This window comes from Abrus precatorius, unplaced genomic scaffold, assembly GCF_003935025.1.
Source record: "Abrus precatorius isolate BTA unplaced genomic scaffold, Abrus_2018 Scaffold7, whole genome shotgun sequence".
In the NCBI taxonomy this organism is placed as follows: domain Eukaryota; kingdom Viridiplantae; phylum Streptophyta; class Magnoliopsida; order Fabales; family Fabaceae; genus Abrus; species Abrus precatorius.
The window spans coordinates 8,907,538-8,968,485 of record NW_020874417.1 but is presented as its reverse complement, the minus strand read 5'-3'; the positions used below and the strand labels follow the sequence as shown (position 1 = coordinate 8,968,485).

Sequence of the window (60,948 nt, the reverse complement as noted above, 5' to 3'; positions counted from 1 at the left end):
GATACAACTTCATTGCATCACATCCTCCTTTTCTCTGTCTATTAGTAGTTTTTACTTTGTATTCTCAAATTCAGGCACATTTCACTGCTATCTTTCTCACATAATTTTCATTACTATTGTCTATTACTATTATTATTATTATTATTATTTTGGTTTTGGCCTTTAACTTTTCAGCTTTCGCTTCAACAAGGTCGGCTCTTACACATAAAACAAAATTTTTGGTGACTTGGAGGAGCTCAAGAAGATCAACCCTTTAATCGAATAAACATAACTTTGTAGTTCCCAACTCGAAAGTTAAGAGTGTTAATTTTATTTTATTTACTGGTTTTAGCTGCAACATTTTTAGCCGGGTAGATGAACAAACTCTAGACGGAGAAAACCAAAAAAAAAAAAAACACTTAATAACACTTACTACCATTATTAGTAGTACAGGTGGTAGTAGTGACGCGTTACTCTATTTCAGCTAAAGAAAGTTTAGAGAGGGAGAAGCTTTTTGTCAGGAATTCTGGACAGGAGGACCTCACATATTGGTTACTTTAGTTTAGGGTTCAGCAAGATCCACCAAAAAAATTTGTTTTTCTAGTTCATTCCACATCTTATTGGTGACAAATATCTCTAATCAAAGAGCCAAATTCAGTAGTTGAGTTAGAGGAATGTAAAAGGCATAAGATTTATGCAGGTCATGTAGGAGTGTGTGTCTAGTTTACTTATTTATAGGCACAGAATTTGGATTAGAAGTAACTCACCTATTTAAAGCACCAAAAGTCATTGGAGATTTAAATTTGAAGCCTTGTGTTTTAGCATGGTGGGAAGCATTATGGGAGTAGTTAGTAATGAATACTCAAATGGATCTGTTCATAGATGCAATGGTTTAGAAGAGAAGCTTGATGATCTTCGTGGCCTTCTTGGCAAGGCTGAAGGTGATCCTTTGAGAATTGTGAGCGTTGGAGCTGGTGCTTGGGGCAGTGTTTTTGCTGCTTTGTTGCAGGATACTTATGGCCAATTCAGGGAAAAGGTGCAAATAAGGATATGGAGAAGGCCAGGAAGGACAGTTGATAGAGCCACTGCAGAGCAACTCTTTGAAGTAATCAACTCCAGAGAGGATGTGTTGAGGAGGTTGATTCGGCGTTGCGCTTATCTAAAGTATGTTGAGGCTAGGCTTGGTGATAGGATTCTACTTGCTGATGAGATTCTGAAAGATGGTTTTTGCTTGAATATGATTGATACACCACTTTGTCCTTTGAAGGTTGTGACAAACCTGCAGGAAGCTGTTTGGGATGCCGATATTGTTGTTAATGGTTTGCCTTCCACCGAAACACGTGAGATTTTTGAAGAGATAAGTACATATTGGAAGGAGAGAATCACAGTGCCTGTGATAATCTCTTTAGCAAAGGGTATAGAGGCTGCATTGGAGCCTGTTCCCCATATTATAACTCCCACAAAAATGATTAACCAAGCAAGTAAGAGTTTTCTTCATCTCTATTTATGAGTTATCTTTTGTCCATATTTCTTGCTTTTTTCCAACACTTGAAAGGCAAGATTTTTGTCATACACTTGATACTAAAGAAGACGTAAAAGAATGAGAAGCTTATATTTCTTTTCTCTTATTTTTCTCCTTATCGATCCCATCAAATTTTAAATTGCATTTCCACAATTAAATTAGCTGAATTTGCCCACAATTTTGGTAATCACCTCACAACTAAAACCGTCACCATAACGACAATTTAAAACCTTGACTTGCATAAACTATCATATGGAATAATATAATTTCAACTTTCTATTTGTGGGAGAAACATCCTTATTTAATTAGTATATACATAGTTGGTGTTATACAGTCAAATTTTTTGCAGTTAGTTGAGTTGTGAGTGGTAGCGGTTAGAAGATATATTAAGAATGGAAAACTGTAAAGAATGGAGGAACATCTTTATGTGTCAAGGGTCAGAAATTCATTGATATAATGATATCACATTTTAAACATTTCTCATATAGTCACACCCATTTGCTAATTGGTGTATGGCATACTTCATTATTAACTTTTCATCTGTTGGCCAGTACAGCTAGAGGCAAAGTCTAGCCAAAGAAACTTCTGCAGAATTATTGTGAGTTTTATTGGTGGAGATAATCTTCTTTGTTATTTGAATGAATGTGAAACTCAACCTTCCCATCCACTACTAGCATATTCATTCACTGAAATATATATTTGTCATATTCATATTTAGGTATATTGTTGATCGATTTGGTTTCTTTCTGTTGTGTGGAATGCATTTTAGAGGATAAATGCAGTAATACATTTGGAAAGTTACGGTTGATAATGAGATAAAAAGCATGTGCTTCTAAAATAAATTATGAAGTTGTTTAAATTTCAACTACTGATTTCCTAATCAATGGTTTTACTCCTTGCTTTATCTTCTGAAGTGCATTGCGTTTTAGAGGAGCTAAATCCATAGATAAACTGTGATAATCCACAGGCTAGGTACTGCTATTTTTATATCTAGAATTAATTTGATACCAACCAATGGAACATTGCAATGTAGTAGTATACTGCAGTTAGTAGTCATTTTGTAAAAAAAAGTTTCTCCTTTGCACATTTGCATCATTTTTTTCCCTTTTTAATTATTCACAGCTTTCTTCCTTTGCAATCTAGTTTGTCTTTTCCTCAATCTCATTTCTTTATTATGTATATTTTGACAGCTGGAGTGCCTATAGAGAACATACTTTATCTTGGTGGTCCAAATATTGCCTCAGAAATCTACAACAAGGAGTATGCCAATGCTCGAATATGTGGAGCTGAGAAATGGAGGAAACCTCTGGCGAAGTTTCTAAGACAACCACATTTTATTGTCTGGGACAACAGTGACCTTGTCACCCATGAGGTCATGGGTGGCTTGAAAAATGTCTATGCAATTGGTGCAGGTAAGCTTCAAATTAGTTGCTTTTATTAGCATTACGACTAATGTGAAACTTGTAATCTGTATTGCTCATGTGTTTTGAATGTAACTCATAATGGTTGTGAGTTGTGACTTTTGGGGACAATCCTTTTTATGATGCCATTCTATTTTTTCAGTTTCCACTGCCAATTTTAATTTTGAATATTATGCAACATGGCAATGTGCTTAAAAAGTAACTTTTGTTGAATGATAATAGGAGAAATGTAAAAGAACATTTTTTATGCACAAAAGGAAAGAACTATAGAAAGAAGAAAGCAAACTAGTTGAGATACCAGATGAGATTCGGATAGGCATTTAAAGCTTAAGCATTGGTCCATCTACTTTGATATTACCCTTTTTCAAGATCTTTTCTCATGCATATGCTAGTTGGCTAGTTCCTAGTTGATAATGTGTCAATTCACTTGTTGAATTACTCCCTACTTCAGAAACTATCAAACTTTGGTTTTCGTATTCCAAACATCTGATGGGAACTCCATCTTTACTTTTTTCTGGTCAAATTCTGGATGAAGTCTGTTTTCTAAGTGTACTAACCTGGTGACTCTCAATGTAAAATGTGTGATAATTTTTTGCAATCTCTTAAGCAAGTAATTTCATAGTTTGCAACTCTATGATGTCCAATTATTACCAACTTTTTATGAATTTACATAACAAAAAGTTGTTTTTATTACACCTTTTATCAAAATTGAATTTCTTCTGTTTTCATTCCTCGATCTGTACTATTTTAGTGTGTGTTTGATTCATGTTAGAAGACTTATAAATGTGGATCAGATGTTGAAGTTACAACTAATAGTATTGAAGTAAATGTGGATTCATAGGCATTTAAACGCGACGTTAGGAAACCTATAAACATGAATCAAACATAGAAACTACATCCAGTAACGTTGAAGTAAACATAGATTCATAGGAAATTAAATGCGAATCCAAAATGACGAATGGTAAATTTTGACTGCAGCAACAGCATCTTGCTTTCTTATTCGTTTCGATAGATTACATTTAATTTCTGATTTACAATCTCTATTTATTGTCTTTCTTATTGTTGTCAGGAATGGTAGCGGCCCTTACCAATGAGAGTGCTACAAGCAAATCTGTATACTTTGCACACTGCACATCAGAGATGATATTTATCACTCATTTGTTGGCCGAAGAACCTGAGAAACTGGCAGGGCCATTATTGGCTGACACTTAGGTGACCTTATTAAAAGGTCGAAACGCATGGTATGGCCAGATGCTTGCTAAGGGTGAATTAAGCCCTGACATGGGTGACAGCATCAGTGGTAAAGGAATGATTCAGGTATGTTTCGAAATTTCCACTTATTAGTTCCTTCCAAGCAATTCTTCTAAATTCCTTAGGTGTGCCAATTGCACTTTGGAATGTACAAATTGTATAATATGCATTAAAATGTGAAATATGAGATAGTACCTTGAGGAGAGTTTGCAGCTGTTGTAGGAAGAAATAAGTTAAGGATGGTTTAAAGCATCCTTGCAATTGCAATGTAGATCTTTTTTCTTTAATTAGTCCTTGTATTATCATTGGCATTTGACCTTAAATTTGTAGTCGGATTTACAAGAGCATGAACAAAGAGAAATTTTCTTGATACAAAAAATATGATATTACAATTTCATACAAATAGATCTTTTTGATTGAAATAGTAAGGATCCTCCTCCAATCCCTACTATTTCATGCTTTAAATGTAGAACAATAAAACATACACAAACATGCACACCAGCAAGACGAGCCAGTTTGTTCCGCGCAGCAAAAAGCTTGCCAAAAGGTGGGCTAGCCCATGCACACCTTCATTTTAAAAGTGATATATCCTAAACCAGACTGTAAGGGGTGGACCAGCAAGCTAATCGGCCAATCTACCAAAAAAAATTAAACAAATCAAATTATTAAAATAGCATTAAATTAATAGTTAGATAATAAATAAAATATTTTAATTATTTTTATGTTTTGAAAAAAAAGCATGATGGGCTAATTCGATATACCCTCACTTGCCATTGACTCTCATTTTGAGGTGCTTAAACAGGATATAGACCAATGGGCATGGAACTCATAGTTCAGCCTGCCAGTTTAAGTAGGTTAAACAAGTCACCCATTGTGTCAGACCCATTTTGTCATCACACAAGTGAATTCGTAGAACTAAAAGATTAATACTTCATAGTTCATGTGTACCTGCAAGAACAAATTTTGTAAAATGTGAAAGTGAGATACAAATAGGATGCTTTTGACCATTTTGATATTGTGCAAACTCCAACCTCAAACTACTGTAGATAGTTGACCTCATAAATGCCTTTGTTCCATAAGTTGTGAAGTTAATATCATTCGCAAGAGAAAGGAGGATTTTCCCTTAATTTGTGAATTTCTCCTCACATTCAACATTTTATTACCTATCATTTTATTTTCATTCAAGTTATTCTGAGTGAAAAAAATTTACCCTATTTATCTTTCTACTCTAGGGTGTCTCTGCAGTGGAGGCCTTCTTTGAACTTTTGAGCCATTCAAGCCTGAATGTGTTGCACCCTGAAGATAACAAGCCGGTTGCTCCAGTTGAACTTTGCCCGATCTTGAAGACACTATACAAAATATTGATATCCAGGTAATTCATTTCTTGTTACCATTTCCTGCCTGTTGTCATGACCCTTTCAGCTTATGACATTTGAGCAAGTAATTTAAAGTAGGCTTAACTGCAATTTTCATTTCTACACTTTAGCTTATATACAATTTAGGTCTCCATAATTGTAATTGCTGACATTTAATAATCTTTGTAGGCTCCCAATTGTTAAAAGAGAAATGTTAAATATACTTTGTAATTGGTTTATTTTTTAAAAAGTTACTTAAAATCTTATCAATCACAAAATGGGTATTAAAAATGTGTTTAAAAGCATGTTGTTAACAGTTCTCTCTTTAAAATTATGTGCGTAATTACACATTCTTATTGATGTTTGATAATTGATGAGAATGTAATGTTGGCATTAATTTTTCATTTAAACACATTTTTGTGTTGCCTATATATATAGCAAGTGATTTGTATATATTTTTGCTTTTCATGAAAAGGTACACTATATATTAATTTCTTATTATGTACATGTTAAAAAAACTATTTTAATTACTAGAAAACTGAAAACTAAATAAATTATAATTTAGGAGATCAAATTTACGCGTAAATCGAAGTATAATGACATATTTTTTCAGCCTTAAAATATGAAGACCGACAGGGTAATTAAATTGAACCTTTGAAGTGTTTGGACATATCTAAGTTTCTTTCCCTTATTTGTGGTGCATGTTGGGTTTGTGTGTTTCTCAGGGAACAGTCATCACAAGCTATTCTCCAAGCTCTTAGGGATGAAAATCTGAATGATCCCCGAGAACGCATTGAGATTGCACAAAGCCATGCTTTTTACAGGCCTTCACTTCTTGGACAACCATGATTATTTTATCTTGGCAAGACATGTATGCTTCCATAACCACATATGTGGGGCATTGTCAAGGCTTTTCATTTTTTGATACAGTTTCAAGAATGATGACAAATATAACCCATGTTGGCAATTGGACAGATGATAGCTTAAAATCACTGCTACCACCTAGGGAATGATCAAAACTGTTGTGGTTATGTAGCAAACTTATAGACAGTTTTGTACCAAAAATATGAAAATAATTTTTCCTTCAAAATATTTAACACAACTGTATTTATTAGAATTTTAATTTAAAATCATAAATTAAGTAAGAATAATTTTGTGTGAGTTGATTTATATATTCGGTAGTTTGTTTGAATATTTTTAAAAAATCATTTTAAGATTTGTTATAAATTTTTTTAATTAGTTATACTTCTTTTTTTTGGGAAAAATATTTAAAATTTTAATATTTTTCATAAACTATTAATAGTTCTCCAAAATAATTGAAATTTAATATTTTTAAAAACCTAAAGACAAATACTTAAATTCATTAAAAAGAAGCAAGTGATTTTATTATGAAAAAACTGAAACAAATAGGCTCTTAGCTGAGGAGATACAGCCACAAAATAAATAAATTGTAAAAGTTTGTGTGAGCTGGTTACCTTTGTGTTCTTAGTGATTAAGCTTATCAAACTAACTGTTAATGCACTGGTCACGTCTTTAATCAAACTTGTACCTTTGAATGTTTTTGCCGTAATAGTTGCATTAGTCACCCTTAGATTTTGATGAGTTTTTGTTGGTGTAACACTTAAATATTTTTAACTTTGCCGATAAAAAATATAATAATATAATATGATTAAAAAATACTTTATTTTGTGCACATTTTTAATGAAGTGTTATATGAAAATAAAAAATAAAATATTTCTTTTTAATTTTTTTATCTAAAAATTAGTTAACATGTCTTAATAAAAGAACTAAAATAAATAACACTACACATTTAAAAAATAATTTTTATTTTTAAACACTAAATTGAAAATTCCCTATCTGCTAACGACTAATTTGATGTTTTAACCTTTTCAAAATAGTGTCAACTTAGAAAAAAAAAGGTTTTAAATAATTTAATCAATATTTTAAATAAAAACAAAATTTAAAGAATTTATGTAAAAAGTTGATAATTGAATTTGCTTAATTTTGAAAAATAAATAAACTTAATTATATTTAAAAAATTAAAATTAAATCATAAATAATTTAAAGTTAAGGATATACAACTGCAATTAATCTTAAAAAAATAATTATAAAGGTGCATAGAATAATTATATAAATAATCGATTATGTTTATAATCACACGCTATTATAATTAATTTTATTTTTATAATAAAATATTTATATATTTAAAATAACTAATTATTAAAAATAAACTAGAAAATAAATTGATAATATACGGTCACCAACTTTAAATTTGGACATATCTTAAATAATATATTTTTAATGAAAAATAATGAAAAAATATAATATAATTTATTAGCAATGACCAAATAAAAAATAATATCTTAAACATAGTGTTAGTATAACGTGATATTTGCGTATTTAGTGTGGTCTGAGTTTGAGACGGAGCAAGGGTTCCAAGTGGTGGTGGAGTGAGACGAAGGCGCATAGAAGAAGAGAATGGTGGAAAGCGTAGCATTAAACGACGTCGAACTCACCTTAAAGCCTTTCTATCAGAGAGCCTCAGAAGTAGAGGTCACTCAAATCTCAATTCGTTTTCTTATCCTCTCACTTTCTTTCATTTTATTTATTTTTTATATTTATATATTCTGAAAACCTATCATTCCTCAAACTATTTGTGATTCAATGTTTCAATGAATCTAGCTCCTTCGTATTTTCATTTTATATTAAAGCTACCAAGCACGTAGTTGCAGGCTATGAAGAGTCCAAATGTTTCATAAAATTGGGAAAAACGAGATGTTAATTGCAAATAACCGTAGCGGAGCATATACGATATTGTATATTATATTTTTGCCTTAAATTGACAAAAATATATAATAATCAGATGTGTTTTGTGATTCATTTAGCTCTCTCCTCTTTTGTTCATTGCTTTCCCTCACGATCTAAAGAAAATTATGTGTTTAATTGGTACAACAAAAGAAAAAGCGTGGGATGGTTGAAAGTGAAATTTCATGTTTGCTCAACCCCCACAATTATGCCTCTCCTTGATGCCAAAGTGATCTTAATTGCATTTTTGCTTCCCATGCTCTAATCTATGTACAATTTTGGTTCTAATTTTGATTGCTCACATTTAGTCTTAGTAATTTCGTAATTGTTCAAATTGAGTGTTTCACCTCAAAATTTCATCTAATAATGAACAAAAATAGAATGGAGGCCTGACACTATTGACTTGTATAAATTAGTAAAGAAAAAATGTATAAAGTATTTAAATAAACATACTAAATGAAAATGCATAAAATATAATGAAAGTATTTTTCTAGTTTTATTTAATTATTTTATATAGTTTTTTCTTTGTCAATTTGTATAAATCAATGATATATCATATCTTTGTTATGTTTTTGTTAATTATTAAGTGAAGTTTTGGAGTGAGAGACTTAATTTGAATAATTGAAAAACTATAAGGACTAAACATAGGCAATTAAAACTAGAGAGACTAAAATACGCATAAATTAGAATATGAGAATTAAAAATGTAATTAAAACTTTTTTTACTCATTTTCCTTCTTCTAGCAAGCAGCAGAAGTGAAAATTCGGAATTTGATTTGGTTGGTTAGTTCCCTTCTCCCCTTATATTCTGGTTCCCTTCATTTCCCTATAGATCCTAATTCCAAACTTCTACCTAGTCGATGGGAGACTCTTTCTGATCTAGAGAAATATAAGAGGCTTGTTGGGAAGTTAAACTATATCATTGTCACTTGTCCAAATACCTCTATTGTAATCAGTGTGGTAAGTTAGCTTCTTAACTCTCCTTATGAAGGATATTGAGATGTGATAATTCACCTTCTAAAATACATGGAAGGAACTCCAGGAAAATATAACTCTTGTGTGAAGATATGAGTCACTGAAATTGTGGGTTACTTTAATGCAAATTGAGTAGACTCCCCTATTGCTTGTTCAAGTGCATAAACAAGATATCGAGTCATGTCAAACATATTTGGTTGAAACAACTAAAAGAATTAAGATTTGACGAGATTATGAAAACGACACTCATTTGCGATAATCATATAACTCTGCACATTGCTTCAAATCTAGTGTTCCATGAAAGAGCAAAACATATTGAGATAGATTATCACTTCATTAGGAGAAAATCTTATCCAAAGATATCATCACTAGCTTTGTCAATTCAAATAGTCAATTGACAAATGTCTTCATCAAATCATTTAGAAGTTCTCGTATTAGTTATTTATGTGACAAACTTGATGCATATGGCCTATATGCTCCAGCTTGAGGCGAAGTATTAAATATATGTCATTATAGTAATAAGGCAGGTTTATCTTTGTTTATGTTAATTAGGTTACTGAATATTCTGCAAATATTTTGTAATTATTGCTATTATTAATAAAATTATATGCTCTCTTGTGTAGTTGAAATACGCAGATTCATCACGTATTCTCTTGCTTTTCTCTCTTTCAACACAGCCATTTGCTTATATCTTGTGCAGATATGGAATTGAGTTTCCACTACATTCTCTTTCCACAGACTTGCTGTACTACAAACTGCATGAAATTTTGGCAATGTTGCAAAATATGGCTCCTTTTTAGTGAAAAAACATTGGGATTTCGAAATGAAGTTTCCTTGTTGGAATTGGAAGAACTTCAAAGTTTTTCCTTATACAGGGATTGTCGCTGATAATTTAATATCATTATGATTGAAATTCAATGACTGTTATGGCTTACGACCATATGTTTTGTTTCCTCTGTGTCCCAAAAACTATGCAATTACTTCATCATACTGTCATAGAGTACAGTTAAAGCTCAATCTCTCTGGTTGAGCTTTGTTAAACTTAAAACTCTTTTTGTGTGTAAATTACTGAAGGATTTCTTATGACTCTCTTACCAGCATATCTTTATTGCAGGAGCGCTTATCGAGACTTGAAGCTGCCTTTAATAGTGATAAAGGTAGGTGGTACTCTTTGCAACAAATAGTATCCTCAGATTGAAGCCCATCCCTGAGATTGTGTCCTTAAATTACATATATATGAAACTTACTCAGATGCTGGAAATGAGGAACACTTGAAAGTGATTAATGATCTCCAGTCAAAGCTAAATGTTGCAAATGCAGAGTTAATTTCAGAAAAAGAGAAGGTCATACCCATTTAAGGCTTATTTACATGGAATTTTTGTAATGGGTATCATACATCTGTTTATTAAGAATTTTTATTTTCAGGCTCAGATGCTTGCTGCAGAAAATGAAAAACTTCAATACCGTATAATTCATCTTCTGAGAGCCCTAAAGGATGCTGATTTAAAGTTAGAGCAGGTGAGTATTGCTGATTTTTCTTTCAATTCTTCTGGAGTCCATATTGATCAATCAGTAAAAGCTTGTATGGTAAGTATGCATCGTTTGAGTCAGTCTCTGGGATGAAATCTTTCATTATTAGACAACTAAATTGTTTTGCTAAGTCACAGATTTGGAGAAACATAATGATTCAACACACAGTTATCAATCTCAAATAGCATTGCGTTGCGGCTGACCCTAAGAATGCTATAGTGGTATAGCGCATGGCGGGACAGCCACTATTCTGAAATTTTTTATATAGATTACATATTTTATGCTATATCCATATAAATGCTTAAAAAGTTAAAATATATTCAAAATTCATGACATATTCATAATTGACAAGAGGAAGTAATAAGTCTTCAACAAAACATTCAAGTAAATAGCAAGGAGAGAGCTTAGACAAAATAATTAGTCTAGGTCTTTGGGAGACAGATAACAAAAAAACCTTTGGACTTGAGAGAATAAAAAAATTAGAACAAGGAGGGCACGTTGACAAAACAAAAAAGAATAGGAAGTCCTTAACCAACAAAAAACAGAGAAAAAGAGAATTGAAAAAAGAAGAGGAAAAGGAGAGAACAGCAACCAGCAGGACAGTGAGAACAAAAGGGAAAACAGGGCACTTGACGAAAATGCAGAATCAGTGAAATAGAGCATGGGTTAACCAGAAGACACCAAGTACTGACTGGAAAATACTAGGACATGGCCGAACAGTTGTTGAAAGGCATTGAGCTGATGAGTCGCATAGTAATAGAGGGGCAGAGACTAGGGAGAAGAGAGAGCGCAAAAATTGGAAGAGGTATTGACTTTTCTTGAGAACTCTTTTGAAACCCATGTTATTGTGTCATCAAAACCCCCAAATACCCCCAAACAAACATTAAAAATTAGGGCATATTGGAGATTTCGATTGTCTTCCACATCAAGGCACACAACAGACCGTGATTTTTCTGCTTTAGCAATCACAACAGATATAATGCCTAATTTGAACTTAAAGCAACATTTTAACAAACACAAAATATGTCGAACCTAGGTTGTCAATAGAGCGTGATAGCACTGTTATAGTTACGTGTATCACATAACACCATTAAGCTCTCTCTATGTATAAAAGAGAAACAAAATTATGATCACATGAAAATTTAAGATGGGAACCATGCTATAAAGAATAGCTTAGTGAAATTATCCCTGCTAATAAAGTCAGTTTTCTGCAGTGCCCTATTTAAAAAAAAAAAAAAACAGTTAAACAATGTAGATGGTTCTTACCCAGAATGTAATGTTTATGTTTAAAATTTTTCAGCGGTGTTAAATTATGTTTGAATTCTCAAAGTCATTCTAGATTGTGAGAAGTTGCGTCAAGGTTTATCTTGATTGCTCTTCAATGCTTATACAGACAGAATGATTTTAAAAATATGGCTCAACCTATTATATTTATCCCCCTTTATAAACAGAAATTCAGTAATGCTTTTTATGGAATATGGAATGTGGTTCATGGCTAAATTGGTATTATTTCGTATCTGGACCCTCAGGTGAAAGCACGGGAACAGCTGGATAGCATGAAATTGCAGAGTTCTTAAGTTCATGATCTGAGATAACCATTTGTTTTTTCCGGTGTATTTTTGTTTTCCTGTTGATGTGCATCATAAATATAGGTATGTTTTTTGTGATGCTAAATACGTTTGCCTTTTACAACTGTAGAATTCAAATTTGTGTTTAGTTCCTATTATAATGGACATTCGAAATTTCGTCGAAGTTATGTACACAGATGGTGAATTAGTAGTAAATGCTACACAGCCACAGAAAAGAAATTAAACAGTCGTTATTAGAAACAATGAAAGATGAGTTGTCCATCCAATAATTATTGAGCATTGCAAACTCATTTTGGCACCCATCTTGGAAAACTAGTTGTGTTTAATTATCATCATCCTACATTTTAATTTTAATACTTTTTAGGTTGGTGCACTTTTTTTTTTTATTGTTGTTATTCTTAAGTTGTATGGGGCTTATAGTTTTGTTTCTTTTGTATAATTTACAATAACTAATATAGGTGGCTCACCTTTCAACAACAATACAAAATTGAATTTTTGTTGTCATATGTTGATAGATTGAACTATTAAGACGTCGAAATTGTTTTAATTTGTCATTAACCTCTAAAGGCTTACAATATTTTTGTTGGGATAATGAAAATTGGTTGATAAATTTTAACTGTGATGGGGGCTAACCTATGAAGGATTTTTTATGGTCAATCAAGCGTGATCTCTCCAGATTGCCCACTTTATCTGTCCAATTGGGCCAAATACCTACTTCACAGCCCAATACGTAAATTGGGCCTGTGAAGTTTGTTTCATACATGCTTCGTTACAAGAGATCATAGTCAAGAGAGATCACGCTTTACAGGTATTCAGAATATTTCACTGTTGTCACATTAGCACATCATGCAATTTAGCTTCTGTATCCTGATTGTGTGGAAATTGCATTCTAGCATTATATATAACCAATAGCCTATCACTTGTTGAGGTACTAGATCTATTTTCTGTTATTACGTACTAGTATAATCACTAATTTGATCACTGGAGTATCTTTGCAAGAACACTACCCTTTTGCCATCTCTAATTTAACACGTACCAGTACCGTTACAACACTTCTCTAGACCTCTTATAAATGTGTCACAAACTATTATAATAAGTTATTGATAAACTTGTTCAAACGCACCTAAATATACAACCAATCTATTGTATTGATTAGACAGGCTAATTGGCTAGTTCGCGTATTGAACCGACTGATCTGGTTTGAATTTTTCAACATATGCAAAAAGTGTTGCACATGGTCGGATACAAAGTAGTTTACAAGACAAGAGTTTCTTTCTACCTTCCTAAAAATACTAGATCAGGTGTGTGGACTTTCCCTCTATTTTTTCCGTTAGTTTCTGAAAAACTAAAGACAAAAACATGTATGCGGCCACAAACACCAAAATTTCATCCATGTTTGTACAAAAGAAAATCAAAGGACAAAGTCATACTCTTGCCATATTTTATGCCATCTCGGGACCAGAAGGCAGTGCTTCATAACCATCATGGTGGTTTTTAGTATATCCCCTTTCAACTGGTATGCACTTAAGGATAGCAGCTATAGGCATGCTCACTGCTCCAAGTACCACGCTGAGTAACCAGAATTGCCAGCTTAGAGGCACTGTGCTGGCAAATGCTCCCAGAAATTCAACTATGATTACTTGAAATACCACTGTGGAGATAATTACCATAAAAAATATCCAGCTCTCAAATATGCCTCTGAATATGTTTATCTTTTCAATTTCTCGGCTGTTGATTTCATTGAAAACCTAGCAAAAATATGAATGGGGCAAAAGGAAAACAGAAAATAAAATAAGCAGTCCAATGGAACTTGATCGTTATATATGATATCTTGAATGCTTTACAATAGTATTTAAGTACAAACTGATGGTTCATAGAGGCAATAGCAAAGGTACGTAGATGTTTAAACTTTCCAGTTTATAATCATACATTCAAGTATAATAATAACAACATACTCACAAATTACTCAATTCATAAACTTAAATACAATTGGCGTAAATGTTTTTAATTCGTGCTTTTCTGTGACATATTGATTTTATTCTTTGTAAGAAATTATTTTGATTTCAGTACTTGATATTTTTATATTTAACATTTTTTGTCGTTAATGTTGACATGGTTTTATAAAAATTGACACGTAATAATTTCTTAATTAGCTACATCATCATTTGAGATTAAAAATGTTAAATTTACAAAAATAAGGGACTGAAACGCATTTTTTATATAAAAATTAAAATCAAAATTTTACAAAAGACCAAAACGTATTTAAGCCAAAAAATTTTATAAGCTTCATTAAATCTTTTGATCATATATTCAAACTTCTGAAAATTTTACCAGCTGATTGGATTAAAACATCATGTGGGTTCTTTTAAAAGTTTAACCATCTATTTGCCACTTATAATAAATCATAGTTAATTTTGTAAGGGTGCATGCTTTACCTGGAAAAATACGAAGGAGTTGAATATCAGAGTGTTGAGCACCATAGTTGCATCTGGCCCACTGATTTTCAGTAGCCTCTTTCCATCAAAATTGAGAACACCAAGGACAATTAGTTGATATAAACTTTGACCAAAAATATTCCTCCACATGGGCTTGGTGATAAAATTTGTTGTCCTTCGAACTGGGGGTCTTTTCATAAGTTCATCATTAGGAGGTTCAGTGGCCAAAGCCAAAGCACCCAGTGTGTCCATAATCAAGTTGACCCAAAGCAACTGAACAGCTGTAAGTGGAGCAGATCCTGAAAATAAAGAAGAAAACTTAATAGGCTGTTTATTGAAACAGATTCAAAGCATATTGAAAAACAAAAATTCTATAAATCAACAACAAACCTGTGATGCAAGCGGAAACAAAGTTAATAACCAGAGCAACAACATTAACTGTTAACTGAAACTGCACAAATTTTTGAATGTTTATGTATATGGCTCGTCCCCATCTGGCCACATTGACAATAGTAGTGAAGTTATCATCCATTATAATGACATCCGCATTTTCTTTGGCAACCTGTAAAAGGTATAATTTATAAAAAAGAAAAAATCGCATTACAACAAGTCTAAAAAGAACAAATTATACACATTAACAAGTCTAAAAATGCCCATGGTTGTAACACTTAAATATCATCAGATTCACCATAATAACAAAGTCACAAACCTCGGTTCCAGCTATGCCCATGGCAAGTCCAATATCTGACTCATGCAGTGCAGGAGCATCGTTGGTTCCATCACCAGTAACAGCTACAACCTCACCAAACATACTCCTCAAACGGGTTACTAAAGTATGCTTGTCCAGAGGTAAGGATCGCGCCATTACCTGAAACCATGTTAATCACATAAGAAAGAAAAACATCTCGAACTACAGTTGAAAGTCACATAGCTCAAAATGAGATCACAACCTGAATTTTTGGTATAATATCCTGCATTTGCTCTGGAGACAAGTCACGAAATTGTGGTCCTTCTATGGCTATACCACCCTCAGTAAGTATGCCACATTCTTTAGCTATGGCCTTAGCCGTGTTAATGTTATCACCAGTGACCATACGGACAGTTATTCCAGCAGCTAAACAAGTTTGAACAGCTTCCTTAACTCCAGGGCGAACAGGATCCTTAATTCCCACAATGGCTATCAGAGTATAGCAATCATCAGGGATGTTGGTTTCCCCTTGAGTTTCATTTACATCTGTGACAGCTAAACAAAGAGTTCTCAAAGCTTCAGAGGCAAAGCCATTTATAACATCAGAGACATTCTTTGCTTGCTCATCAGATAGATCAACAACTGTTCCATTATGATCAATAATTTTGTTACACATTTTTAATACTATTTCTGAAGCACCTTTGCAGAAAGCTCGGACCCCTCCATCAGGAAGACCAACAAGCACAGACATCTTCTTTCGGACTGAATTGAAAGGTTCAACCTTAAGTATCTTATATTCCCTACGCTGTGCATCAAAATCACCACCTGAAAGCAAGCCTAATTCCAATAATGCTGTTTCTGTTGGTGTTCCTAATATTGTCTTATTTCCATCTTTGTCCTTAACTACTTCAGCAGAAGTATTGTGAAATATAGCCTGCAAAAGGATGCCTAAGACTTCTTCAGATATTTCTGTTTTCATTTTGTCAACACTCTCATTACCATTAATCTCCATGCTCTTATCACATATCCAAATTTTATTAACCACCATATGGTTAGTAGTCAATGTTCCTGTTTTATCTGTGCAGATGCAAGTAGCTGAACCCATAGTCTCACAGGCAGAAAGATGTCTCACAAGTGCCTTGTCATTCATTAATTTTTTCATTGCAAAAGCAAGACTTAATGTCACAGCCAATGGCAATCCTTCAGGAATTGCAACAACTATTATGGTTACAGCAATAGCAAAGTAGTCTAGCAGCTTCAATGCATCATCTGAAGACCAACTACCAAATTCACCATTAACTGCTTTTTCAACCACAAACCTTATTGCCAACACCACAAATGTCAGCACAGCAAAAGTCAAACCAATTTTACCAATAATTGTAGCAACCCCATGTAATTTAACCTGCAGTGGGGTCTCATCCTCTCCTCCCTCATTTAGAGTATCCATCAACTTTCCCCATTCAGTCCTCATGCCAACAGTTGTAACTATCATCTTCCCTTGACCATCTTGCACTTTGGTTCCAGAAAGAAGAAAAGGTCTTTGCTCGTCTACATTTACCGGTTCGCTCTCACCTGTCAAACTTGACTCATCAATCACCAATGAATATCCTGATATATATACTCCATCAGCTGGAACTTGATCACCAGTTGACAAATGAACAATATCTCCCACAACCAAATCATAAATTGAGACTTTCTGTCTTTTTCCATCCCTTGTGACTTGAACAAAGATCTTTTTCTTCTCTTTGTCCAAATCCCTGAACTGAAGGGATTGCTGGTAGTCACTGATAGCAGTAACAATGACTACCAAGAAGACACTAAGTATGATTCCTAGACCATCATAAACACCCTTTGGCCACCCTTCAGTAGGAAGTCCTATAGCTATAGAAACTACAGCACAAACCATGAGAAGGATTAGTGTTAAGTCATGCAATGCTTCCCAAACAAACATCAAGAAGCTTTTAGAAGGTTTTTCAGTATAACGGTTCACTCCATAAATCTCTTGCCTGCTATCTATACTATCTCCACTAGCACCTTCATCGACTGAGACTGAGAGCTTGTCTATTATCCCTTCAACTTCACCAATTTTTTTGTAGTTCTTGTAATCGTGGCTTCGAACAAGTGATGCAATGTCATCTGGTTCAATACCAAAACCAGTTTCTTTGGTACTTTCTGATAGCTTATAATCAGCTGGACCAATAGCTGCATAAGAGAACTAGGTGAAGTAAGAAAAAGAGATTAGTGCTAAAGCAATCATATGAATTATAATTACAAAAACTGGAACTCCTTACCGTCCATTAGATGTTGTGCTGCCTGTTTAGCATAGATAACAGCCCGAATCTTTCCCTGATGGAATAGATAAAGATAATATTGTCAAACAAGATAACAAATTCACATATATATCTGAAAAAAGAGTACAAAAAATATTTTAACCGAGATAGAACTCTAATTTTGATTGAAAAATAATATAAAAATTACTTAGGGAACTGCGTTAAGTTTCGTCCAAAAGACAATGTTGACCACTTGAAAGCTATCAATTGTATACAACTAGTTTCATTTTTCATATGAATTTGTATAAATGAAGATCTATTCATGACGCATGTGACAGGACTGCTGTTTACACAGCTATAATAAGAGCACTTCACCGTTATACAGCACCAGAAGAGAAAATGCAACTGTTACCGTCAATGTTGATAAAGCCTGAGTATGGTTGAGCCTTTTCTCTGTCATTATTTAATTTTAACCAAATTACCTTAGAAATTAAAATTAGATTTATTCTAAGAGTTGCTATTTGTTTCAAATAATAATCTGCCATGCGAAAGGGTTCTGAAGATTCCCTGCTCATCCCGTTTCTCCTACACAACATCACTCTATAACAACGTATTGGAATTATAAACTTAAACTACTTCACTCTATGGACACGGTACAAATATCAAAATTAAACCCTCATATTTCAGCTTTTCACTGTCCCTGTTACGGGGTTAAGATAACAAAACCGTACGTTCCTAGGTTAGTACCAAATCAAAGAATATACAAGAGGGCCTCAAGTTCAAATTGCCTTAGCTATTTTAGACAAGTATGTCACGCAAGCTCAAGTTCAATCACTCCCCCTCACTCTTGGATTGAGCTTACATTAAAAAATTATAATATAATATAACGTCTAAATAAAAAAAAGTTCAAAAAAAAAAAAAAACTAGACTTGTGGCATTAAAAAAAAAATCAAGAAAAAGAAACATATACCCAAATAGTAATAATAAAAAAAACTGACGATATAAGTCCAAACTCAAAGTACAAGTTCAAACTGAAAAAAAGACTAAAATGCAAGTTATTAGGCCTAATATAGTTAGACTTGATGAGGAATATTAATATAATAAAGTCCTACATCGTAGGTTAGCAATCAAGTCACATTCGAAATCCTAATTCCTGTTAAGAAAATAAAGTTCTACATTAGTGGGTGGGTCATTCAAGTTTATGTCCAATCACTCTCCCTCACCTTTAAAACCGGTTCACATTCAAAATCTTAATCCTTAATAAGACAATAAAGTTTCACATTTTAATCCAGTGAGTCTCTCAAGCTTAAAGTTCAATCACTCTTTCTCATTTTTAAAACGAACTCAAATTCAAAATCTTAATCCTATTAAGATAATAAAATTCCACGTTGGTAGAGAGGTCACTCAAGCTTAATATACAATTTACTGAGCACAATAAAAAATTCTAATATATGATTTACTTATCTTCCCAATTCTCCTCAAACGTATTTGAGTCATTAAGCTTGTCTAAAATGAATCCTTACACATTAGAGGAAACAAAATTATGGGCAAATTAATGGTTGATGTTAAGTACACATTCTAAGGCACTAATCATGAATATATTAAAATTCTAAGTCTTTCAATTGTTTTATCAATGATTAAAATTCTTTTGTGTGTTGTCTAAAGTGATTTCCTCAATTTGGAGTTGCTGAAGCCATAAACTCCATCACTATCAGCATATTTGGTCATAGATCCTTAGCCACCGAAAGCATTTTAGGCCTTAACTAATCCAAATTAAGTCAAATAAATATAATTGAAGTTCAACTTTGGTGAATCTTTAGAGAAGTTTTCTACAAATTTATCTTTTCAAATTTTATATCAATTTTTTATCCTATAACAACTTCTCTACAAGTTACAACTTTACCTAAACTGACCTAATTCGAATCAAAAACTTTAAAAGAGTTGGTATCATCAGCATTAAGGGCAGTCGATAATTTAAACGTATTTTAAATTGAAGCTCTCAAAATTTAATTTTATAAAATTAATTTTACTTAAAAGTAAATTTAAAGTTACATGATTTATGTTTAAAAACTTTTTATTTAAAGGTATGTCTATAATAAAATTTTCAACTCAGCATAAAAATTATAATATACGACGCTGATTAAAACATAACTTTAAAGATAAAATTAATTTTATAGCAAAAACAAAAAGAAAATTAATTTTATCATAAGAATTATAAAATATATTAACACAAATTTAAATCAGTTATATTTTTAAATTCAAATATAAAAACTTTCAAAACCCAGCCAACCATGGACTAAGAGGTCTTACAGAGTTACAGGCAAATCATAACTGAAAAAGTGTCGACCGAAACAATTATATTGGTTGAAGTTATCACTATATTGAATCAACACAAAAAAAAATGCTAATTTTATTAATCAAAGGGTACTATAAGCTCAGTTTTCAATGCCACGCATGAAACGCGACAAGCAAATTTTCCCATGCTGATGCGCACCTCAAGCTCAACGACCACGTTAGTTGCCGTCCCTCCAATCAACCCACTATCAAATACTAAAATTAGTAACTATCAAAGTGAATGCTACTTTTCCCATAAACTTAAAACATCTTATACATTTTTTTAATTGACGTTTTAATATTTTAAAAATTAAAAAATATTTATATTTTTTAAAATGAACCTATCACTGCTTTTAAAATTAAAAGTACTATAAAATTAACAGTAATAATTATTTTATACATAAAAACAAAATATTTTTTAATCTTTAAAATACTGTAATAATAATATTATTTTATAAATAATATGTATAGAATATATAAAAAAAATTTAAGACACCATAAAGATTATCAATATTAAATTATTTATTGGGATCAAAACACGAACATGGTCAAGGACACGATAAGCACTAAGCAATGACCCAGTCAATCGAGGAAGTGATTCTTGTGTACCTAGACACCAATGCTCTTCGGTATTCACGATCTTTTTATTAAATTTTTTAATCGCCACTTTTAATTTGTACCATCTTTCCTTCTCTTTATTGGAGTAGGTGAAATAAATTATTAGATTATTTTGTAAAATGATGTCTGTGTTTTAGTTTCAAACCATATAGTGTACAGGTTATTTAAAATTTTTAAGCTTTTAAAATTTAATCTGCACGTGAATAAAGAACAAAGAATATAAGTTACATTAAATCGACTATTCCTGGTGTGTAAAATACTATCACACAATTAGATTAGAATAATTTTTTCAATGGATATTCATAAAAAAGAAATATAAAGATAAATAAATTAAACTCCTCCAAAAATTATAATTAAATTAGCAATCTTACTTTTTAAAGAAATTAAATAAAAGACTCTAGAAAATATAATGGGCACAAATTAATTAAATTTTGAATCCTTATTTTTTTATAAATACTTAATAGAAAAATTAACCAAACTGACCTTTAAGATACATTCGTTGACAATCTTATTATAAAAGTTAGTCATAGTTTCAAAACATGAAATAAATATATTCAATAACAAAAATTTTAGTAAAAAAATATATTTATTATCAATATCATTCAATAAATAAAAAAAACTATAGAAATAGTCTCAATTCGTCACTCCCCTCGATTCGCGAATCTAAGGATCATTATGGCTCCCCACACTTCTGCAATCTTTTATCTATCTATCTATATATACTAAATTATTAAAAAAAACAAAATTATTTATATTATATTTATATAACTGTATTAATAAAATTATTTTAGTAAGATAATTTCATTTAAAGCTTTCCCTTCCAATGTTTCTCGCTCAATCAAAATTATTCAAAATATTTTTATTCTTACAAGAATTTTCTTCAGGATCCACCTCTACTATCCGTCGTTAATATGAGGGTAATTTTATCATCTGATTGTTATTTTTTTGTAATTCCACTTTTGGCATTTCCCTAAGAAAAGAAACTTCATACTACAAGGTCGTGAATTTTAGTGGACTTTGCCACTTCCACATTCGAAAGTTTTGCGACTTTTATTTATTATAACTTTCTGGGCAAAAAGTTATAAATTTATAGAAAAATTACAACTTGATTAACAAAAACTGCAAAAATTATTAAAAAAATTACAAACTTGTCGAGATAGTGTCATATATTTGTCTTCCGTCCTACGGGAGTAAATTTCGTTACATTAGTAACATCTACATTTGTCTTCCCTACTTTATAGGTTTTTTTATTAAAATATTACAGATTTAAAAATAAATTCTTAAATTATATATTTTTTTAAATTATTTCTCTACGAGTGATTTGGTTGACATGACATAATATTTTACCAAAATAATTGACAAAAATAATTTTTTTTAAAATAACATATTTTGCCATCAAAGATTCAAAATAATCAGATCGCAACACGTATTAGAATATGATTAATTTTATAATATTTATAATAAAATTAAAAGTCAGTCTCATCATAAAAATAAAAAACTTGTAGATAATAAATGATGAGATGTATTACGATTTTAATAAATTTTATTTTAAAAATTGTACAACTTAAAAAAAATTGATATGTGTCACTTATTTGACCAATTATACAAATTAAATATAATTTTTTAAATTACTATAAAATTATAATCACATTATAATTAAATAAAATTCTAACAAAATTAACTACCGATATACTTGAAAATATTTTTTTATTTACATACTAATTTAAATTATATCTTAATTAAAAAATTAAAATCATTAACATAATTAAGCATAATAATTTTTATTATTAAATACTAATTATAATTACATTAAAATTAAAAAAAAAAACAAGAGCGTGGATAACTCGCAGAAATTGTCCACAAAGTGTTTGAGAGTGTAAAAATATTGTACTAAAATTAATCTCATTTAAAATGGATAATCAATTTAGATTTATATTTAAAAATTTAAATGTTCGTTTTGATGTATTTTGATGAATTAATTTAAGCTTGTATTTGCATATTAATAAAAATAAAATTTATATTTTAATCAATTTAATATATTTATCCTAAAAAAAGCAATAAGCAATCCATTCAATCCAAATGATTCTAGAGCAAATTATATCAAATGGAATAAGAAAATTGAATAAAATGGCTTCGTTCGTTAATTTTTTCTGTAAAACGGAAACAATGGATGGATATGTTGTATGTGGATATTGGACGCCAAAACATAACAGTAATAAGAAGTAAAGCTGCAACTAATACAAAAAGTTCCTCTTAAAAAAAAAGTCACCATACTCTAATGTTCTATCGGTTTCAGTTATTATTGAGTACCAAACCTTTTCGTCTGAAACCTCATTTTTCCTTTCGGAAGAAGTTACGACAAATCTTTTCGTGTTTTTGGCATTATTTTTAATTAAAGTTTATTCTTTAAAACTATAATAATATTAATATGAAAATAATATATATTTATAAACTTTTTAATTAATTTTATGATTCAATTAATGATATAAAAAAATTGAAAAAAATGTAAATATCTAATTGGAGAAAAGAGAAAAGAGGTGGACCTGTATTTTGCGGTGTTTGTCAAGAGCTTGTTTGCGTTTGGCGAGATCTGCGACCATGCGGAACCTTCTGCGAGGGTTTTTGACGAGCCATGCGGAAACTGCAGATCTCCATCGACTCAAAGCTTCGGAGGAACGATCTTTGTGATCCAATTCGAAATCCTTCATTAGCAAACTCTCCATCTCCAGTTGCTTCAAACCTATCACACTGCATTCGTTTCTATTTACTTCACCTTTGAGAACTAAGAACAAGAAGAAGATATGTGATGATAGGTAGATATGTGTGATTTTTATTCTGAGTCTGACTCTCCCCTTAGTCAGAGGTGGAGCCACACCACGAATGCCAAACGGCAACGTTTCATGGGCCTGTCTCGTTAATTGTGCCTTCATCGTCTCACTAAATATATATATTATAGTAAAAATTTATTAAATAGTATTTCTACAATAACTACATTAAATTCTATAATTTCAATAATAGTTTATTATACATTTTTAAAAAATAAAAAAATTATAATTTTTTTATTTTTATATTACTCTTTTTATTCATATTTTTTCATAAAATGTATTTTTTTATAAAGCAATTTTTTAATATATATTAATGACATGCAGTAAATATGTATATAATAAGTTATTATTAAAAACTAAAAAATATATCATTAAATTTAATTCATTAATAATATTAAATTTTATAATTTTAATAAATATTACTATCCATTCAAATTTTATCATGTATTCTTTAATATATATTAAAAAATTATTTATAGAAATATTTATGTTATATTGTTATACATTTGTTAAAAATATTATCATTTTTATTTTTTTCTATATTACTCATTGATTTTTATATTTTTATTTTTTTCTTCAAATATAATATTTCTACATAATATATTTTTAAGATATACTAAAGATATATAACAAAAGTTTGTATGTAATAAATTACAAAATATAATTAAATTTAATATATGAAAAATATTAATCATGTTATTTTGATAAAAACATTATTTATTAAATTTATCATGTATCCTTTAATATATGTTTAAAAGTTATTTATAAAAATTTCGTTACTATAATTATTTGTGACGGAAAGCTGACTTCGCGGGAAAGTGGGATCCACGACAATAAAGTCAAGTCAAGTGTAATTTTAAGTCATTGAATTTTGAATAGGAAATACTCATTTTAAATTAAAACACTCTTAGACGCGCATTTTTTCTTTTATACGGGATTTTGAGAGAAAATAGCGGGAATATAAATAAAACTTTCATTGACGATTTCTTAATGTTAGGTGTGTACTGTGTAGACAAATTCAAAAACTGTCACCGGCAACTTCTAAGGTATTAAAATTAATTTTTAACTATGTAAAAATTATTATTAACAATTTTTAAGGTTTAATTTTTTTATAAAAAGTTATTTTTTTATTTTTATTTTTTTGGTTACATAAGAGAGTAAACCCCCCCCCCAAAAAAAACTACTACAAGAAGATTCTATACAAGCTATTTATAAGAAAGTTATTTATTTTCATTTGATAAATTTAGATTTGTGTCATAAAATGTCATGTATTTCATTTTCAAGTGACATTGTTTATAAATGACAATTTTGTAATAATTTTATTACTTGTTATAAGCAATAAATTAAATAATAACCACTAAAATATAAAATAATTAATTAAATTATTTAAAAATAAATTAATACTTATACCAACAACATGCATATATTGATTAGAGCGTAATATTTTACGGCAATGGATGGTTACATGGGCTGAACCATCCTGCCGCACAAGAGGATCTAAATCTATATTTGTAAAACATTATAATAAAATTATAATACAATATTATTATTATTATTATTATTATATTTATATTTATATTTATTTAATTTAAAAATATTTAAAATATGACTTTTTTAATTAAACAATTTGTTAAAAAATTTACTGAGTTGTTTTTGTCAAATAATTTTATCCTTACTTCAGCTTAGTGTATTTTTATCAAATAAGTTTCTCCTAACTTAAGTTTATTTTTACAAATTTCACTAAAAAAATTCCAATTTTTAATGAATGCTTTAAGGATAACCCGACACCTTTTTTTATCTCTGATCTTAATAATGTCGAGTTTTGGTGCACGTCAAAAACTGAGTTTTTTTATTTAAATATTGTAATTTAAAAATAATATTTTTATTTATTGTATTTTTCAAAGTATTTTCTTATGTAAGGTGAATATGGTTGTGGTAAAAGTTTTGCTAATACAGCCGATAAAAATGTTAAATTTTATTTTTTTTAAAATAAATTTTGCCATCAGCAAAATAAGTTAGATGTCACGTCACGAATCATTATCTTTTCAATTTCACTATATATTTAGCAGAATTAAAAGGAAGTTACCCTGCAATAGCGAAACTTTTTTATATTAACATATATTACTGTGTGTGTGAGTTTTATCTTAAAAATGATTCAATTTGTGGGAAGTTGACATGTAACATATTTCTAGAAAAATATAAAAATAATATGGCTTATATATATTTGTATGTAGCTAGATATTATATATATATATATATATATATATATATATAAGATAAATAAATTGCTAAATTTAGGTTACATGTCAATATCAACTCCAACGAGTTATGATATTTTTATGATAAAATTTACATAAATAATAACATGTATCAACATCATGTTTATTTTACGTTTTTTTGACAAAATTTATTTTAAAAAATAAAATTTACATTTTTGCTAATAATATTAATAAAACTTTTGTCACATAATTAAATTTATCTCAAATAAAAAAGTTAAAAAACAATAAATAAAAAACTAACTTTTAAATTATAATATTTAAGTAAAAAATCTCAAAAAGCTGGGCTTATTTATTTTTTTAATGTTTTTTAAAAAACAAATTCTTAAAATAATGTTTTTTAAAAACAAATTCTATGTCTGGAGTCTTTTTTGCCACGTTAAGACCTGTTTCGCATACTGTATAGACGAAATATTTTTTTTTATTTTTTAAATGCTATTTCGTCTTTAGTAGAGATGAAACTATCAGATTGCGCCATGTGTCAACATCTTGTGTGTTTTGCCTACTGCAAAGACAAAACTCAATGAATGGTGCCATGTGTCATGATCTGGATCAATTTATGAAAATGGTTAAAAAAAAATTATATTTTAATATTTAATTAATATTTATTAAAAATAGAAAATTATAAAATTTAAAAATAAAAAAATTATATAATTTTTAATTAACTTAATTAATAACTACAAATATATTAAAAATGTATATTGAAATTAAATTATATATACTGTATGACGCAAAAAAGAATACCTACTAATAAAATTATAAATTTATAATTTTTTATTTAAACTAGTTTGTAAGTTAGGTGTGATATTTAAAAATCTTAATAATTTATATAATAAATATGTATTGTTTTATAATTTTTATAGATATTTAAACTAAGATTAACAAATTCTTAACACTATATTTTTTAATATATTTATAATTATTAATTAATTTAATTAAAAATTATCTAAATTTCAATAATTTATTCTTAAATTAAATATTATGATTTTTTTATTTTAATATATTTTAATTAAATATTATATTTTTTTCAATACATTTCCATTAAATTCCAATGCTGCTATTATAAATTTATAATTTTATTAGCAGATATTTTTTTTTGCGTCATACATTATACATAGTGTAATTTTAATATATTTTTAATATATTTGTAGTTGTTAATTAAGTTAATTAAAAATTATATAATTTTTTTATTCTTAAATTTTATAATTTTCTATTTTTAATAAATATTAATTAAATATTAAAATATAAATTATTTTTTTTAACTACTTTCGTAAATTGATCCAGATCATGACACATGGCACCATTAATTGAGTTTCGTCTCTGCAGTAGACGAAACTCACCAGATGTTGACACATGGCGTACTCTGATAGTTTCATCTCTGCTAAAGACGAAATAGCATTTAAAAAATAAAAAAAAATATTTCATCCATACAGTATGCGAAACAAGTCTTGACGTGACAAAAAAGACCTCAGATAGGAAATTTATTTTTAAAAAATATTATTTTAAGAATTTATTTTTTAAAAAATATTAAAAAAATAAATAAGCCGAAAAAACTGTGGGAGCAGGAAAAGAAATTAAGAAAGAGAGCCCCTCTATTTTGAATATTGCTACCACATATTTATATTTTTGGCATTTTTTCAATTTTTAAGAAATCGAGCCGGCTGCAGCTTCCCTAGTCAGAAGTCAGAAGTCAGAAGGTACATCGTACAAAAGAAAGATAAAAATAAAACTCAATCTTCTCAAGTATAAAATAAAAAATATTTAATATTTAACTAAAATGAATAATCCAATATTATACATTCATGTGGGAAGGAAAAGAAATTAAGAAAGTTGTTCACTTGATCTTGAATATTGCTGCCAGATTGTTACTTTCTTTTCTCCCATTTGGAACAAATCAAACAATCCAGAACTTCCACGGTCAAAAAGTACACAGCGGGACAGATAAATAATCAAAATTATATATATAATTGGGCGCTTCTTGGTAAATGGTTGTGGCGAGGTGTTAACTGTTCTAGTTCATTGTGGGTGCGGGTGTTAGAATCTAGATATGGAAGATTAGCTTCTTCTCTTCAGCGTTCATCAGTTCACAACAGTTGTTCTTTGTGGTGGCGTGATTTGCTGGAGGTTATTCATCAAGGGAATTCATGGCTGGATGAGAAGTTTGATAGAAGTGTGGGTGCAGGTTTTCACACTCTCTTTTGGAGAGATAAGTGGGTAGGAGGGGTGCGATTGTGTGAAGCATTTCCGCGATTATTTGCAGTGGCGAGAAATGCTGAATCATGTGTATTGGAGAATGGTTTTCATGATGGCACTAGATGGGTTTGGAATGTTAGTTGGCGAAGAGGACTCTTTCAACATGAGATCTTGAGCTTTAATCTTTTGTTGGAGCTTGTGGATGGAGTTTCTATTAAGTTACTACAAGAAGATAAATGGGTATGGAGGGCAGATTCTTCAGGTTGTTATTCAGTGCAATCTGCGTATTCATGGCTATTTGAACTTTTTGGTGGTCCTAATAGTGTAGATCAGTATACGGCAGATGCCTTGCAAAGGCTATGGAGAGGGAAGGTCCCTCTTAAGTGTCTGGTTTTTTCTTGGCAATTGTTGTTGAATGCACTTCCTTGTAAAGGTTTACTGATTGATCGTGGTGTTCAAATTGATGATATAACTTGTTGCTTCTGTCATGGTTTGGAGGAACTTCCAACTCATTTATTTTTAACGTGCTCAGTTTCATCTCAAATCTGGTACTTTACTGCGCGTTGGTTTTGATTCTCACTGGTTCTGCCTTCAGATTTATCGACTCACTTGCTTTCTTGGGTTGGTGTTGGCTGTAGTAAAAGAGAAGGAATATGCTTATTAATTATTTGGGTAAGTACAGTGTGGTCTTTATGGTTGCATAGAAATAGAATTATATTTTTCAATGGTGTTTTGGATGAGAGGGAAGTCCTAGATTCTATTATTCTGAGATCCTGGAAATGGTTATCACTTGTTAGTAAGGGAGAAGCTATTATGTTAGCTGATTGGTATTTGAACCCACGAAATTGCATCTGTCTTAATTTTGTATAAGTATATTTTTGCTTTTTATTTCTCTAAGTAAGTAGTTTTGTATATATGGGTTTTGAGTTCCCCTTGAACTCTTTTTAATAAGATTTGTTTTGCCTATAAAAATAAAATAAAATATATATATATATATAATATTATTTGGTACGTTAATTTTCTTTTTTATATAATCAAATTTATTGTACCTTATTTTAATTATTTTAGTAGTTTATATGTTTTAATATTATTTAATATCTTTTAATATGATTTTTGTTTTGTAAAAAAAAAAAGTAAGAGACGAGCTTAAAACTCTCGTCAATAAATTAAAAGTTAAATTTAAATATTTAAAGTTAAAATTTAGCCTAAATTTTAAAAAAAAGAGATAATTGCAATTTTTAATAAATATTTAGAAAATATTCAATTGGACTCATTCTAATAACATTTAAAAGTTAACCTTCATAAATTTAATTCATTTTTAATTCATGAAAATAAATGGACTCAAAATTTAGGCTAAAATAATGGATCAAAGTTATAAATTTATTTTAAAAATTAGGTTATTTTCATTTAGGATAGTTCTTTTTTTAAAGTATAGTATTTTTTCAAATTTGGTATAATTTGAATTTTTTATATTTAAATATTATATAATACTATAAAATTTAATTTTAACTTATAGTTCTAATTATACATTTTAATTTTTTAAGTAAGTCAAACGTATAATTATAATTCTAAACTAATTTAATTTTGATGGAATTAAAATTAGAATTAGAATTTGTAATTTTAATTTTATATGCCAAACGAGCCTTAAAATTATTTATTATTAGATTTAAATTTTTAGAATTTTAATTATTTTTTAAATTTTAGTTTTGAATTTGTTAAAAGTAAATAAGAAGAAATAAGAAACAAACACACACAAATTTAGTTTCATTTTCTCTTGTATCTTCTTTCTTATTCTTAAAACTTTAGATTTTCATGCTCTTTTATAACAAAAAAGTAGTTTTTATTATATAATTCAAAGATTAAAGAAACACAATATACTTAAACATTGGGAGTTGAATATATTATTTCATGATTATTGGTGTTTTAGAAAATAAAATAAAATATGTGAATAACCAATTTTATTTGAGTTCCTGTTTAAATAATAAAACAAAGTTAAAAAAATAAAATAAAATTAATGATTAAATTTGAAGTTAAGATAATGGATAAAATTAATTTTAATTTTAAAATTTTAATTTTAAATTAAAAAGATCGAAAATGGTTAATAGTAGATTTGAAGAGAGTGGATGAGATAATAAAAAAAAAACTAATTAATAGTTATTGTAAAAACTGATTAATTTAACATTAAAAAAATATATTAACTATACAATAAATTAAAATTTTTAATTATATATTACATATAAATTAATAACTAATATAATATTTTTATTTTAAATTTTTATTTTTATTTATTAATTTATGCAAATTTTATAAGTCTTAAATAAGTCATTTTATAGACTTTTTCTTAAATATAACCACATATTCAATGACCTCACATTTTTACATCCTTATTCATATTATCACAGCATATGATAGAAATTAATGTAATTAAAACATTAATGTAATTATTAACCAAGGCAATCTAATCTAATATGAAATAAAATAAAATTATTGCTCAGTAAATATAAATTTAATTTAATTTAAATATATTAATAGAATAATAATTTTTATATTATCATTTAATTATGAGTTGTCATATGAGTAAGAATAGTTTATTTTTGTAATAACTAATATAAAGTCAAATTAATAGTGTATTACAATTTTTTACAATACAAAGTGGATATTTAAAAATTAAACACTAGTATATATCAGTAGTTATTAAACGATGTTATTGTTTTTTGTATATTAAAATTCTAAATATTAATGTGAATAAGATAATTAAAAAAATTTGAATCAAGATAATCAACATAGTGAGAATTAAGGTGTTAAGGAACTTAATTAAGGTTATTTGAAATCAAGTCAATATTGATAGACTTTATATTTATATATTAGTATGTATACGTTATATAATAATTAATAATTGAATACTATGATATAAGATAAGATTTTTTTTCGTCCTCTTAATCATTATTTTTCTTTAAAAATCAAATTATTTGTATATTTAAAATTTACATCATTAAAGCAATTGATTTATTATAACAATTGACAATTTTTTATACACAAGCTATCTGAAAATAATATCACGTTAAATGTCTAAAGTTAAAATATTAACATAGTTAAGACAATTAAAAATGAAAATAATCACGACACAAAGAGTTAAGACAAATAAATTTAAAATAACTAAGATACAAATTACATATTTATATGTTACATATGAGCACCTTATATAACATAAAATCTTGCACCTACCTAATTCTTTTCTCCAAAAAATAAAATAATTTTACATTTTCAAATTATATATGTTTGTTATCTTACTTAATAAAACACAATAACTAAACCTTTTAAAAATATCTATATATTATTAAAAATTTGTTAAACAATTATTAAATTTAAAAAGTAATCTTTCAATTAAAATTATAAATTTGTTTGAATTTTTTAAATTAAAAAATATTATTCAAATATTTTTGATAAAACTAACTGTAAATATTTCTTAAGATTATTAATTAATTAATTAATTAATTAAAAATAATATTAATTATATTTAATGTTGAATATAAATAATATCTAATTGATAATACATAAAACTATAAAACTAAAGGACATGTGATGTTTGTGGGTTTTTTTGCCTAAATATTATAAATTAAAAAAAATACTAAAATAATATTTTTGTAAAACGTGTTCCTCTGTCTAAAGTAATTCTTGCTACGTCACTATCGGTGTTGGCATTATAAGAACCCCACTTATTATTTTAATAATAAAAAAATAAATGTCATTCGAACAAAGATCGACACGTATTTTTATATTATTAAAAAAATAATCAGAGACAACTTTGATATTTTAATTATCACTTTGTCGAAAATTGTTTCTCCTTTGTAAGTTTTTTGGTTATAGCTTTATGCTCTCTACAGTCTCATTTGATGCCTTTCTCAAATTCCAAAATTATATTCTACCCCTTTCGTTACTATTCTTGATATGTGCAAAAGAAATTGATATATATCGGATTCGGATTGCCTGCAATTCTGGCGGAAACTGCATACTATAATTTTTTATTCACTTAAGTGAATTTTAATAAAAAGTGATTTTAGTTTAAGTTAAAACAAATTTATTTAAACTAATTTTTACTTAAGTTAAAAAAATTTGCTTAAGTAAAAGTAAAAATACACTATAACATCTTCTTTTTACATATTTTTGTTTAAGCAAATCATATTCGTTTAAGCAAAAATATGCAGGAAGAAGAAAATGCTTCCTTCTCTCCATTACTTTGATTTCTTCTTTTCTCCTTTCCTTCTAATCTAGCCACCATCTTCTTTCCTCGCTAGTCTCTTTCTTTCCTTTCCTTCTCCATCTCTTCTTCTTTCAACTCCACTCAATCTTCTTCCTCCTCTCTCTCCTCGTCTAGTTCTCTTTCCCTCCTCTCCCCTTCACCCCTATTCATTTCCTTCTCCTCATCTAGCTCCTTTTTTTTTTCTCTCTATTAGTCTTCTTCTGCTTACTTGTGCTTTTGCTCCTATTCTTGATCTTTCTTTCAGTTTCACTTTCTTTCTTCTTTTTCTAATATTTTTGCTACTCTTACTAAATTTATTTAAGTAAAATTTTCTGGTTTAAGCAAAAATTAGCTTAAACAAATTTATTTTAACTTAAGTCAAAATTATTTTTTACCAAAATTTACTTAAACAAATGAAAAATTGTAGCTAGCAAGAACTACAGGCAATCCGGACGAAAACTGCAAGCGACCGGATTCGATATGTATCTAATAAAGTTTACATAGTACGTAGAGCGCCTAAACTTTAGGGCAGCCTAGTTCTCTTATCTATCGGTCTAATGTATTGGGCTCATCTCATGGATGAAAGGAAAAGCCAAAATGCAATTGTGTTGTCGTTATTCACTGCCTTGACGCATTCTCTTTTCTCACCAGCATCGTTCCACACAAAAAGAAAGATAACAGAGCCCCCAACCTGTAGTATATTTGATTATTTTTTTAATAATATAAAGATAAGTGTTGATCTGTGTTTAAATGATACTTTCTTTTTTATTATTAAAATAAGTATCAGCTCTTATAATATCAATACTCGTGATGAGTAACAAAAATTACTTTAGACACAGAAAATATTTTGCAAAAATCCTATTTTAATAATTTGTTTTTAAAGTTATAATATTTAAGTAAAAAACCCGATGTTCGTCTATGTTAAAATAAGCTATCCATTTGGGTTTCCTTTTTATCCGCCAACTCTAGTCAGTTGAGCCAAAAATTGCCTGTTTCAACTAAGTCTCTCTAAGTGCTGTTTAAATTTTGCAAAGTTCAATTTTATTTTATTTTATTTTATTTTTTGCTTCAGATTAAATTTAGGCTCAAAATTCAAAGTTTAAATTTTATACTTTACTAAGTGAGTTTAGATTCACCCAACTGAATGAATAATCCATTTTGCCGGCTCTGTACATGATAAATGTTATTGACATAGGGAGATTAGTTTTTGTACTATATTTTTTATTATCTTTATATTTTCTTATTATTTTTGAATTTAATATTTACAAGTATGTTTAATATCTTTTGAAAATTAAACTTTAAAGCCATTTATAAATTATTTTCAGAATTTAATTTCTGACAAAAGTGATTATATGACTACTAAAAATTATATTTAAAAAATAATTATATATTTTTTAAAAGTTATCTGAGCTCTGCAGAATACTTAAACAGTGAGTACCTTTCACGCGTGATAGAAATGAAATATACAAATAAGGCTCATGTTTCTTGTGCATCTTTGAGCCCACACTTAAAACATAAGACTGCGTCTGTGACTTTTCTATAGGGCTCTTCTCGTGTCTCTACCAGACATGGAATTCTTCGTGCTTTGAACCACAATTTCCATTACCTCACTTGTCCAGTACAAATTCAATAGATAAAGACTTTTGTTGTACTAAACTTCTTTGCTTTTGAATGAAGTTGTACTTAACTAAATGGGTTGCTAGCATGTTTCATTTTGCGGTTAATGTTGTATCTTAGCAATCTTGCTTTTATGCATTTCATAATTAATTTGCATGTCAAAACAGTGATATCAAAGAAAAAATAGTTCTGAAATTTCTAAATAAAGAACTTTTATTTTTGCAAGAAGGCTTGACATATATATGCATCTCAGCAATTTTACCAGACAGTGTCTCAAGAAATAGAAAGATGTGCATGCTTTCTTGCCAAACACAATGGAAAATCATTTGGTAGAGCTATCTAGTGATATGAGCAATGAAAGAAGTCATTTCCATGCGAGAAACTCCACCTTCATCCATGGACTTACGGATGGCATTTTTAAGCTTCATTGCTCTTTCTTTCATGTCTTTACCTTCCTTTGTTTCCATCAACCTTCTCACAGCTTTCTCAATAACAGATGCAGTCACCAACTCGTCTCTCTTAGCCCACTCCTTCACAATCAAACCAACTTTGAGCACTTCTGTGATCAAAACACTGTTTCTTGGTTGGTCTGAGTGCATTGGCCATGCTGCTATTGGCACTCCCATGGTTATGCTCTCAATGCAAGAGTTCCATCCACAGTGACTCATAAACCCTCCTATGGAAGGGTGGCTCAGAATTTCCAATTGGGGTGCCCAGTCTCTCACAACTAACCCCATCTCTTCGACACTCTCTTCAGACCCATTTGAAAGCTCATGCCTTTTCACTTCATTTCCATCAAAGATGTCTCCTTTATCAGCATCTCTTAGCACCCATATGAACTTTTGCTTGCTTTGTTCTAATCCAATTGCAATCTGTTGGATTTGTTCCTTTGTAAAGGTGGTGGTTGTTCCAAAAGACACATATATAACTGAACTTGGCTCTTGTTTATCGAGCCACTCGACGGTTACGTGCCTTCCCTTTGAATTTTTCCTCTCAATGGATAGAGCGTTGAATGGCCCTAGTGACCAAAGCTTCTTGCTACCACTGATATGTTCTATAAACTCTATGTAAGCACCTTCAATTTCCCTACTTGTGTTATAGATGTTGCCATCATTGAATTTCCAGAATTCACATTGTGAAGTAATGAAGTCTATGAATTGGGTTGTGAAGCATCCTTCAAGAGAAGGAAAATCTGGGATGTGTGAGTTTTCTAAAGAAGGCCTTCCCATTTCATCCCAAAAGGATAAAAAGTTGGTGAAGGCACAGGTGCTATGAAAAGTGTAATTCTCAACATTTGCCATGTTGGTAGCATCTTGTGCCACTGAAGCCATTAGTGAGTCATGGATAACTATGACCCTTTTGGCTTCACATGAAAGGGAATGAAGAAGTGTTGCTATAGGTTCACGAAGGTGTGAAGAAGCCTCAAAGGAAGGGATAAGATGAGATGGGAATTTGGTTTCTGAATTATTGGGGTTGGGAGGAGGTGAAACAAATGGAGGAACTTCAAAGTGATGAAAATGAATGTTAGAAATGGAGTTCTGGTCCCAACCTTGGACACGAGTTGTTGCTTGATGAATGTGTGTGGTTGTGCCAACATAATGAACAGGGATGTTATGTGACAAGATTTGCTGTGAGAGGTGTAAAAGCTGGTTGAGATGGCCTTGTGCAGGGAAAGGTATCAAAACCACCACTACTTTGGTTTGGTGAAGGTTGTTGCCGCTATTGCTTTGGTAATTGGAAGCCATTGGGGAACTTGGGTAGCTAGAATCCACTTTCGTACTGAATTTGGTAACTATCAATACCTTGGAATATTGCTTTTGTAGATAACGTGGAGTATTTATGTGGTGAGAGATATTAAAGTTTGATGGTTATTGGTCACAGAATTACAGAATCGACAAAATTAGGCATAACTGTTTACGTATTTTTTTCTATTATTTCTTAATTAGAATTATAAATTTATTTTATTAATTGATATAATATAGGTTGATTTTTTTTAAGTTACTGAAATAAAATTTTATTTTTAAATTACAGGCATGAAAAATATTTTAAAAATTGTTCTTAAGTTTTATATATTTAAAAATTTCTTAGTTGTAACATAATAATTAAATAGTTTGTTTAAATTTTATATAATCGAGCTATTGAAATTTTTTATGATAACACGAGAAATTTAAGGGTTAACCACTTAACATTGTGTTTAAGCATATCTAACTTGTCATTATATTTATTAATTTTTTATTTTTTAATTAGTACTTGAAAAATATTGATCAGTAATATTTTCTTTTTTCGACGTGTTTATAATTTTGTAAAATGTTATAAAAAGTAATGAATATATTGTAGTGTTATATAATTAATAAATAACTATTCTCTGTGATACTCATTGATGTGTTTTAGTGGACAACATGAAAAAAAAAACTATAAAAATGAGGATACTATGATAAACAAGTGTCATATAAAAAAATTATATATGGAATGACACCTGTTAAAAAATGAGTTAAATTGATTTAGAAATGTGTGAAAAAGACTATTAACAAAAAAAATTAATAACATAACTTTTAGTAAAAATAATAAAGAGTAGAGACAAATACATAAGAATTTTGGAAGAAATTATTAAAAGAATTAACTTCACCTTTTTTTACTAATATTTTGTTATTAATTCTGTTAATCTTGTATTTAAAGTTTAAGCATTTATAAGTAAAAAGTTTTTTTTTTTTTTTTTATCGAAAAAGAACATATTTATTCATTGGATTAAATTTAATAAATAAGTTTCATTTTACAAAATCTTACTATTATTAACTACTTATCTTAAAATCTATATTAATATTTTCTAGATTTAAATATTATTTGAATCTCTATATAATAAATATTTTTTATTTAACCTTTATAAAAAAAAGTTTGTATATAATCCAAAAATAAAATTTTTAAAATAGTCCATGATGTTAATTTCGATTATAAAAGCTATACTATCATATTTAAATATTGTTTATTTTAATCTTTATACATAATATATTTTTTCATTGTATTCTTTATATATAATTATTCCAGTCCTTATATAAAAAAAAAACAATTATATGAATTAAAATAAAAAAATATATATTCCATAAAGTGATCAAAATTTTAAAAAATAGAATTGAAGTTGAAATAAATTTCCCCACATATCACAAGTTAAAAATATATGGTAATTCATGATAAATTATAAAATATAGTTTGATAATTTCTATAATGTGAATACAAAGATTATTCTAAAAAGATGATTTTGAAATTTAGGTTACAAGTATTTTACTTTTATTCTTCATGAAAAATTTCAAAAATATAACGTGGATTGATTTTCAAATACTAAAACTATTCTCTTTTTGTTTTTATCTAAGAAAGCAGTATTTGGCTCCTTTTTAGTTTTGTTCTTTCGTCAGCTAAAGTGTGTAACTAAATTTACTTATGTTTCTAAGCATGATTACTATAAATTATTTATCTTATTAACAAAACTTAAAAATAGTCCTATAAGAATTGGTCTTTAATTTTAATTTACAAAAAACAGAAAAATCATTTAAAATATGTCATATAAATTTTATCATCAAACAAATTTTAAATAATTTCTAAAAAATACCAAAGTTATAGCACTAAAATATTTTTTTACTAAACTTCCAACACTAACTTTTCATAACAATTTCTACAATCACATTAATCTATAATTATATTATTTAAAGTTACTAAATTACTTTTTATAACCTATTATAAATTACTATAACTTCTTTCAATTTATTTTAATGAATAGTTTTATTTTTCCAATATATATAACATTTTTTATTTTAATCTATAAACATGATATATTTTTCATTGTTATCTCGATATGGAACAAATTCTTTTATTTTGATTTTTATAATTTTTTTCATGACTAAAATGAAAAATATGTTATGTATAATGATTATAATATAAAAATGTTATATATAAAAATACAAAAAATTAAATATGAGATAACGTATGCATGCTAACAATAGAATTATTTTAAAAATATATTTTTCATTTGTAAACTTGTTTACCAAATTTTTTATATAAAAACAAAAAAAAAAAGTTTCGTGTAAGAATTTAAATAATTTTTTATATTACAGTACATCTTCATATGATAAATTATTTCATGTGTCTTTTTTTATTTATTGTTGAATGAATAACTTTGAAATAAATTATTTGAATAGGTACTTATTGTTTAATATTTTTTATTGAATAATTTAATCTTAAAAATAATTATTTACAAATTATAATTATAAAATTTTAATTTAATTTAAAATTAATTTTAATTTTATTTATATATTAAAATTAATACGATATATATTTTAAGAATATATAAAAATAATGAATTTTATCAAATTTTTATAGTTATTTAACTTAACAAAATTAAGATAAATAATCAAAATAATATATAACATTTCAACAGTTAAGTCGATGACAATATGTTTTATATTAAATTATTAGCAAGAGTATTTGTAATTTATACGCTCCTGTGAACCCCGACCTTTAAAAGAAACTTCACATTTTAAAATGATTTTCTAATCAACCTAGCGAAATAGAAGACTTGTATATGTATAAATAAAATAATATTTTTTTAACATAAATCTCAAAATATATGTTAACAAATATTAAATATATTATACTAAATATTTTAAATTATTATAAAAATTTATATTAAATATTTTTAAATTGTAAATATCTTTATTTTTAAAATTATATTTTTAACTTTTAATTTTTGTCTTTGAACTTACTTCTAAAAATATAAAATAATTATATTTATTCTTCGGTCATGGTAATCGTACGATAACCAAGCACGTGACTCTGCTTCGCCGCATTCAAAGGTACAATAAACAAACCGGTCGGTAAATTTGATAGTACAGTAAATATTTTTTAAATCAGCCATTATAATTAAAAAATATTTTATATTTTAAATAAATTATTATTTTTATTTTCTATTAATATAAAATTAATAATAATAATAATTTCATATAAAAGAGTATAGAACGCCAACATCACATAAATTGTTTTTTTTTAATTTTTAAAATTTTCTATGATATTATTTATATCATTTTGAAAATATTAAAAATTAAAAATAAATTTATATTAAATTGTTGTGACTATTTTTAATATAATTTAATTATTTTTTAAAAAAATTATTCATCTAAATAAATAAAAAAAGTATTTTAACTCATTTAAATACCATACATTTTTAATTTATTTTTTTTACATTGTCATTTCTTTTGCCTCTATGTCACCTATTATTTCAATATAGCACAGGATTTAGTGTTTAAGATTAAGTGCGTCTATTATCAGTTTTATATATTTATTGTTACTTCTTTTTAAGTAATTGTCTAAAATACTCTCTTTTTTTATTTAAAAAATTCTGAACAATTGTGATGTTGATAGTTTCTGGTGCCTCTGAGTACAACAGTTTAGGCTTGACATGAAAGGGAAAGGTGAATGAGATGAGAGTTAGGTTTCTGAATTATTGGGGTTGAGAGGAGTGGAAACAAATGGAGGACTTGAGAGTGATGAAAATGAATGCTAGGAATGGAATTTGGTCCCAACCCCAACCTTGATGGATGTGCCAACACAATCGACAAGGAAAGGTATTGCTTTTTCCAATGCCCAGAAATATTCATTAATTGATAATGTGAGGTCTCATCACATTAGCACCTAACACAACAATTGCGAATTAGCAATTGACTTTGTTTGGTTACAATTTAGCAACTAAATTAGCTACTAATACACCATTGCAAATTAGCAATTAAATTAGTCGACTTTGCGCAGTCACACTTTAGCAATCAAATTAATGACCAATAAATCATCAATTTTTAGTGACCAATTCTGTGATTGAAAATTCTGATCTCTAATTTCAAAATTTAATAAATAGTTTTTCAACCACCACTTTAATTTAGTCATTAATTCAATCTTCTTTTATTTAACGATTAAACCCAACGCAATAGGTGAAATGTGATGTGATTGCGGCAAGTTTCAAAAAGTTCACATCCCATGCTCGCATGTACTTGCTTCATGCTTATAAACACATCACAACTTTGACATTTACATATCTTCCGTGTATACTTTACAACAAGTTTCTAATGTATACAAAGGTCAGTTTGGAAAACTCAGACATGAAGACTATTGGCCAACTTACACTGGCTCAACTTTGTGTCCAAATCCAGAATTGAAAAGAACTTCAAAGGGTTGACCAAGTCTAGTAGGATAAGAACAAAGATGGACATTAGAGAACAACAAAGTTGGCCAAAAAATTGTTCTTATTATCACACCCCTGTTTACACAAGGAAGACATGTCCAAATATTGCTCAAGCTTCTACTTCCCGCCATTGATTTATGTTGTTGTTATTACTTTAAAATTTTCTTCATGTAATTTTTAATTTTATGAATATCATTGCAACTTATAAATTTTTAGTATTAGTAATTTCTATTAAATATATTATATATATATATATATATATATATATATCTACATAATATTATTTAATAATGTTTCTTAATATTAATAACATATTTTTAAATAAATAATTATGTATAAATTTTAATAAAGATTAATATCTCAAATTAAATAAATAAACTTATTATTATTTAACACTTTTATTTATTTTATAAAAATATAAAATTAAATAAATTATTATTGTAATTTTTATCAAATATAAATTTAAAATTAATTCAATTATTATTGTAATTTTTATAAAAAAATTAATATTAAATAACCAAAAATATAATTTCAGAATATAACATTAATATCATTTTATAAAAATAAAAATTATATTAAATAATATAATAACAAAAATAAAAATATTATTTATTATCATAATTATGTAAAAAAATTTTAATAAACATGTAAAATAAATATTATTTTTATTTTTATTTATTTTCACATAATAAAATATAAATATATAAATATAATTTAAATAATAAAATTTATTTTATTATATAAAAATATTTAAAAAATTTGAAAAAAAATCAAAAATCAACTTCCAGAAGGAACCGAATTCTGGCTACCCAATTACTGCTCCAGTAATTGGGTAGTAATTGGGTCTAGTTCTGTAAATTGATTTGGCACTGGTCCATTCACGTAATTTTATTATTTTTTTATATTATATCAGTAAAAACTTCACTAAATGTTGGAAATGTGTTGTCATAGAAGTGCATGGTTCGGCAAGTGGAAGATGGCTCAATTTGTGCAATATCATGATGACCATTGAGTATCATCATTTTCAATATCCTTATTCCAATAACTTAGATACTATACTAGCATAAGTCCCAACATGAAGACAATGAGTTGCACCTTTTTGATTAGCGACATCAAATAGATAAGTGATCATCAGAGTGAGATGTTGGTGTTATGCTTGAGACATTATTTGACAATTCATCCAATGCTTAATCATAAGAGATTGTTAATAAAAGCATATGCACAAATGTCAAGAACCACTGCAATTACTCAGGTGATAGACAAGTGACTTGAGCCATGTTAACTTCAATGTACCAAACAATGCGTTAATCCCGTAACTCATACAACTCAAAGTGATTAAGTCATCATCTTACTCAACCTTGCATCCCACATCTATTACTTTCACAGAGTCTATCAATGTTCATTGCATAGCATGGAATATTTTATGCTTTGCCAAACTAAGGAAGAACATGGTATAGAACATGTCATTCAATAATGACAAAACATATGAGAAAAGGGATAAGCATCCAAACACCATGGTCATCACCATGTATAAGGTAAATGTGATTCATCTAATAGATGAATGATTATCTGGCTTCTACCTAAATTGTATTGATAAATAACCATATTAAACTAATTAAATTTAAAATTATATAACCTAATTATATGTGCTTACTCGTTTAACACCAATGGGTTCAAGTTGTGTTCTATTTATCACCTTCGACTGTTGTGTGAATCATAAGTACATTTAAAACTTTGCTACTTATAATTTTCATAAGAATTTTAATGATATAGACCATAATATATATATATATATATATATATATATATAATTTTAATTATTTATAGACATTTACCTTGCTGGTAATGGAAATCTTAGTGGACCTTGACTAGCATGTTATAGATAATGCATAATTTATCACCCTGTAAAAAAGGCTTGACAACTATCAATTTCTACAATATTATATTTGTAAGGATGATATAATGACTTATATAAGAACGTTAAAATTGCATATCCCCAACTAAGAGTCTGACATTAGTGCAAATCATTCAGATGCAATAGTCATTTAATATGAAGTCTAGCATTAGACTTGTCTACAAACAAAAACTCACAAATTACTTGCATGCAATATACTTGAATATGGTGTAATATTATTTCCAAATTAGCATTTTTTAGAAGTTCTTAGAAATTTGCACTAAACTACGAAAGTCTCACATTATTCCCTGTCATGTTAATCCAGCACCTTGCATATCCTTACACAATGCCAAGATATCGTAGCCATGAAATATACTCTAATCATTCATGCATCCACTAACAACTAGGCTATCTACTTACAATCCTAACTTGAATGCCATGTTTTCAAGTATGATTAGGTGCTCGCCATATGGAAAACAAAATTTGTTTTTTATGCTAAGGATCAAGAAGAGGTACTAATAAATGTCTTATCAAGTAATAACATTCAATCTACAATAAGTTTCAAAATCTGACAATTTCAAGGCAAGGTTGCAATTATGGATTATGTGGATTGATTGCTGATACTTTATGCCCAATACAAAGAACTCAATGAAACTATATTATATCAAATAACTTATGTCAAACTACTAAAACAATTTAAAGTTTTATATTAAAATTAAATTACAAAATGCTGTACATGTTACATTTAACCATTAATTGGGAGTAAAATATAAACTAAAATATATTAAAAAATTATAACAAGTAAATTTTGCTTCATTACTAGTTCTCTCAATCCTATAGATATATGGTTATTATCATCATAACAATTCACATTTTCTAATTCCACAAGTTTCTTCACAATTGAATCATTTAGTGTAGTAATTATTTTTAGTTTTCTATAAATATAAGTTACATAATGTTTCTGCTTTTATACAACTTTAAGCACGACTATTCTAATTGAAAGCACAAGTATGCTTATTTAAGTCATCTAAACCTAAGGCAACTTATGTTTCTTTGTACTTGAGCACAAGACATGTCGTTAATGAGCATGATCGTGCTTATGTACAAGTCTGACCATGTTAAAGTGACTTAGTATTTTATACACAAGTTACTCAACCTAAGTGCAACTTGTACTTAAGCACAAGATATGTCGCTAAAGAACATGATGATGCTCAAGTAAAAGTCATAATAGAATTGAGCTATTTATGTGAAAACTACAAATCATCTCACTCTTGTGTATTAAAAAAATATGATATTTTTTTAAAAAGAAGACATATTTAAAGTTTTACATTATTTTATTTTTTTAAACTGTCTTAAAAATTACAACTATTAATATAAATAGATTTTAAGTAAACTACTATAAATCTAAGATAAGTTTAATATTGAATAAATTGAATTTGAAAAATATAGAATATATTAGTTTTAGTTTTAAAATTTAATCCTTATAATTGAATTTCAAATAAATTTTACTATTAGAATTGTAGTTATAATATATTTTTTTAAGCAAAATTGCTGCAAACTTTTATGCAAATTTAGGGAATTTTTGGATTATTTCCTATGAAAACATTCTTATAAAATTTGCAATAATTTATTAAGTTTCCTACAAAATTTTTTTAGAATAAAAGGCAGGAAAAGCTCATAATTTCCTGCAATTTTTTAATCAAAATTTTTACAAGAAGAAATTGAAGCAAAATTCGCAATAATCATTAAAGCTTTCTATCATGTTTCCTGGAGATAAAACTAGAAAAAAAATTGTTATTTCTTGTAGTTTTTTGTAACAAAATTTTTATAAAAAAATTTTTATTCAAATTTGTAAGAAAACTTAATGATCTTGTGAGTTTTATTACTAAAATTAAATTTATTCATAAGAAATTAAATTTATTTTAAAATTAAAAATAAAAATTTTCATTTATTCATAAAAAATTAATTAGTTAATTTTCTCATTACAAGAAAATTAATTAAATTTAAAATATAAAATAATTTTAAAATACTTATAAACCATGCAAGGAAAATTTATTATTTATTTAGTAAATTTATTTATTATTATTTTAAAGTTTTAAAATATTTCAACCTAAATCATGTCAAGTTTAATTAAATGGTTTTTATATTAAGTTAAATTAAAAAATATTATTAATTTACTAGATTTTAAATTTTCTTAAAATATATAATAATAATTAAAAAAGTAATTGAAAGATATTAAAATTGTATAAATTATTTAAATTTTTGTTTTGAAATTTGTATAGTTAATTATATTTTTAATACTTATTTTGTTTGTTTAAATATTAAATAAATTATAATAATTGTCATCATTCAATATATATATATATATATATATGAAAAATGATTTTCTTACACTAATGTAAGTCTAAAAACTCTTACATCGAAACATTTCATTTAACTTACATCTAATGGCCAGTAAAGTAATAAATTATAACTCGTTATATGTAAGTTAAATGAAAGGTTCAAAATTTGATGTAAGAGTTTTTGGATTTATACGAGTGTAAGAAGATCTTACCTCTATATACCAGTGAAGTAATATATATATATATAACAGAAGAAGAACTAAAATAAAATGTTTGAATTGTAGTATGCTTCATGCATGATTTATTTTTACAAAATATTTTCTCAAGTCAAGTTTTCTTTAGTTTTCTATATATGTTTTGAACTTAATTTTGTACATTTTCATCTTCATTGATTCAAAAGAAGACAATCAGATCTGTTCGGTAGATATAAAAATTAAGAATGTGTAGATACGACTATTTATAGGGAACTCGAAAGAAACATCATAATTTAAATTTACCTCTACAGTCTATATATTATCATCCTCACAATCTATATTAAATTTAAAATATACAACACGCTAATACTCCCTAAATTCATAATTCATTCTCCTACTAACAAGATAATCTATTAATCTAATTTATCTTTATAGTGTCATCATCTTTATTCCCTGAAATATTTAGTAAGGATGAACATCTATCTTATAAACAAATATAACAAATTACATTATTAACATACAACATACTTGTAATCATGGAATAAAAAAAAATAACATATTAATATAGAAGCAATGCGTCAGCATCTTATACAATTATGTACATACTCTATCATACTTTCTTTCCAAATACGCACCCAGTGTACTGTGATCACAGACATTCGATGCCTCCAGCATTTCTTGAGGTCTTACAAAACTGGGTAACTAGTCGTCCATTAGCCCATACATACTGATACAACGTATACAATAACAAGCCCTTTAGCAAAGGTATAGTAAAAAAATGAGTATAAGGACATGTGACGCATTCTCTCTTAGAAATAGTGCATACACATATGCAAATGTCACTCACCACCCTATGTTTTCCTTATATTTTCCATCGTCTTTAGACTCATCACATACCCTAGTTCGTGTCAAACTGGTTAGCCAAAACATGTATACTACAAGAATATAGTGCTAACACCAAAGATTAGCCAAACATACTTCATTAACCTTTGACCACAATTCAATATCATTTAACTAAAAACTCATACTTGCTCAAGACATTTCTGGAGTAAGTCCTTATCATATACAACAAACATACAGTGCAATCATCCCAAATCAATCAAACACACATCAATATAACTTTTCACAATACCTACATATCATTCAGTCATATATTTACATACACGAAAACATACAAAAGTAATTTCATGAGTACAAAATATTCATTATACTAAAAATGATAAAATAGAGCTTTCCTTACCTTGAAATAAAGTTTTGAAAGAAGAGTTATGACGAATTTTGGTGAAAAAATCAAGCTTTTCCTAGGTATCACAAAAGAGAGCATTTTGAGAAGTAAGAAATCGAGAAAATAAACAAAAATTGGAGAACTAAGCTCCAAAAACTTATTTGGAGTCGATTGGTTGAACTTCCAAGCCTGGATTCAAAGGAAGATTGAAGTTTAAGAAAAGTTTTTTTATAAAAGATAGTGAGAGATCAGACAAATTGGAGGGAAGGTAGAAACCTGGATTATAATACACGTTTTTTAAGTTAAAAATCCTTAAATACTCCTTAACTCGCGATATTCTCTCTATAGTGAGTCCTTCTCTTGCTACAACAAAAAAAATTAGACAATATTTTTCCTTTGCTGTCTGTAGAGCTGTTAAAAAGTCCAATTGGCTCAGCCCTAACCCTAGCCCATGTGGATTAAGGCAAAAAAGCCCCATAAATCAAAAGGCCTATGGGCCAAAAAGTCCACTGGGTCTTGGTTAGGGTCAGGGCTTCAAGGGCAAAAAAAATTCAACAATTGTAAGTTTCCAACTCAAATTTAATTTCATAATTATTTATTAATCATTAGTGTAATAACAACAAAATAGAATGTAACACCCCATTTACAAGACTCCCACTTACACCAGAAATGATTCATAGGGAAAAATTTAATTGGAAACATAATGACAAATGACCCCATTAGTGACAATTATGAACATTAATATCCTGGAAGAATGTAATCTCGTATGTACAACCAAACATTCAATCACATGTCATTGAATAATCCAAGTTTTGAATTTACATGTAAAAACAAGTTGTTAAGTCCTGTATCATCCAATTAATACCAATTTCAAGCACCTATTCGAATTGAAATCTTCAAATCCCTCTTCACCCAAATGTGAACTTACTTTACATATCTCACTAAATAATTTCTTATATTTACCATAATCGATATCACAGAATTATACAACACATGATATAATTAACCCAAAAGAAGCACAAGTGGGAAACTTTCATGTAATAAGAGAATCAACATATTCACTAAATTAAATACATCTCAAAATAAGTCCATAACTCACAGTTGTTCTTGTATAATTTCTTCATCTAAGTATTATAGTGGGAAGGAAAAACATCTTATTATGTGTAGGTATAATAGTTAGTGGTTTCTAATTTTATTTACTGGATTCCACAATTCAGACTTAAACAAAATAAAGTATTAAGACAACACCAATGTTTATTCCATAGTCTAATTTCCCTTTTTCCTAATCTCCTAGTGAGATTAAACAACGTCCATTGCAAGTGAACATAGTGAGTAATAATTATTGGACTGTACTACCAATCTTGTAAATTAGACCCAAACAAAATATTCATATGGAAACTTGTTTATTTTTACCATTCAGTAGAAATACGCATATGGCCGACATTTGATAGGGATATTTCATTCTATACATGAATTATCCTTAAATCCTGGTTCCTAGTTTAACATGTAGGAATATGATCTATATTTCTTTTGACGCTATTTAAAATTTGAGTATATAAGAAGGCATAGAAATTGAACCTATGTAGGTTGTGATTCTTCAGTATCTAGTGTTCTTTCATCAGTTTAGGCATTTCTCCTCTAGTAACTCTAATTATTTTTAGAGTTCCTATTTTAATTGATTAACATGTCTTTACTTATAACGTAAATTAATTTACTACACGCTTCCCTCTACCCATTCCTAAAAGAAGATACTAAAATCGAAGAAATTAACATCCAAAACTCAGATGTAACTAACAAAACAGTCCATAATTACAGTCCATCAAAATACAAAGAACAATAAAATATATTTAGACTCTCAATTATAAGAAATCTCTAACATTACAAATATGAACCATCCATTCCAGTCAGCAAGTTGTACAAACCTATAACAAACCAGAATTTCTCAAAATTGAGTAAGTTATAACCTAGTACAATAGTGAAACTCAGAAAGAGACAATTCATATTACAATATAAATTACAACATATTTTGTGAAGCATAATTGTTCCTATTTTAGAAGCAATTCTCGGTTTTGTTCCAAAAGTAATAATAATAAGATATTGGTCATAATCAACACAGTACAAAAAATATATATGTATTCTTAATATACTACTTTGGTCTTCTACACTTGGACAGACCACCAGGTCTATATAAAGAATTCAATCATAATTCATAAATTATCATGCTTTACAAATTTTAAGGACACAAATTTAGTAATAACAGAATTTTATGCAGAGAAAAATTTAGAATCTATGTAGAAACAATCTATTCATGAAATAGGAAGGAAAATACATGATAATGTAATCAACACAGGTTTCATTCCCACATATATACTTACAAGTAGTAAGACCATGAGTCTAAGAGGAATCACCTATACAAATAACCATAGCCAAAGAAGAGAACATTCCAACACACTCAAAATAATTGGACATTTTAATTTGCATGCAAAAACGAGTTGGGATTGAACCAAAGCAAAGTTAGAGATTTATAATATTGCTCCTTTCCATTTACTGCATACTTAGTTCATTTTTGTTTTACCCAAATAACAATAGAAGGTACACTTAATCATTCACACTAGCAACAGAATATGTGGACAAAATAAACGAATTTACACTGCTCATACAAATAAACACACATGCAAAAACATCTCCCATTCAAGTAGTATAAAATATGGATTTTAAAATTTGAAAATTTCATTTCTAGAATAGATTATTCAGGAACCACCTTTATTGAATAGGAAGCAAGCCTTTTCGGTTTTTCATGCAACATTTATCATAATCTCAGTATATCGAAACACACGAGGAAGGAGAAGTCAGGAAACAAGAAAATAGGGGCATGCACGTTAAGTTGTTCTCTGATCCTTAAGATGCAATAGATGAATCACGTTATTTACACACTTTTATCAAAGTAGGAGATTGAAATTTTTAAAAGAAAGTCACGTATTTTATTAACGGGACTTTAGCAGTAACATACACAAGCTAGATGTACATGCATGTAAAACACCAAAACATCACAACGACCTAGACACTAAAGGACTCCCCCTTCTACCTGATTCAGATTCACGAAAAGGAAGAAAGAAAAGAAATGCAGGCGTTTCTCTTGCTCCTGGAGTTGAGTCTTTAATATGTGGATCCTCGGTTACTTAGTAAAAAAGTTGAAAAGTGAAGATTCCTTGGTCGATGATCGTCTTGAAGGAAATACAAACTTGAGGGTTCAGAGCTCACGCCTTTTGTCTCTCGATTAAACTTCAACATATTTGGTTTTCTTTTGAGAAAAAAAAAGTCCTAGGAAATTTAACTTCTCTTTTATATATATATAGGGTGATGTAAGAAGACAAATGACCAACCTTCCACTATCCCATTTTACTCGAGTCCTCTCATCTCTTTTTTTCCTTTAAGTCCCGACCTTATGGCTTCCCAAGGCCATTCAAACGGTGCCATTTTTCATTTATGTGTGTGTGACTTTCAAATAGTATTTGAAATGGCGTCCAATGAGAGTGGAGAGAGATTAGAACATAATTATTAAGGTGCAGTTACACGAAGAAGCACATGGATGCAAGGTAGTTAGCATTAATAGCCATTTATTTAGGAGTTTCACACGAGTAACTAGCCATAATGGCTTCGGTTAGTGAAAGGGCACACCATAAATTTTACCCTCTTGGAATTTCCATATGAATGAGCATAGGAAATTTGGATAGTCATACGTAATAGCCTAGCAAGCAATTAAGAAGGCATGTAAACAGTTACACTGGTCGACTTAATATGCCTCATAAATTGGAAAAGGGCACGTCTCACTTGGCTTATAAGTGGTTGAACTATGTAGCGTTGAATAAATAAAATGGGATGCCACTTTCTTTGTAAGGGCATTCCAAAGGATGCAGATTGCACAAAAATCTTAAAGCATTTAAGAGGAATAATTTTCTATCTTTTGGACTTCTTCACAGGGGTTAAAGAGATAAAGTGATTGGGAGAATTTTCAGGGCACAATCCAAGGTGGGTGAATGATAATTGTGCCTTTATTATTTACTTTAAGGGGCTGCCCAAAATTTTATTAATGAAGGTAAGAAGTAAAAGAGCATTTTATGCATTAACACCAAAATAGAATGAAATAAATAAAAAAATAAAAATAGATTAAAGTTTTAGGCATAGTCCTAGAATGTGGCTTAACAAAACAAAAATCATATTAAGGCATTGTTAAAGTGTCAAGCAAAGATCGAAGAAATTAAAGTGACACAAGTGAAATTAAGCCAAATATTCTTAATCAAACATTAGAAATCAAGAACATTTGAGAAGAATCATTAATAATCACCACTGACGGTAGCTACGATAAAGGGAAAGGAATGAAAAAGAAAGAAAGAAGAGAAAAAAAATTTCCTTCAAAATTCACTAACAAACATTAAGCCGAAGTTAAGATTAAGTATAGCCGTCGGAGGATGTTACATAGAACATCAGTCTTTCTATAAATAATCTAAATTTACATAAATCCATCTATAACAAAAGAACATTAGTCCAACTGCAAACAAAACCAATTTCAAGGACTCATTTGTCTTTTCATCAAAAGTAAGAAGCAGATAATAGCAAAATACACAAAGCCAATATGTAGGACTCATTATTATCCATTGTAGAGCAATGTTGAACACCTTAAAATTGTCAAGTGTCAATTCACCTCTTTCATTTTCTGTATGAAAGAAATAGAAAAAAATGTGATAAAGCAATTGGTAAAAAAGAAAACTTGACACATTAATTCTTAATAGATTCATACTTCACCTGCTTGTTAGTCTTTAACATTTTGTTACATACTAAACACTAGTGTTTTTGTCTCATCATTATCTAAAACTCAAAAGCAAAAAAAATATAATTATGTTTGTACAAATTATATAATAATCATAAAAGGTGATTAGAATAAATATTACCATTTGGACTTTCAACAAAGTCATGCAACCAATTCCTAGTACAAATTAACATTTGTACAATTTTTAGAAGTGTAAAGCTTCTATATTTAGTGAGAACACATCCACCAATACTAAAAGCAGATTCTGATGCTACAGTAGTGATTGAAATGCTACGCATATCTCATGCTAATATAGAAAGTGTTAAAAATCTCTTTTCATTATTCTTTCAATAATGAAGCATATCAAATTCTTTAGTATCATCATAATCAACTTGTGACTTATCCAAATACAAATCTAATTCACTCTTACCAATGGTAGACTTCATTTCATTTTGAAACATTTTAAATTCCTGCAAAATATAGCATATTAACCATTTAAACAAAATAAAAATAAGAAACACACCATAATTAAAATGACATAAGAGAAATATATTGAACGATCTTGATTTCTTTGACCCATTTCCATCTCCATGTGACTTTGACAACAAATTGGATTCATTGGAAGGTTGAGAATCAATTGTAGAATTAAAATTGTTTGCATATTCTTCATAAAGTTTATCAAACTTATCTTTCACATTGTTGACCTTCTCGTGAGAGGTTAAAGAATCAAGCTTGGTGTCGCAAAATCTTAAAAAATCAAGCTTTAAACGAGGATCAAGAATAGGTCCAAAAGCTAACAATACAATAATTCTTCCAATATTTTTCAAATTTTCCTTTCATTCTTGCAGTCATATCCTTTATAACATCATCCTCATTCAATAAATATTCATTCAACAAGCATTCAATATTCCAAACTTGCATAAAATATAAGTTTGAAGTCAGATAACAAGAACCATAAATCATATTTGTAGTCTCATAAAATGGCTCTAAAAATTCATATAATTTCTCTCATTTCCTCCATTCCTCATATGATGGACAATATTTATAATTTCTATCAACCACCTGAAGAATATTAAAAGCTTTTTCATACTTAATTGCATTCTCAAGCATTAAGTATGTCGAATTTCACCTAGTAGAAACATCTAATCTTAACCCAATTATTGTATCTATTTCAGCATCTTGCACACAATCTTAAAATTTAACCATCCTTCCATCAGGTTTTCTCACATACTTAACACTCTCTCTAATTTTAAAGAGTGTTTCATTAGTTACTTTTAGACCCTCTTGTACAATCAAATTGAGTATATGAGCAGAACAACACACATGAAAAAAATTCTCCATCACATAATAAACTATTCTGCACATGAAGATGATTTTTCAAAATATCTTGCATATTGTCATTGGCAGAAGCATTATTTAAGGTAATGGAAAAAACTTTTTCATCAATTCCTCCATTGCTTCAAGTAATCAAATAAAGTGGCTTCTAATTTAACTCCACTATGAGGTGGTTTCATTCGACAAAAATTCAAAATCTTACTTACTTACCAAACATTAGAGGTAAAACATACTCTATTAGAAATATTACACATGACTTCTTTGAGTTTTTCCTTCTCTCTTGTATAAATTTTTTGAACATCTGACACAACAGTATTCCTAGAGGGCATTACAACATTATGATTTACATAATTGATCCACTCTTTGATCATATCATACTCTGCAAAGTTGAAAGGAAGATCATGTTTGATTATGGTTTGTGCAAGAATGTTACAATAAGTCTTTTGGTTAATCTTTTTGGCATCAAAATTTACATCTTAAGTAGGAATTGCATCTACACTTGAACTTTCAATATTTTTACAAATTGAAACATGTTGACTTAAATGTGAAGTTCCATAATGATTTTTTGTCTTGAGATTTTTTCCAATAGCATAATCATGGCCATAATATTTATACATAGCTCTTTCAACCCCATCCTTATTTATACCAGTTTTAGTAAAATATTTCCAAACATTTGAATGGTGTTTCTTAGGTGTCTCGACACTTCCAAATAATACAAGAGGAATTTCAAAAACAACTTTATCATCTATATTCACAGTCTTATTCATAGAATTCATAATATAATTTATAGTTCCTATGCATTAAAACAAACATAAGATAAAAATTAGAACAAACACATTTAAGTATTATTTGATAAATGTATTAAAGAAAAAAAATATTAGTAAATCATTCCAAAATAGACACATGAGTAACCACAAAAGTCAAAACAAAAAGGTATCCTAAGTAAGAATTTGGTATAAAATTTGAAGAATATACACAAAAACACTAAACTGACCTGAGAATTACTAAAATCAGATAGTAAATTGCAGCAGAGGTAATGATTATATGAAGTAGAACAACAACCTGCAATATTAAAGTCAATATAATATTATCATGTATGTAAATATTGAACAACAACCTATAAGAGTAAGACTGCAAGCAAAGACTTAAAATAGGGTAAGAGTTTTCAAGCTTGTTGGAAATACATCTGCTGTCAGTAATGACTAATATTTGAATATGAAAAAAAGAGGAAAAGAAAAGAAATAAAAGAAAATGTGTGGCTAGAGAGTCAGAGATCTCAAGTTCATGGTGTGTCTTAGACAAGACTTAAAGTCTTTGATTTTCGGTGCACCAAAAATATATAAAATAAGAAGACTATATCACAATGTTTGGAACATGTCATTTGGAAAGACTAAAAATAATATTTATAAAAAAAAATATTTGACAAAAACTAATTCTAAATATCGCAACTTTTGTAGAAACTAAATATTTAATTAAATATTATTTATTTTATACCATAAAATATGCCTTTTTATAATTTTTAGTCAGAAAAAAGCTAGCTTTTATCACTATTTAATCATCATTAGTGTTATTTATTTTATTTAACTTTACTTTTAGTTTTGTGTTTATCTTTTGGAATGAAGTTGGTTGAGCTGTAGTTGTTTAATTAAGTTGATGTTTCAATTCTAAACATTAATAAGGCTAAAATTTATTAAGGTTACTGCTGTTATTGAAATTATAATATTTAACTATTATATATATTATAAACAAATTCAAATTATCCTAAAAATCATTCTACTCTGCATATCTTTAGAATTTTACAACATGCATCTTGCAATATCTAAAAAAATAAATAATATTTTCATAAAAAATAATGCAAACAAGTCAAGGAAGAATATTTATGTCCTTATCCTAGTCATGCAATTCTAATTTCCTACAACTTTATTCTAGAAACATAAGTATCTATTCTATATACATATTAAACAATATTAATAACAAGAATTTCGTTACTAATATCTGCTATAGTAGAAAAAATAAGAAGAAAGAATTTGAACGCTGTGCAACCAAATCAAGTCTTGAAAATCGGATATAATAAACATTTAACTTCATACTGCATTAAAAAAAACACTATAGGACTATCAAACGAATGAAAAAATTAAGTCAAATATAAAAAGTTAAACTGATTAAAATCCTTACCAATATATCCATTATATTCTTTTGTTTTACACACTATAAAATGACATATGTCATATCCTGAAGTGTCTTACATTAAAGTTTACAATTTTAATTTCAATTTCTCTCTCACTTTCACTAAATTTTGAAATTTAATTTCTTTTCATATTAATTCAAGTTTAAATTCAAATTTAAAATTTTAATTTTTCTGTTATATTTATTGAAATTTAAGTTTTAGTTTCACTTTCAGGTTAATTAATTTTACTCTACTTAATAAATTTGTATAAATATTAAATGTTATCAATTTAACCATTAAATAATATAATATTAAATTTTAAATATACATACAAATAGTTGTGAATAAAATTTTTTAATTTAATATTTACTTATTTTTTAAAAATATATTGTATATTAAAATAAAATTGTTAGATACAATGATTAGATGCAATGGCAATTAATTTTAGAATTTTATGAATTTTTAAAAATTTGATGTACTCGATAAAAATTTTTAGTTTAAAATTTTGTTAATTTGAAGATAAATAACTAATAATAATAAAATTTTAGTTTAAAAAATATTTATTTTACTTTTATAATTTTAATATAATAAAAATTTTCTATTTACGATAATTCGATTCGCGTTAAAGATATTTCAAAGAATATTATTTTAATAAAAAATTTCTAAAACTACTTGATGGTGGTCAAAGAGTGAGCAGTGAGTCAGTGACCACCAAACTCTAATACCTCGCTCCAAAAATACTCCACGTGCCTATCTACCTAAGCAATACGCAATGCATAAATATTTATCAAATCCAGTGCCCAAGTACCACAGTGGGTTCTACCTACCTAAGTTTCCCAATGGCTACCAATGAAACAAACCAAAGCAGTAGCAACCTTCATCAAACCAAAGTAGTGGTCGTTCTGATACCTTTCCCTGCACAAGGCCATCTCAACCAGCTTCTACACCTCTCACGCCTAATCTTGTCACACAACATACCTGTTCATTATGTTAGCACAGCCACACACATTCATCAAGCCACTGTTCGTGTCCAAGGTTGGGATCGAAACTCCATTTCTAACATTCATTTACATCACTTTGAAGTTCCTCTATTTGTTTCCCTTCCTCCCAACCCCAACAATTCAGAAACCAAATTTCCATCTCATCTTATCCCTTCTTTTGAGGCTTCTTTACATCTTCGGGCGCCTGTAGCAACACTACTTCAATCCCTTTCATGTGAAGCCAAAAGGGTCATAGTGATCCATGACTCCGCAATGGCTTCAGTAGCACAAGATGCCATAAACATGGAAAATGTTGAGAATTATACTTTTCATTCCACCTCTGCCTTTACCAACTACTTGTACTTTTGGGTGAAAATGGGAAGGCCTTCTTTAGACAATTTACATATTCCAGATTTTCCTTCTCTTGAGGGATGCTTCACAACCCAATTCATGGAATTCATTATTGCGCAATATGAATACCATAAATTCAATGATGGGAACATCTACAACACAAGCCGAGCAATTGAAGGTGCTTACCTAGAGTTGACAGAACATATCAGTGGTAGCAAGAAGCTTTGGGCACTAGGGCCATTCAACCCTCTGTGCATCGAGAAGACAAATTCAAAGCGAAGGCATATAACCATTGAGTGGCTTGAGAAACAAGAGCCAAGTTCAGTTATATATGTGTCTTTTGGGACAACCACAACCTTGACGAAGGAACAAATCCAACAGATTGCAAGTGGATTGGAACAAAGCAAGCAAAAGTTCATATGGGTGCTAAGAGATGCTGATAAAGGAGACATCTTTGATGGAAATGAAGTGAAAAGGCATGAGCTTCCAAATGGGTTTGAAGAGAGAGTTGAAGAGATGGGGTTAGTTGTGAGAGACTGGGCACCCCAATTGGAAATTCTGAGCCACCCTTCCATAGGAGGGTTTATGAGTCACTGTGGATGGAACTCTTGCATTGAGAGCATAACCATGGGAGTGCCAATAGCAGCATGGCCAATGCACTCAGACCAACCAAGAAACAGTGTTTTGATCACAGAAGTGCTCAAAGTTGGTTTGGTTGTGAAGGAGTGGGCTAAGAGAGACGAGTTGGTGACTGCATCTGTTATTGAGAAAGCTGTGAGAAGGTTGATGGAAACAAAGGAAGGTAAAGACATGAAAGAAAGAGCACTGAAGCTTAAAAATGCCATCCGTAAGTCCATGGATGAAGGTGGAGTTTCTCGCATGGAAATGAATTCTTTCATTGCTCATATAACTAGATAGTTCTACCAAATGATATTCCATTGTGTTTGGCAAGAAAACATGCACATCTTTCTATTTCTTGAGACACCATCCGGTAAAAGTGCTGGGATGAATATCGCCTTTTTCTACTATTAAAAATTATTTATCCAAATAATTAATCTAAAATCTATTTATTTATTAAAATTAATAAATTTAACAATGTTTAAAAGTATTGAGGAAACAAAATAGGCGCTTACAATAAGAGGTGACACGTGTATATAAAGGTTTCTTGTAAATACACAAGTTTTTTTTTTTGTCTAGATATTTCAGAACCATTATTCTTGGATATCATTGTGCTGACATGCAAGTTGATGTTATGAAATACATGAACACTTGTAAAAGATACAACAGCTGAGCCAGATGAAATATGATTAAACAATACTTTTAGCCAAGTACAACTTAATTAAGAAAAAGTGAAGTAAAACTAATTCTTATGTAAATTGCAAAAAGTCATTCGCTATGAACTTGTACTGCTGTAGTGAAGTAATGAAAATTGTGGTTAAAAGCACGAAGCTTTCCATGTATAGAGATATGAGAACAACACTAGAGAAAAGTCACAGACCCAGCCTAATATTTTAAAGGTCGAGTCAAATATGCACCATAAACAAGTGAGGTTGGTAAGAGTAGAAAGGGAGAACACGGAAACGGAACGTTCGTGAAAGCAAGATCAATTACGGAACCAACAAACGATGGTGAAAATTTAAATTTTCTTTCTTTCTTTCTTTCTTTCATTTTTTTACTTGCACTACTCTTTTTTTTTTGTGATTTTTAGCATTAATTTATGGAAGTGGATTTAAACATTTTTTAAAAATGATTTACAGTTAAATGTTTAAATATAACTTTTTTAAATATAAAATTAATTTTAAAATTTAATTTCCTTATGTATAAAATCACATTCATTAAAAATTAAATTTCATAGGTTAAATTATATATTTAATTCCTATAATTATTGCATGTTTACAAATTTATTTTTATATTTAGAAAACTTAACTTTTATAGTGTTTATATAAATATTTTTACTACATTTTAATCTTTGTCATTAACACTTTAGTCCTATCATTAACAGATTACAATAATATGAAATAAAATGTAATCAAAATATTTTTATAAAGATTAAAATATAATATTTTTAAAGCATAAGAACTAATTTTTAATAGTAGGACCAAAAAGTTAATAACAAAGATTAAAACATAACAAAAATACTTATATATGAATTAATTCATAAATATGTAACAATTACATCAACTGAATATATAATTTTATAATTTAACAAATTCTGAAAGTAGTTTATAAATTACTCTCAAATTTTAATTTTTGAAAAATATTAAACACTTTTCTAAATATTATATTTCATTAATAACAATAAATGTATACCAATAATATTAAATTTCACAAGATGATATCTAAAATTGTGTAAACTACAGAAGGATTAAACTTATGAGTCACACTATGAAATTTTAAGAAAGAGTGATTGAACAGAAAATAGGAAAAATTAAGATTGCAAAAAATTAATTTAGTTTTATTTTAGGAAAATCTACAACAAAAGCTATATATCTTAAAAAAGGGTGATTGAAATATGATGGAAAAATATCATTACCAAGAAAAGGACTTATATATGGTTTTTATCATCTTATAAAAGGCATATGATTAGTAGTAAAAGAAGTGTTATGAAAGCTTTTAGAAAAGAAAGGAGTTTATGAGTATATTTTTAGGCTATACAAGACATGTACGAGTTGGTAATTATATGTGTGAGAACTGGAAGCATAGTTAAGGACTTTCATATTGGAATATGTTTACATCAAGACTCCACTTTGAGATTTTACTTGTTTAATCTAGTTTTAGATGTTTTTATAAATGACATACAAAATATTATCCTTCAATGTATGCTTTTTGCATATGATATAGTGTTAGTTGAGAATTTGAAAAAAAAAAAAAAAGAAGTTAATGATAAACTTAAATTATGGAGGAATACTTTAGAATTTAAGGATTTTCGCTTAAATAGAAGTAAGACAAAGTATAGACATTGTAGGTATAACAAAAAATAAGATGAGGACGTTAAAAGTTAAAATTGAAAAATGATATTATATCACAAGTTTTCAATTTTAGGTACTTAGGATCAATTATACAAAATGAGGAAAAATTTAATGAAGAAGTTATTCACAAAATACAAATTGGGTGCTTAAAATGAAAAAAAGAAAAACATAAGGGGTTATTTGTGACCATAAAGTATCAAAATAAAAGGAAAGTTTTGCCATGCTACCATACGACTAGTTATCCTATATGACATTGTATGTTGGGCCTTAAAGGAACAGCACAAGAAAAAGTAAGAGTGGTAGAAATTAGAATGCTAAGGTGGATATTGGAGAAGTACTTATAGTGAAAAAGATGACTAAAAATTGTCTAAGGTGGTTCGGTCATGCGTAGCAAAAACTTTTTGAGACATTAGTAAGAAGAGAAAATTGCATGATTCATAACCTATTAAAGATGGGTCAAGAGAGACCCAAAAGATTCTTAGACAAAGTTATTAAAAGATATCTTTCAATGACATCTTGTCATTCATGTAGTCAACCTCACTTAATGAGATGAGACTTTATTGTTATTATTGTCTTGTCATAACTTTATACTTCTTGTGTCTCACTTTTTTTAATAATTTTGTTCATGGGTAAATGCATGTGAACATGATATAACATATTTTATGTTTATATTTATAGCTTTATTTTGATTTGTAAACACTTTTTATATGCTTTGTTTTTAGAGTTTTTATCATTTTCTAGTTATTTGAATAAATTGAGCTTGTTATAAATAAATGCTTTAATTTTATATTTTTTGTTATTATGACCTCTGACTACTCTTTTTAGCATAACTTTTCTACAGATATTATTTTTAGCTAATTTTATTTGCATTTGATTCTACACATCTAGAACTTCAAAATTTATATATGAATTGCTGGATTTTGAGTTATTTTCGATTTGTTATAATTTTTTGAAGTTAAGACAAATTTGTTTAATATTGTTGCAAGATTGCATTTGGACCATTCTTATTTAATAATTGTATTTGGACTGTTAGATATAATTGAGGCTCAAATTTTGACTATTTAGTTTACTCTAATCGTAAAAAAATAAATAGACTAATAAGGTTATGAATTAAGACACGTGTGCGTACGCAAACGATTAGACACTTTGAGTTTTTGAGATTTAGTCGTTAATACAAGTCCATGTGTTAGTTTTCTTGAATAAGTTGTTCATTTTCACCATAGTTTTGGTCAAAAGCAACTTTATAATTTTAATGATATCATTATAATTAGACTTTTTATTTTATCCACTCAGAAAGACATTTCACAAGTCATACATTAACACTTTAAAGAATTTCATATCTTCATTATCAAGAGATTAATTTTAATTAATACTAAATCTTAAGCATGCTCAACAAAAAATGTTATAATAAGATTTTAAATCAAGCATTATAATAAGTTATAGCAAACACATATGATTTATATTTAATGTGAGAAAAAAAGTTCATTGTGTGTGCTTTGTGCTTGTGGACACCGTGTAAGTATGTACATATCTAAATGATTAGAGTTTAGAAAAGAAGAAATAACTATTAGATCTATTTAATTGTTTCAGTATGGATCTCTTTATGATAATACTCACTTCTTAGTATTCTAAACCTTGCATCTATTATATTTCTGCTTTCTCATAAGGGTTATAGTCACAACTTCTCAAAAGAGACATGATTCTCAACTGAGTGTTAGGTGCGACATCTTTGTCCCTTTCCTCAAGTAAATAGGTCTAGATCATTAATGTTGAAATTCTCAATTGTGTGTTACCTTAGAAGTGTGTAAGTGTCTTACTCCATTTGAGTTTTCTTCTTTTAAGGTAAACTTGCAACTCATTATCTTGAAGAGAATTGAGTTTATTCTTTAGTAATGTAGTGGTTATAAGATGTTTTAAATAACTTTTTACAAAAGCTAAAATTATAATTATTTATTAAAATAAAAAAAACATTTGATAATTATAATGAAATAAAAAAACATTTTTATAAAGTTTTTTAAAAAATTACTTTTTAAAAAAAATCTGAAACAAAATAATTTAACGGGAGAAAAAGACATGAAATGGACCACAAATTTTTTTTTTTGAACGGTAAAGAATCTTGAGGTTAAAAGTTTGGTCAATAAGTCCAAAAACTATCTAACACAAAATGTTTAAATTTTATACGATAAATAATATTAAAATAAATTTTTAAAAATTAATCATTCAAAAAATGAGACAAAGACATGAGAAAGAATTTATCGCCTACAAGAGTTAAATCATCTTGAAGTTAGAAGTTGGATTAATAACGTCCAAAAACTATCTATAACATCAAAATATGTTAATTATATACCACAAATACTATTCAAACAATTTATTTTAAAATAATAATTCAACAATGAGAGATAAAGACATGTGAAATAATTTATCGATCTACGAGAGCCAAAGTAAAAATACCTCGTAATCTACGAGCTTCAATTTCATCCCTTTTAAGTTTAATAGGACTCAAAATTAAGGACATTTTACAAATATTAATCTCTCTCAATCCACC

General features: G+C 28.3%; 4 protein-coding genes and 1 pseudogene across 5 annotated transcripts; 3 read left to right on the top strand and 2 right to left on the bottom strand.

Annotated features, from left to right (window-relative positions):
- The first annotated feature begins 473 nt into the window (after window positions 1–473).
- LOC113872485 lies at window positions 474–6,462 on the top strand (annotated as a pseudogene).
- A 1,478-nt stretch (window positions 6,463–7,940) lies between these two features.
- Window positions 7,941–12,667, top strand: LOC113873243. Its single transcript, XM_027511289.1, has 5 exons — window positions 7,941–8,081; window positions 10,422–10,464; window positions 10,559–10,650; window positions 10,733–10,825; window positions 12,367–12,667. Exons 1-5 carry the CDS (start codon window positions 8,007–8,009, stop codon window positions 12,412–12,414), a joined length of 351 nt encoding a protein of 116 aa, XP_027367090.1. The 5' UTR covers window positions 7,941–8,006; the 3' UTR covers window positions 12,415–12,667.
- A 749-nt stretch (window positions 12,668–13,416) lies between these two features.
- On the bottom strand, window positions 13,417–23,681 carry LOC113871164 (calcium-transporting ATPase 4, plasma membrane-type-like). Of its 2 annotated transcripts, XM_027508029.1 has the most exons (8): window positions 23,315–23,628; window positions 17,841–17,895; window positions 15,812–17,751; window positions 15,571–15,729; window positions 15,252–15,423; window positions 14,862–15,160; window positions 14,094–14,174; window positions 13,663–13,995 (listed from the first exon to the last, which is right to left on the bottom strand). In XM_027508029.1, the coding sequence occupies exons 1-8, from the start codon at window positions 23,492–23,494 to the stop codon at window positions 13,951–13,953; spliced, it is 2,931 nt and encodes a 976-aa protein (XP_027363830.1). In that variant the 5' UTR covers window positions 23,495–23,628; the 3' UTR covers window positions 13,663–13,950. The 2 variants fall into 2 exon arrangements, with proteins under 2 accessions (XP_027363829.1, XP_027363830.1); XM_027508028.1 differs by having other exon boundaries at window positions 13,417–14,174; window positions 23,315–23,681.
- Window positions 23,682–34,103: 10,422 nt separating this feature from the next.
- On the bottom strand, window positions 34,104–35,697 carry LOC113873690 (zeatin O-glucosyltransferase-like). The gene has a single exon (XM_027511941.1). The coding sequence runs from the start codon at window positions 35,665–35,667 to the stop codon at window positions 34,258–34,260; it is 1,410 nt and encodes a 469-aa protein (XP_027367742.1). The 5' UTR covers window positions 35,668–35,697; the 3' UTR covers window positions 34,104–34,257.
- A 19,245-nt stretch (window positions 35,698–54,942) lies between these two features.
- LOC113873633 (zeatin O-glucosyltransferase-like) lies at window positions 54,943–56,352 on the top strand. Its single transcript, XM_027511836.1, has one exon. The coding sequence runs from the start codon at window positions 54,943–54,945 to the stop codon at window positions 56,350–56,352; it is 1,410 nt and encodes a 469-aa protein (XP_027367637.1).
- Window positions 56,353–60,948: the final 4,596 nt, after the last annotated feature.

Bases quoted from the DNA above. Each gene is read 5' to 3' on its own strand.
- LOC113871164 (XM_027508028.1), bottom strand. From the start codon at position 23,494: ATGGAGAGTTTGCTAATGAAGGATTTCGAATTGGATCACAAAGATCGT. The intron at 17,896-23,314 runs GTCCACCTCTTT...CTATTCCATCAG, and splicing joins ACAAACACCGCAAAATACAG to GGAAAGATTCGGGCTGTTAT. The intron at 15,730-15,811 runs GTTGTGATCTCA...ACATGGTTTCAG, and splicing joins ATATTATACCAAAAATTCAG to GTAATGGCGCGATCCTTACC.
- LOC113873633 (XM_027511836.1), top strand. From the start codon at position 54,943: ATGGCTACCAATGAAACAAACCAAAGCAGTAGCAACCTTCATCAAACC.
- LOC113873243 (XM_027511289.1), top strand. From the start codon at position 8,007: ATGGTGGAAAGCGTAGCATTAAACGACGTCGAACTCACCTTAAAGCCT. The intron at 8,082-10,421 runs GTCACTCAAATC...TCTTTATTGCAG, and splicing joins AGAGAGCCTCAGAAGTAGAG to GAGCGCTTATCGAGACTTGA. The intron at 10,826-12,366 runs GTGAGTATTGCT...CTGGACCCTCAG, and splicing joins CTGATTTAAAGTTAGAGCAG to GTGAAAGCACGGGAACAGCT.
- LOC113873690 (XM_027511941.1), bottom strand. From the start codon at position 35,667: ATGGCTTCCAATTACCAAAGCAATAGCGGCAACAACCTTCACCAAACC.